This window comes from Elgaria multicarinata, chromosome 8 (genome assembly GCF_023053635.1).
Source record: "Elgaria multicarinata webbii isolate HBS135686 ecotype San Diego chromosome 8, rElgMul1.1.pri, whole genome shotgun sequence".
NCBI lineage: Eukaryota > Metazoa > Chordata > Lepidosauria > Squamata > Anguidae > Elgaria > Elgaria multicarinata.
In genome coordinates, this window is record NC_086178.1 from 97,422,855 (window position 1) to 97,494,943 (window position 72,089).

Genomic DNA, 72,089 nt, shown 5'->3' on the forward strand with positions numbered 1-72,089 from the left:
TTTCAATTTCAAATAACTGTTCAATTATTAGTTGTCCACCTTGTTCAGTTATATAACAACCATCATTAATTTTCAGGTTACTCACTTCATGGCTGGGAGAATTCTCCTTTTGTACTAATAATGGGGAGCTCCTTGCTAGTTCTGCTACCTGCTTTTCCATTAGCTCATCTAAGGAGATTTGCTGTTCTTGTGCACTTATTTGGGAGGTATTGTCAGCAAGGGCTAACTCACATGCTAGGTCCCTGTTAGCATCATCTGAAATGTATCCCAGCATAGCACACCTGGGGTCTATAGACCAATCTAGTACAGAATTAGTTGTAGAATCATTTCCAACTACTGCAGCTACTTCTTCTTTGTGTAATTGCAGTCTGGGATTTAGGTTTCTGTTTCCTGCTGTCAATAGGTGTGGTGGTCCCGTTGTGAGAACTGCCATCTCCATGAAGGGGTTTTGTTTGCAGCTGCTGCGGTCTGCATAATTATTGCAGCCTGCAAAAAATCTGCCAAGCTGCAAGACCAGCGATGCTCACATGAGGGCTGTTGTAAGAGTCAAACAGCTGTAAGTACCCAGGGAAAGCAAATATATGAATAGTTGCTAGATTTCTTCTGATTGGTTTACTTGGGTTAGAAAGCTTAGCGTGAGAAAATACAGCTTGGGGGAGGGAATGAGTCTTTCTAGTGGTTACCAAAAATGAAGCCACAATTAAAGGAAATGAAAGGGAAAGCAAACGGAGCAGCAACATCTTATTGCAAGAAGGGTTTCCTGCCAAATTCATCTTAAGTGACTTGTGACGTGTTGGATCTCAGTCATGGGAATGTTCCCCCAAACCTATAATGGTGAGTTTCCTTCATCAGATAGTCCATGTTGAGCTGATTTGAGTTGATGAATGTTCTTCTTAACTAGCAAATATAAATGACTTATGGGGATAATATTTCAATATGTAATGACACAATTACTGCGAGGATTCTTTGAAGAACCAGGTTATTAAATATTAAATATCAAAGCTGTAAATTATTGTAGCGGCTTTATATAACTAAATTAAATTCAAACAAACCTAATTTTCTTAATCATTGACTGTAATCCTCTAGGAACATGTGTTATTAACTCGGCTACAAATGGCAGAGAAACTGTGGGGCTTCTAAGAAGTTTTTTGATATTAAATTTTAATCCTCGGAAAATCTTCAGCATGGACACCCCAATCCAGCATACGCAGTGGGCACCTAGGAAACAATTCCCAAACTTCAGCTAGTAGTGGCACTCCCCCCTCTAAATTAAAATGGAAGGTCAACTTAAGCACTTTCATGTGAAAAGTTTCCTTTGCAGGGATGGATAATCTAGGCCCTAGAGCAGGGAAGGGGAATATGTTGTTGGGTTGTGACCCCTGTCATCCCTCACCATTGGCTAGGGCTGATGGGAGTTGCAGCCCAATGACATCTGGAGGGCCACACATTCCCTGCCACTGTTGCCCTAGGGAGAAAAGAGGTGGACCGGCTTGGCCCCACCCACTGGCAGCCTGGCCCCACCCATTCTTGGCCTGGCCCCACCCACTGTCAACATGCAGTCCTCTGTTTGAGAATTCCCTACCCCTGTTTTAGAGTCTATAAGAATTATTTGCCCCTTGAAGAGCCAATCTCCGGCATTTCAGGATGAATAATTTGTTCTGGATATAATTCTTGATGGGAAGCTGACAAGGGCAGAGTTTGAGACCTGGTCTAGTCAGTTTCACCACTCCATTGATTTGTATGAGACTAAGGAAAGTAATAGCTATTGCTAGAAGAGTGCAAATGGGCTCCCATTATGTTTGTGTAATTATTATGTTACCAATGCTGGGGCAAAGCTAATGCCATGATAATGGTAAAAGGAAAATGACTCCAGTTGATACAGAGTTATAATGGACTGCATATGGCCTTAGAGTGAAAAACTGTGGTGCTCCAGCATAATCAGCAACTAACCTGATGTGGCTTTCTGCTTTTGATCATGCTGGACCTAGGTGATTGAGAAGGCAGTTGCCTTCCAACTCCAAGCAGTCTTGGATGATACAGATTTTCTAGACCCATTTCAAACTGGCTTTAGGGCAGGATACGGAGTTGAGACAGCTATGGTCGCCTTAGTGAACGATCTCCGCATGAGCATTGACAGGGGGAGTGTGTCCCTGCTGGTACTTTTGGACCTTTCAGCGGCTTTCGATACCATCGACCATGGTATCCTTCTGGAACGCCTGAGGGGTTTGGGAATCCGGGGCACTGTGCTCCAGTGGTTCCGGTCCTACCTCTTAGGTAGATTCCAGATGGTGATGCTTGGGGATAGTTGCTCCTCAAAAAAGGAGCTGTTGTATGGCGTACCACAAGGTGCCATCTTATCCCCAATGCTGTTTAACATCTACATGAAACCGCTGGGAGAGATCATCCGGAGGCATGGGGCGGGGTGCTATCAGTATGCTGATGACACCCAAATATATTTCTCTATGCCTACAATGACAGCATCAGCTAAGGATAGTGTGTCTCCTCTGAATGAATGCTTGGAGGCAGTAATGGGCTGGATGAGGAAAAACAAACTGAAGCTGAATCCGGACAAAACAGAGGTGCTTCATGTCAAGGGCTCTGACCTAGGTTTGGAGGTGTGTCAGCCAGTTCTGGATGGGACTACACTCCCCCTGAAAGACTGTGTTCGCAGTTTGAGGGTGCTCCTGGATCCATCACTCCAAATGACAGCCCAGATAGATGCAACGGCCAGGAGTGCCTACTATCAGCTTCGGCTGATACGCCAGCTGCGCCCCTTCTTAGAGTCAGAAGACCTAAAGACAGTAGTGCACGCACTGGTAACCTCAAGGCTTGACTTCTGCAATGCGCTCTACATAGGGCTACCATTGTACCTAGTTCGGAAACTTCAACTAGTTCAAAATATGGCAGCCAGGTTGGTCACTGGTACACCTAGGGGTGACCACATTACACCAACATTAAAATCACTCCACTGGCTGCCAATTAGTTTCCGGGCAAAGTACAAAGTGTTGGTCATTACCTTTAAAGCCCTAAATGGTTTGGGTCCAGGTTACTTGCGGGATCGCCTTCTCCCATATAGTCCGCCCCGCACACTCAGGTCCTCTGGGGTGAACTTACTTCAGTCAGCTAAAACTAGGCTGACATCAGTTTCCCAGAGGACCTTTTCTTCTGTCGCCCCCAGATTGTGGAATGGCCTGCCAGAGGAGATTCGTAAAATTAACTCTATATGTGATTTTAAGGCAGCTTTAAAGACTAGCCTTTTCCGGCAGGCCTATCCAGATCAATGTTAAATCATGAATTTTTAAGATGTATTGATTCCTGTTCTAATGTTGTTCCCCGCCTCGACCTAAAAGGAGAGGCGGGTAAGAAATAATTTTATTATTATTATTATTATTATTATTATTATTATTATTATTATTATTATTATTATTGTCTGCTTTCCACATTTATGTTTATCACATTATTTCACTTGAGGACTCACCGGCCACAGCTAGACCTAAGGTTTATCCTGGGATCTTCCAGGGTTTGCCCCTGCCTGAGCACTGGATCCCCTGTGTGTCACCTAGATGAACAGGTTTGACCCCTGGATGATCCAGGGATAAACCTTAGGTCTAGCTATGGCCACAGTCACAGATTAATGTGTGAATGGACTCCATTGGGAAGGATTGCATTTGAGATTGCATTCATACACACAAGTCACAGCTTGACACTGCAGTTAAAAAGGGATGAACAGATATGTGTGAACCACACCAGCCCAAAGTAGTGTACTGGCTAGATTTATAGTCTTGAATGTGTGAAATCCAGCATCAAATCTCTACTCATCTGTGAAAGTGACTATGTAGATGTAGCTTTTCTACACAAGGCATTTTTTTAATGCAGTTGTCATTCCCTACTCATGGTTGTTTACAGGTTTTTAAGACAACATTGTGACCCTCCAGTTTCGCTTCTGTGTCTAACCAGCACTTACAACAAGTTTTTTAAAAAACAACAACTGGGAAAATATGGCATTTAATTGTGAACGCGAAAGAAAGAGCAGTTTCCCCATGTGTATTCATGCTATTCTGCTGTATCACAGTGCCACCTAGAGTAGAACAGGAACGGAAACACTCCTTGTATAGTGCTCAGATCTGAATTCTGCCATGAAAGTAGATACAGAGGATTAACAGCCTTATGTAAAAAAGCTCACTGTCTGTCAGCTTAAACTATCTGATGGGCTTGTTGTGAGGTTAAGATGCCACTCAGAGTGGAAAGGGTGGAGATACAAATACAACCAATAAATCTGTCATAAATAAAGAAGCAAAGTCCTGAATCTACAAGTAGGGTGGCAGGTATCCATCCTACTGCAGGTCCATTGTCTGAAGCTGATGGAAATCTGGTATGGTGCCTGCTTCAGTGTCTCTGTGGCTGAGCTGGATCGCAAATTCATGGGTTAGATCTACACATAGGCCTTAGCTAGACCTAAGGTTTATCCCGGGGTCGTCCCGGGGTCGTCCCTGCCTGCTCCCGGGATATCCTGTGTGTCATTTACATGAACCAGGATGACCCCGGGACGACCCCGGGATAAACCTTAGGTCTAGCTAAGGCCTTAGTAATACTTGGAGCAGACCTATTAAAAATAAAGGGAATAATCATGGCCACTTTATATCCCATTCATTTCAATAGGTCTACTCTAGGTAGGCCAGGGCCCGCAAATTATTTTGGCACCTGTGGCAGAAAATCTCAAAAGCATTTCCCCCCTTTCCTAGCAGTAAAAAATAATAACAAATGCAATCATAATAAATTAAATAACTAATCATTCACTGCCCCTTTTCCTTTGTTGGGGGCGTGTACTGTGATGGGAGCCTTGCTGTTGGCTTGAACGGATTGCATCAGGTCCTGGCAGAGAAAAGCGATCTCTCCCAGAAGCATTCTCCAAGCCTCAATATAAAACCCAAACCTTGCATCCCAGGCTCAAAAGCATTTTTTTAAAAATCGCACAGTGCCCAAATCTCTGCAGAGACAGGATTGCACTCCCTCAATGCCCCCAAAGAGCCAGTCTAAAGGGTCGTTCCATTTTTGCCGGGCAGAAAGGTAATCTGTTTGAAGTACTCATCTGACAGAACCTGTCTTGTTAAAGGGGGGGGGGAAGGAGCAACCAATGAACGGGGCGGGGGGAGAAAGAGAAGGGGCGGGGTGGAGTGGAGTGGAAGAGCAAACAAGCGAAAGAGCATTGGAGGCAAAAAACTGGGAGACAAAGCAGGTAAAAAATATGTATGATGGAACCCTTTACCTTACCATGATGGGTTTAGATTCCCTTATAATATGCAGGCCCCTCCCTTCCAGTTTACAGCCAGCTTAAGCCTCAAATTTGCATCTATTCTGTTTCATGTACAACAGTGTGAAATATTTACTTCATCGTGGCCGGGGAGAGGTTCCACGATGTCACAATTACATGCTGAGATTCTGGTAGGATCTACACTACTGTTTTTATAACCGTTTATAATGGTATTGACAACTGTTGGGGCACCAGACACATTTCCTATACTGTTTTCAACCTGCTTTCAAAGTGTTACATCCTGCTTGGTGTAGATCTGACCCCAGTGTCATCTTCCTCTTTTCCTCTTTAAACAAAATATCAAGAATTCTGGTGAACCATCCGGCAAGGTCATGGCAGTGGTCAATGGTATGCACAAGCACTGAGGAAGGGGGGGGGCTTGGGGCAAATTGCCCATTGCCCCTCCGCCGCTCCTGCCCTCCAGGCAGCCGTGCAGCTTCGCGGGGTTGCCCAGATGTCTGGCTTGTGAAGCGTTGCAAAACAGTGTAACAGGATATCCATTATTTTTAACTTTAAAAATAATAAAGAAAAGTTAGAAGTAAAAAAAAGGTATCCAGCTGACCTCTTACAGCTTTATTTTATTACTGTTATTTATGTGGTGCTTATAGTGTTTAGAGTATTTGAAGTGCAAAGTGCTCAGTAATGTTGCCTCAAAGTAAAGCTGTGTTCCACTGATTTTTAACCTTGCACAAATGGCATCAAAGTGGAAAGTGGAAGCGAAACATACTTTCAAGTGAATTGAAGGAAGATCATTTTTGAATCATCCTGCAGAACCTTAGGGGTGGGGGGAAAGGTTACAGACGTTTTGCTATCCTAGCTCTCTGCAGACAGTACATTCGGGGGTGGGGGGAAAGCCACTGAGCTCAGCTTGGCTCCCCCCTCAGCTCAGCGCTTGGGGTGACCACCCAGCCTGCTTGCCCCTAAGACCATCCCTGAGCACAGGGGTTCTATTTAAGAAAAAGAGGGGTGAGGGGAACCCCTGAAGAGATGTCTAGCACCACTCTAGTAAAGCAGTCTTGAAACGTAAGAGGGGTGTGTGGCCACAGTGTACAGGTAGATACTTAACATGTGGGGACGGGGGAATAAAAAATCTCCAAAATATGGAATTCTCCGAAGTGGTGGCTTTTTAATTTTATTTTTTTAATAAGGGGCCTCCATTGAGTTCTATGGAGCTATTTGAATTGTAAATTCAGAAACAACCTAGCTTGCTTTTGTCTTTCTTTCTTAACTAACCTCTCTCTCTCTCTCTCTCTCTCTCTCTCAGAAACAAATGGCAAAATGTGGCACTGATAGGAGGCAGCAGGAAAGACGGCGTTCTTTTAGAAAAACAGGACTGTGTTCCTGTGACGTTAGACAGTCATCATTCTTAAAGTCAGCGGGGGCAGAAGTCCTGCACTCCAGCACTTAGGCTGTCTGGTTTTGATTCCCCCCCCCTTTCTCCCCAAGAGTTTTCAGGAAGTCTGGGGGAGGGGACAAGGCCGTTTCTTCTCTCTCTCTTTTTTTTATTTTGTTATAATGGGCCCCTTTGTGGCGATGGAACAAGAGGAGAGGTCTGCCCAGCTGCGGTGCGCGCAGACAGACCATCCCGCGGCTCTTCCCTTCGCGGCTCAGAGGCGCTGGGTTCCCGACTGGGGCTGGAGGGCGGGGGGGCAGGAGGTCAGCTCGCGATGGAACTGCTGGTGCTGCTGAATGCCCTGGTCACCCGGCTGCTTTTTGTCCTGCATTCCCTGATTGGGGTCTGGAGGGTGACCGAAGTGAAGAAGGAGCGCAAATATTGGCTGCTGGCGCTGCTTAATCTGCCCCTCTGCTTGGAAACAGGGCTCACTCTCAAGTTTAAGCAAGGAAAAGGCTACAAATGGTAAGCTGATCATCGACAGCCTCTCTCTCTCTCTCTCTCTCTCTCTGTTTCTCATTCTCTGCGGTTCTTTTTTATTTGCTCCGGAAGTCAGAGCTTGCAGCTACCTGAACTGCTGCCCTTTGTCATTCATAACATTTTCAGGTCCTCCTCACCCCCAACCTCCTTACTGTGCTTCAGCCTGCCTAACTTCAAATTCATTCCTTTCTCTTTCTTTCCTTGTGGAAACTTTGGCACATGCTGTTTCCAAATCAAACTTTTCTCCACTTTTTTTAAAAAAATCTTGGGACAGGAAACATGATGGGAAATGGGGTGGCATATTTTACACTCTCAGAAGAATTCTTTTGGTCGTGCTTAACGCAAGCTGGGAAGGCTAGAGGATGACAGGACTGCACAGCCCTGGTTCCCTTGGTGATTTTTTGCCACAGTCTGCATTAAAGTTGGCATTTCTGTGCACCAGGGGCTCTTGGAAAGATAGGACATGGTTAAAGTTTTGTGCATTCACGTGAACAAAGTGACATCTCTGAAGTAAGCACTATCTAGATAGAAGGCTTGAGTTTGTTTGAACAACAGCTTAATATTTATTTAAAATTTATTTTATTTAAAACATTTATATCCTGCCCTATATCATTAAGATCTCAGGGATCTCAATTATTCTTTATTTAAAGAATAAAATAGTTTTTAACACATTTATCAAGCACCAGAGTTGATTTCTCTTTTTAGCATCCACGCTTATTGGTGCGTTTTCCCCCTACATTGGCATAATGTTTGCACAGGGCCGAAATTTTGGCTCTAGAGCTGCCTTGAGTGCCATTTTTCTTGATAGAAAGGAGGGTTCAAAGCAAAGCAAAGCAATCAATCAATAGTGGATTGGTAGTATTTGGTTTAAATCGGATATTATCCTAATGGCCGTGAGGACCAGAGTCTTGCTTTATATAAAATCTATATAATGATTCCATGGTAAATTTGAGATGCGGTACTAGGCAAGCCTGCCAGAATGCCTTTCCCTCCTCCTCCTATGACTGATGACTAATATTTATCCACGGCTTCCCTGGGACTTTATTTATCATTTATAAAGTGATGCCTGACTGCAACAAAGACCAATGTAAGCCAACAGAAAAATGTACTGTCAGCAGAATATATATACACACACATACCGTGTCTCCCAATGTTCCAGGCATTTTCAGTCTTTTGACTGACGTGGTTCTTAGAATGACAGACTTTGCTCTTCCTAGAAAACATGAATGAATGAATGAATGAATGAATGAATGAGTCACACCAAATTCATATCCTTATTGCAGATTTTTAATTGGAGCCCCATGAAAGATCCAGTACAACAGTATCCTCTGTTTGCAGGAAAGATTATTCCCCCAGCCCACAAACACCATATTATTTTGACAATGCCATGTCATCAACAAAGATGGTTACACACATTCAAAAATGGCCTATGGAAGCCTTCTCCAACCTGGTGCCCCTCAGAGGCTTTGGACCACAACCCCATCATCCCCTGCTAGTAGCCATGTTGGCTGGGACTAATTGGAGTTTTTGTCCAAAACATCAGGAAAGTACCAGGTTGGAGAAGCCTGTCCTAAGCACTGAATGGAAGTCGAAGTCCTATACTCCTTTAATAAGTTCAATAAACAGTGAAATGGCTGAAAGAGAATTAACTATCTGAAAACAATCATCTTCCATGAAAGCCCACTCATGGAAGATGATTTGACCAGTAGAGGCTAGTGGCTCTTATTTCAGTCCAAACTCTAAAAGAGCTATCCAAAGGGCTGAGGACTCTAAAAGGAGCTATCCAAGGTGTAGATTGGGTTCAGTACCTTGGATAGCACCATCAGAGTTCTGACGGATTCTGCCTTAAACCCAGAGCGGATTCGCTGCCCCACTGAAATAGGAGCCACCAGCCTCCACTTGATTTGACTTCCCCCTATGTCCCATATGATTCATTAAGAGAATGAATCAATCACAGTGCATGTCTACAGCTAGAATATGCCAAAGAGTTGTAGCAGGCAGTTTTCCTTTGTGTGAGGTCTGGCTTAGGGATGGCTATATTTCTGGCTCTCCTCTAACACCACTGGTTTTCAACTAGCTCAGCTGTCCCCTGCCCAGTGCCCTAGTGATACATTTGTAGTCCAACACATCTGGGGTACTGGGAAGGCTGAGTGAGTGGGTCACAAGCCAAAGTGAGGTTGTGGGGAGGAAACTGCATTGCCACTATTTGCTTTCATTTAAGTATTGGGGGGGGGGCAGAGGATAGAAAAGAGAGGAGCTCACACATGTTTCTACATCTTATGGTTTCTCACGTCACTTGAAAATGCACAACTAAATCTGTGAGCTGACTCAGTTGAAAAAAACAACCCTCCATTGTGTCTTGAGGCAAGGTGATAAGATAATACCCCTTTTTAAAAAATCTATGTGATGGCTAATTCACAAAAGCAAAGTCAACTCTAGAAACACGTGGGATGCATGCCCCCCTGCTAGATGCAAGCAGTGAATGCCCATCTGTTGTGAACTGTCCCGAGAGCTTCAACTATTAGGTGGTATAGAAATGTAATAAATAAATATAGAAATAAATGCGTGTGTGAACAAAGCCTAGAGAGAAGGGCAGAAACAGAGAGGGAAAGGAGGTGGAGGAAAATAGAGACCCTGAAATATTAAACCAGGCCCCATGTTGCAGATTAAGATTTTTCTAGTTTGAAAAAAGAAGATTCATGACCACTGATCTAACCAAGCTAGATTCTCAACTTGCATTTTATAAAAGTTTTTTTCTTTCTTTCATGCTTAAGGGGAAAGCCTAGCACATGTGGCCAATTAATTGTCTTTACTCAAGCCACAGTGAAATGTTTGCAGTGCTTGCCAGTGATGCATCTGTCATGACATTGGCTGACAGTTTGCTTCTCTGACTTCACTCCCCGAAAATGAAAATAGTGTCTTAGTACTTGGGTGTACCTTTGGAAACGGGCCCTGTACTGCTTTATGAAACCTGAAAGACACCATAATTGTTTGTCCAATAAAGCAGGCAGACCTTTTCATCCACTTCTGAGTCCCTGGGATACGATCCTGCAAAGAATTTAAGCCTAGGTGAGGACTGATCCAGCCCCAAAGGCTTCACCAATCCATGAGCCCACTCATTTGTAGGTCTTCAGCAGCACTTCACAGGACCCAAGGGGGGGGGAATGTCGCAATTTAATCAAATAAAGATTTGCAGAAACTGTGGCTGAAATTTGCGCAAATTATGGCCATATGCACAAATAAAACTACACAGAAAATTCATTAACTGGCCTGACTTGCTGCAGACTGAGTCAGGTGAGGTAGTGGAAAACGGATCATTTAGCCCCATCCACCAAAAGGTTTCATCCAATATTCCTCCCACTCCCCCATTCCATGTACAGAAACTGTCTGGCTAAACAATTTACTCTTACTTCAATGCAGGTGATGGGACAGTGCCTTCCACCACACCTGAGGGCAGTAAACTAACTCAGAGGGTGCAGGTTAGGCTTCATAGCATGCATCTCTGTCCTCAGAACCTCACCGAGGAGGTTCTGGCGAAGCCCGAGGCGGCCTGAAGCTGAAGCCAATTGGCTCCAAAGCTTCAGAGCCGACCCTTGGCGGGTCCCTTACCTGCTGCCGTCCGCTGTCGCCGCCACCACCTTGATTCTGGCGGGTTCTGGTGCTGCCAACGCAAATGACAGGAAGTAGGCTGCACCATTTTAAAATATTGCGAGGCCTCTGAGTGATTAGTACCTCTATGGCCACCATTGTTTGTGGCCATAGAGGTACTAAACAAGTGGCAGTGATGGCAGATGGTGGAGGCACAGCCAGCACCCAGAAAAGTCCAAGTCACCTCGGAGGGCCCGAATCTTGCCTCAGCTTCGGCAATCCCCGAAGTACCCTCAAGCCAAACCGGGGCTGCTTCAGGGGCTCCGAGCCGGCCTCCGAGGTGGATCGGGGTGTGTGCGCACAGCCCTAGGATAAACCAGGGTAGCCTACAACCCTATAGTATTTTTGCGTGCATTGTTTTAATCTTCTCCCTTGTCAGTGAATGCTTACATTTGGTAGGAACCAAACTGCCCCCCACCACCACGCTGATACTGGCTGACCAAACTGCCACTGAGAGGGACCCAAAGGGGACAGCTAATTGTGTGTGTGCATGTGCAAGCTCTCCACCCCCCCAAAGGCAACACCAATGCCGTGTGCGTATGTGTGTGTGTGTGTGCTAGTTATACCTTTATTTCATATCCTTAATGAAATAGCTACCAAGTGATTGTGATGTATTCATTTTTAATGACAGACCCGCGGAGGAAGGAATGTAGCGAGATTGACAAGAATGTTTTCTCAAGGCGCCTTCTTGGAAGAGGCGGCCTGAACCAAAGTCAGTTGGCTAAAGGCATCTTCATTAGATCAGCAGCAGCAGCAGGCCAGCTGGAAGGGTTTCCCCTATACTGAAATCCTAGCAGGAATATAGCCATCCCAGGGCAGTGTCTTTAGCTGAGCTTGCAAAATGTGTCTTTCCACCACTATTGTTTCTCAGTTTGAACACCTGCTTTATATTTCACCAGGCACATTTGATTGCTTCCTTATTTGAAAGGCTGTTGGTTGGGAGTAGGGAAATCCACATACAGAAAGAGATAATGGCCCTGTTCAGAAGTCACCTTAAACCACGGCTTTAACCACGGTGGTTAAGCCAGAAAGCCTGGCCGTTTCAGAAGACGCCTTAAACCACGGCTTTAACCACGGTGACTACAGCAAAAAGCCTTATTCACAGTGGTTAAAGCCATGGTTTAAAGTGTCTTCTGAACACGGCCTAGCTTTCTGGCTTAACCACCATGGTTAAAGCTGTGGTTTAAGGTGTCTTCTGAATGGGGACATTAAGTGGTCAGTGTCTTTTCTTTCCCTCCCCCCCCCTTTTTCCTTTTTTGAATTAGGAAAAGGAATGTTAGGAGAATTCAGAAGTTAAAAGCACTGAAGGTGCCAGTTTAGCAGGAATCTGAGGTTGCAATCCGGAGATCTGCACTAGGGATGTGCTCCGCTCCGATTAGGAGCGTAGAAGCAGTAGCGGATTGGCCTGCTCCGCCTTACCCAGAGGCGGAGTAGGAGCGGACCGCGGACCCCCTAGAAGCAAGGCGAAGAGAAGCGCCCATTTTTCGGAGCTCCGAGTTCAGGCGGAGCGCTCCGGTCGCCATCTTGAAAACATTTCGCCATAGGATTGCATTGCGGCAAATAATCGCGCATAACTACGTTGTTTTTGAAGCTATCGTTCTGGAAATTCTTGTGCACAGAGAGTCGTGGATGGGGGTCATTTTGAGACCACTCTCAACTTTCTGCGTTGTCTGGGTCGCGGGCTATATTTTTGTGAAAATCGGGTCAACCGCGCGGCTCAAACTGCGTTTTCGGCTTTTCGCCCATAGGATTGCATTGAGGGAAAGAATCGGGGATAACTGGGGGGGGGGGTTAAGCTATCGTTCTGGAAATTCTTGTGCACAGAGAGTCGTGGATGGGGGTCATTTTGAGACCACTCTCAACTTTCTGCATCGTACGGGTCGCGGGCTATATTTTTGTGAAAATCGGGTCAACCGCGCGGCTCAAACTGCGTTTTCGGCTTTTCGCCCATAGGATTGCATTGAGGGAAAGAATCGGGGATAACTGGGGGGGGGTTTAAGCTATCGTTCTGAAAATTCTTGTGCACAGAGAGTCGTGGATGGGGGTCATTTTGAGACCACTCTCAACTTTCTGCATCGTACGGGTCGCGGGCTAGACGTTTTTAAAAAATCGGCGGGAAAAATACCTTTTTCAAAGGGCTGAGGGGCAGAGTCAGCTCCCGGTCATGATGATCCCAAAGTTGGAGGAGGGCATAGGCAAAACAGGTAACTTGGGATTCTGGGAAACTTCTCTTTCTTCATCTGAACGGGCTTTTCCCCGTGTTTTTTAACACAGTAGCCCCACCAAATGCACAAACACAACCTGAAATCATATACTAAGCCAAGAATAAGAGATAGAAACACAGCACTGCTCCCCACCCTAACCTTGGGGAACAACTGAATCGATGTGGTGCAAGGGGATGAGCTCCCCTAGGGCATCTCATCGTGGACGTGCCCCCACTCTCTCCTGCACTGGAAGGCCATTAGAGCCTTCCAAAGAGAGTAAAACGGTGGAGCAATGCCTATCATGAGTTGAAGTGAATGGTCACTTTTCAGTGGTGGAGCAATGCCTGTTCTGAGTCGAAGTGAGCGTTTTACTTCTTCTCAGAGCTGTGGCTGTCAGTGTCTTGAACTGGCAGCTACTTCCCCCTCCCCCGGGCACGTCCCCCTATTGCTGGTAAAAGACAGATATAGCCTTTTAAAAAAAGTTCTTCTTGTTGTTTATTGAGCAACACTGCTGCTTTTAATTCCACCCCTCCTTTGTTTATTGATTGATTTATTCCATTTTATATGCATTACTGGCTTATCCTTGGCTCACTTCCTTATGCCCCCAGAAATGCCAGCTGCATGCCTGCCTGCCTTCCCTCCCTCCTCCCCTGCCCACCTCGCAGGGATGTTGTGTGTGGGGTGCCCGATTTTCAAAAATTCGCCAAAAATCAGGGGATGATGGGATTGCTTTGAAACTTGGCATGCGTGTGTATATCCCCATGAGGTGTCATGGTGCCAAACATGAGGTTTCTAACTTGAACAGAAAAAAAGTTGTATAATTTTTTAGCTTTCAATGCAAGCCTATGGGGGGGGGGAAACGGAGCTCCGGATCCGGATCCGGAGCTCCGGGCGGAGCGGAGCGGAAGTGGGTGGAGCGGGGGCGGGGCGGAGCGGCCCGATCTGGAAAATGGCAGATCTGCAAGTGAAGCGGAGCGGGGGGTCTGTGCACACCCCTAATCTGCACTGGGCCTCTGAATTTCCCAGCGAGGAAGGGGAGCGGAAGTTTATCAGGCTCGTTTTCACCTCCCCATTGGCACACCTGGAGTCTTGCTTATGAGAGCAGGACTCGGAGAGGGGCGCCATACAAGACCTGTGCCATCATCAACTAATTTTCTGTGTGTGCTAAACAGAAGATATTTTGCATATGCTGATTTGGTACTACTTGTTGTGCTTCTGAGCTTCAGTTGAAAAGCATCAGCAAGAGCTGGTGTGGCCAAACGCAAAGAATATTGGCAGGCTTCTAGCCAACTTAAAAGTTTGGGAGGAGCACCAAAAAACTTGGGGGAGCAGTTTATCGGGTCTGCAGTCCTTTTAAAAACAAAACTGTGAACACTTTTTTTTAAATTTAACTCTCATTTCTGCAACCATATCGCAATTTATTTATGTATATTCGAAAATTTTCATTAAGCAACTTCAACAATTGTTACGGTTCTCGCCACCAATTAACAAAAAAAGTAAAAATAAAAGAAAATCAAGAATAAACCACCGGTAGAAAATCAAGAATAAACTTCAACAGGAATATTCTTATCAAAGAATCACAGAGCTGAGAGGGGCCATTTAGGCCACTGCGTCCAACATTCTGCTCAGTCCAGGAATCCAGTTTAAAGTATCCATAGATGGCTGTCCAGTATATGCTTGACTACGAGGAGGGAAAGAGCTATATCCCCAAATATGGCGAAGGGAGGGAGGCCATGTCTTAGAGCAGCAGTGGGGAACCTCAACCCCAGGGGCCTTATCCAGTCCTCCTTCATCCCCGTCTAGCTCTCCAAGATTCCCCAGATGGCCACTCCCCTTCCTCATTCTCTTCCCCTGGCCCCACCCCCTTTCCCCCAACCACCAATTGGTTTCACAATTTTTGTGCAAGTTTCCCCCCTACATACTAAAAGGCTTCTCCTAAGGGGGAGCTGCACCACAACAACGCAAGGGACACTATTATAAGTCTAATTTCCAGACTCCTCCCTGCTGCTCTCAAACCATATCAGTTGCAAAGCGATGTACTTGTTCGGGAAGTCTGCCACCTAGTAACTGAAGATGATACTGCAGTTTCAAACACACAGACACATTTAAATTAATAAAACTAGTCATTGCATTTTAAAAATGAAATAACTCTGAGTTGCGCATCTACAGCATAACTTTAGAATGCATGCCAAGCATCAGGTGTATAGGTTTCATCGTCTTGGCACTATGGTGCTGTCAGACAGACACATTTCCTCATTTATTATTATAGATATGTCATCACATCACATGTATTTAATTTATTTGTTCAGTGCTTTGACAGAGGAAACTGATGGGCTATGCAATATTTGCTACGTATGGTAAAACCAGTTTCTTTTTATTCCTTCCTAGGTTTTCACCAGCAATATTTATCTATCTGATTAGCATAGTACCCTCATTGTGGCTTCTGGAGCTTCATTCTGAGTTTCAGGTATTGTTGATTTTTACGACATATGATAGATATGGATGTTTCCGAGATGTAAAGTGAGCGAGGCAGCAAATTTGGGGCACCGGTAAAGGACAGCAGATTTGTCAGTTATTGAATTAAGTATTATATTTTTATTTCAGAGGGAGAGAATATCATTTGGATTTTCTTTCTGAGGTATCAAAACATTTTGGATCAGCGGGCCCAAGACTCAGAACAAATACAAGTGTATTTATTGACTTGCCTTCAAAAAACTGAGTACAAAGTATGCAAATAGTAGCTTATAAAATAGAAATGTTGCCATATACATAATGCAAAGTAAAAGAAATTATGCAAATATGCTCAATTTGCATAATCCATACAAACTGCAAAATCCAGTTCTTATTAGTACAGAAAATGGATTATAAAATTATACATATTTTGCTTGTTTTATCAGACAGAAGTCTAGTTATAGGAAGAAGCTATAAGTGAATCAAATGGCAAATTAGAAATATTTATACAGTTTCTATTATGTTCCAAGCAATACTGACAGTATTATTTGGTCATAAACCACCCCAGTCACAGGTTGTAGGAGCAGACCTTCTGTTTCATGCAGACTGAGTTAAAAGGGTTACCGTACTGGAAAGACATTTCCGCACAAGTTGTACCATGTCATTGAAACCGTAATCTATCTCTCAGTAGCATGCTAGACTTCACAGAGAGATTTTCATACACCATCACTTGTTAGAGTACCATTAAAAATGGCAATTTGTGTTTCATTTACATTTCTTCTTTTCCTGTTTTATGATACATGGCCAGCTATGATTACATTAATGTCATTTCTCTTGCTCATTGTCATGCCTCATTTACACTTTGCATTCGATACCACAGTAAAAGCCGAGTACGTAATTGTGTGACATTACATTAATGTTTGGACCAATACACCGAGGTCACACAAACAGGGAAATTACAGGACAATCTACGGCTGTTTACTTAGAAGTTATTTCAGTGGGGCTTATTCCCAGCCAAGTAAGTAGGCTTAGGACAGCAATGCTCAACAAAAAGTTATGGATATATATATATATATATATATATATATATATATATATACACACACAATGAAACCATAATGTTTAATTACAAAAATATAAAATAAAGGTTAACAATGATATTGCATTAAAAGTGCAATAACATATTTCACAGACCAACGTGTAGCTAAAACCACGTAGAAAGAGGCCAAATGCGTTTTGACAAAGGGTCTTCGTCAGTGGCCAATATGGACTGCTGTGTATTCCCTGGAGATTTACTGGGGCTAACTTTACAATTCCCACAATTGTGTGGTGTCACTCCCCTTTGAAAATATGTCAGGCTTCAGCCTTTCCAAACAGCCTAGGTCATGGTCTTTAGAAGAATGGCATTCTTCTGTTAAGACCTGCGGGCCAGAACAGATGTTTCTTTAAATCCGTATCTAGCAGCTACCGTATTACTTCGATTCTAAGACACACTTTTTTCCCCATATAAACATCTCTAAAAATGGGGTGCGTCTTAGAATCGCAGGTGCGTTTATTATAGGGGTGTGCACAGACCCCCCGCTCCGCCCCGCGGGCCAATCCGAAAATTTCGGATCGGCCCGCACCGCTCCGCCCATACTCCGCTCCTCTTCAACATGGAGCTCCGGCTCCGAATCGGAGCTCCGCAGTGAAGGGGAGTGGCGCCAGGTAAGGCCGGGAGAGGAGGGCGGGAGGTTTACCGGGCCCTGCCGCCATCGCTGCCTGTGCGGCGACGGCGGCAGAGCCCGGTAAGAGACCAAGGGGGAGGGGGGCCTTACCTGCCTCCGTCCGCGGTCCGTTGGCGTCTTCAATTGAGCCCGCGGTTCAACCAGGACTTCCTGGTTGAACCGCGGGCTCAATTGAAGACGCCGACGGACCGCGGACGGAGGCAGGTAAGGGAGAGGAGGGCGGGGGGGGGGGTTACCGGGCCCTGCCGCCGTCGCCGCCAGAGCCCGGTAAGGGACCAAGGGAGAGGGGGGCCTTACCTGCCTCCGTCCACGGTCCGTCGGCGTCTTCAATTGAGCCCATGATTCAACCAGGAAGTCTGGGCAGCAAGCGGCCCAGACTTCCTGGTTGAACCGCGGGCTCAATTGAAGACGCCGACAGACCGTGGATGGAGGCAGGTAAGGGAGAGGAGGGCGGGGGGGGGGTGTTACCGGGCCCTGCCACTGTCGCCGCACGGGCGACAGCGGCAGGGCCCGGTAAATCCCACTTACCTTTCCGGCGGGGCTCTGGATCGAGGCGAAGGATCTGCCTTCACCTCGATCCTCTTCACCACGCTCCGCCGGCCCCCCAATCCTCTTCGCCTCCTCCTTAACGGTAGGCGAAGCCCCCCGCTCCGCTTCTAATTCGCCAGTCCGATTAGAAGCGGAGCACATCCCTAGTTTATTATTTCTTAGAATCAAAGCGTTTTTTTTCTGTTGGTGGTACTGAAATTAGTGTGCGTCTTACAATCGACGGCATCTTAGAATCGAAGAAATACGGTACATCTTTTTTCAATTTTAGAGTAGGAGCAGGGTCCCCAATCTGGATTGGGCCCATAGCAGGGGGAAAGGATTAAAATATCCTACCCCACCATAGGTCCCAATCCAGATCAGGCTCCCTCCACCTACTCTAGAGTTAAAATGAAAAAAAGACATAGCTGCTAGATATGGACGTAATGTAACATCTATTTAGCCCTTGCTGGGCTAAAGCTGGTGGAGTTGAAGGAGCAGGGGAGATGACCTTGGCCTCCCCACTCTCCATTCTTTGCTTTTTCACTAGACAGGCTCTTCAGCCCCTCTAGCAGAGACAATTCAGAGGGGGAGGGAAAGAGGATGGAGGAGGCCCAGGATGAATTGAACATGACGCACAAGGGATCCTGGGGACAGGGAGAGATTGTCCCTCCCTTTCCCCGGGATAGCTGGGATGGCTTTAATCCTGGCTTTTCCTGTGATCTCAGGATCGTCCTGAGACTGCAGGATGTGTGGGCAGCCATCCCGGTTTGTTCCCAGCTCCTCACAAGTAAACATGAGGAGCCGGGAACTGGGCATGGGGCATGGAGCTCTTCAGGAGCTCTGTGCGCATTGGGGGTGGAGGGGAGTGTGAAGGTTGTTGTTGTTGTTGTTGTTTTTAAAAAATTACCTTTTCAAAGGAGTGCTCTTGCACTTGTCTTCAATTGAAAAAGAATTGGCGGCTGCGACGTCCTCCCCCTCCACTCCCCTGGTGTAGACATGCCCCTGGCCTCTCTGGTCTCCTCCCCTCCCTACCCCACTTTGAGGTCAAGGTTCCAAGCTCAGAGAAGCAGCTGACATGGTTCTCTCTGTGCCATCTGTAAAGGCCTTGGGCAAGTGTGTGTGTGTGTGTGTGTGTGTGTGTGTGTTCAGATCTCTTCCAAGGTCAGAGCATTGTCTCTGACCTCAGAGGGGGGAATCCAAACTGCCCGATGGTCCTGCTCACTTATTAATTTGTGAAAAGTTCAGAGTGTTGCTTCACTTTATAAATGGTTTGAAAACCTTTGTAAATAGTTCATAAAATTATTTGGAAGAGCAATTCTTTCAAAGAGCATTTGATTTTATTTTTAAAAATTGATAAATTATTAAACTTATTCATTCAGCAGACGTGTGATGTTCATGCTTCCATTGCTTTCTACAGACAGCTATGCTGCACTGAGTGCTGGCGGTGAGGGAAAGAGAGCATTTAGCAAGGGGGTGGAGATTATTTCGCCTCCTGCCTTACTACACAGGAGATACCTGTGCCCCAAGTTGATGCACCTCTTCACTGTTTGCCCAGGGCCATAACACTACTCATGCTTGTGTTGTAACAGTTCACATCTAATTCATCCTCCCAACAACCCTGTGAGATAGACGAGGCTGAAGTGATTTGTCAGTGTTCACGGAATTAAAACTGGGTTTCTATTCTCTCTGGGTGTTGAGACCAGGAGGCAAGAGGTATTTGTGATTGAATCTAGAAATCCATGCTAAAGCCAAGGGAGGTTATACAGAGGAAGCAAGTTAGGGAGTCATCTGGATACAAGCTTTGTAGGATTGAGGATTACTTGTAGGTAAATAGCTTGTTGCAGTACCATCCAGAGCAGAACTGAGCCCTCTATAGTGGTGCTGGCCTTGAAGTCTATCTCAAGTCCCACCTCCTCACTGATGAACAGGATCTAGCTTTTGGAGGTTGTGTAATTTATTTATTTATTTATTTTATTACATTTATATACCGCCCCCCAGCCGAAGCTCTCTGGGCGGTTTACAACAATTAAAAATAGTAGACATTAAAAGTATACAAAAATTTAAAAAAACATAAAAACAGTATAAAAACAACAACAACAGTGTAAGCCTGTTTGTGTCTCTGGTAAGGGAGAGCAGGTGACTGCCAGGGTTTTAGGCAATTGGTGAGGCTGTTCCTCAGAAGGCTTAGACTGGCTGATGGGGGATGTGGGCAACTATTCTGGATTCCGATTGGAGAGTGGGGTTTCTTCAACACTGGTCAATAGATCGATCTTCAGATCTCCCTGGGACTGGTGAGCTTTAGAAACCCACATCTTCTAGATCATCCATATCTCAGTCAGTACCCAGGGCCAAAAATATGACAGAGCTCTCCTCTGAGTCAGAGGTCAGGTCACTGGTTGGGGCCATGACAGCTTTCTACATGCTGGCCCAAAGCTCTTATCCTTTACATATCATTGGAGAAAACTAGTTCCATCTAAGGTTGGGCTCTGGGTTGTTTGGGAAGAAAGGCTTGTCACTAGATCAGTGAGGGAAGGCATTTTATTCTGTGCCAGCTCCAGCTAAGGGGAAGGAAGCTTGGGCAAGATCCCCTTGGTGGGACCCTCTCCTTCTTCTTGGGTCTGACTTGGCCCCTGACCAGGAGACAAAGATCCCACAGCAACTAATATCTAGCCAGAGGAGCCAGATGTAAGAAATCAAATAGAGCATGGGATATTGCAGTTATGGAGTGGGGGAAATGCCTTAGTAAACTCAGAGAAGCTAGAATCAGTACTATGGCATGAATGTGTTTGGTGTCTGAAAAATCAGGCATACATTTTTGCTTTTTCATGAGTTACTGCACATGTGGAACACACCCACCCTTTTTTTTAGTTTATTGTAAGAATTGTGGTTTGGAATATTTCATTGTGTATGCAAAGCTCATTTATTATATGTTTTAAAAATTTATTTGTCACATTATTAATAATAAAAAAGAGTAGTGGGGAGGAAGAAAAGGGCATGTTTTTATAACCTCACGAATGAATCACGTCTACTGCATGGCTTTTCCTGGCAAATATGTATCCTGACACTGCACTAGCACAAATATCCTCTAGTGCAACAGGAAACTAGCTCTGTGTAGTGCAACTGAAAACCAGCCAAAATGACTACTTCCGGGATGGGACAAGTCAGTGGACTTCTCAGAAGGGGGCTCCGCTGACTTGTCCTGATCCAAATGTGGCAGTTTCAGCTAGTTTCCTAGGTTGCACAAGCAAGGGCAGTAGTTTCCCCTTATACGAGAGGATGTTCCTGCTAGTTCAACATGTTTATAGATATCAAATTGCCAGCATTGGATACTGTCTGTATCTATCTACACCAGTGGTTCCCAAACTTTTTCAAGTAACCACCCCCTTGGTTCCACAAGCTCATGCCCAGCACCCCCTACCCTACCCTATAAAAATCATTATTCAGAATAGCAGATTTCAATGACCCACTAAGGAAGATAATAACAACAAAATTCAAAACAGTAACAATTAATTGAATATTTATTCAAAATCCAATTACATTTTTTTAGTTTATTCAATTAACATAATTGATGAACTTGATCCAGTGATATCATCTTTTCAAAGTCTGATAGTCATTTAGCAAGAATATTAGATATCACATTTAGTAACTAGGGAAGATTAGATTTTATTTTATTTTATTTATTGCATTTATATACCGCCCCATAGCCGAAGCTCTCTGGGCGGTAGAGTACCTCACTATTCTGTAAATTCTTAATGTGATGGATGGGCTTGATGAAGTGCAGTTTCCCAATGTCTGGTTTAAAGCCACTTAACATGAGTCTTAAATCACCACGTTTAGTAATCTGTTTTGCAGCCGGAGTGGCGGGGCACACCAAGCAGGGTATGTCTCTTCATTAGCGTTTTGGTGCTTTTGAAACATTTCAATTTACTGTTAAAACAACTCTTCTTAAACGGTATTAATACATGGGTGGATTCTTCCCGTATATGGCTTGGGACCAAACTACCTTCTCCCATAAAAATGTCCCTGGGTTTTAAGACCTTCTGGAGAGGCGCTTCTCGGAAAAGACCACCTTGAGCGCCTCCTTGCTGCCCCTTTGCCTCTTAGCGGCCCCCTGCCACCCCCTTGCCTCTTAACGCCCCCCTATGCAATCCCACCGCCCCCAAAAGGGCAGTACCACCCACTTTAGGAACCACTGATCTACACACACATATAGGATAATATTCAATGATATACAATAAATTGTATTTATTCATTTGATTTATACACCGCCTTCCTACTTTAAAAAAAATGGTACTCAAGGCAGATTCCAAAACCAATTTCAAATAGATTAAAACAAAACACATTAAAAGACAACAAAACCATAACAATTACAGAGTAAAAACAGCACTCAACCCACAGACCCACTTACAGGCTAATGGCTTTCTTGAATAAAGCAGGCTTTGCCTGCCACCAGAAGGATAGCAGAAAGGGAGTGGCCCTAGCTACCCTTGGCAGGGAGTTCCACAGCCTGGGAGCGACAACAGAAAAGGCCCTCTCTCTTACATCACCACCCAAAGCACCTCTGATGGTAACGGTCTTGAAAGATGGACCTCTCCAGAAGAGCTTAAGGCCTGGGCAGGTTCATATGAGAGAAGGTCTTTCAAGTAGCCTGGTCCCAACTCCCAAGCCATATTGGGCTTTGTAGGTCATACTCAGGACTTTGAATCCTGCCCAGAAACACCCAGTGAAGCTGCAAAAACAACAGAGTCATGTATTCCCTGTAACTGACCTGGGTCAACAGTGTGGCAGCAGCATTGTAGACCAGCTGAAGTTTCTGAACAGTTTTCAAAGGCAGCTCTACGTCACTTGCATTAAACTCTCTTTAAACATTAATCATGTGGAGGACTCTCACGTGCAGAAGAAGGAGTGAAGGATTGCACTATTTGTCCCACCACTGACATTGCAAGATTGAGCTAGTCCTACCCCATGAGCTCTGTGTTGAGGTTCCTGCTCAGTTGTCTGTACAAACACTGAGGATAGGCAGGTCTTTAGCTCCGCAGTACAACCCGACGCCTCCTCCTCCATGAGGACACCTTCCACATGAGTGACAGGTGAAGAGGGTACAATTCATCTGTTTCATTGCACTTTGGTTTGGTATCATATACAGGGTCACGAAGAAAACAAAAAGATACATAATACAATATATCTGAAAAGAGATATGACTGTATAATTGCTTTGTGTCTGGCAATATCATTGCAGTCTAAAATCCCAAATTTATCATCAATGGATCAGAGCAGGCAAGGAGAGGAAATTTAACCTCGTCCTTCCATCATGTGGACCTGGGAAAATCTGCTCTTCTAAAGCTGGTATCTGCAGTTCATGTGATGGTTTCACAGGAAGGACCTGCTGCTGCCCTATAGAGAAACAATGGGAAACGGTTGGATTCTCCATTTTTGAAAATCCAGCTGCTCTTAGAAATGTTTTCCATCCTAGGCAATTGCATGGGCTCCTTTTACCAGTGGCCTGCAGAGATAGGTAGTCTTTATTTTAAAGCAGGAGATCATTTTAGATGGTATTCTAGGTTTTAAAAAAAGGCAGCTGAAGCCAAATTGGGTAGCTTTACCTGGGCAGGATCTACACTACTGCTTTAAAGCACTTAAAAGCGCTTTATAACAGTTTTGACAACTGTTGGGGTCCATGGCACACTCCATATACAGTTGTCAAAACTGTTATAAAGTGCTTTAAAGCAGTAGAGGACAAGACCATAGAGTCTTGTCCTCTACAAATACTTAAAAGGTTGTCACACAGAGGAGGGCCAGGATCTCTTCTCGATCCTCCCAGAGTGCAGGACACGGAATAATGGGCTCAAGTTAAAGGAAGCCAGATTCCAGATGGACATCAGGAAAATCTTCCTGACTATTAGAGCAGTACGACAATGGAATCAGTTACCTAGGGAGGTTGTGGGCTCTCCCACACTAGAGGCATCCAAGAGGCAGCTGGACAAGCATCTGTCAAGGATGCTTTAGGGTGGATTCCTGCACTGAGCAGGGGGTTGGACTCGATGGCCTCGTAGGCCCCTTCCAACTCTGCTATTCTATGATTCTATGAGAATAAAGTCCAAGCTTCTGGTGGTATAAAATTTTCTTCCTCTAATGTAAGGTCCTACTGTATAATGGCTAAATTCAGTATTCTCCAAGTGTCTTTATTTACTAAAGCAAGACAGTATCTACACTACTGCTTTATAACTGTATTGAAGTGCACTGACAATGGTTGGGGCCCAGGACACATTCTATTTCCCGTTTCAAACTGCTTTCATTGTGTTACATCCTGCTTTGTGTAGATCTGGCCCCAGAGTAAAAAGCTGACACAGAGAGATGTTCTTCCACCAACCTTCTTGAAGCTTGTCAGCAGATGCATGTCTCAATGATCGGAACAGCACACACATTCATATATATGTGAGAGTGCATTTATTCGACACATTCAATCTACTCTAGTAGATGGCTCAGCCAGGAGCATTGGCTGGGATCTACTGAGTAGCATCTCTTTGAGTAGCATCTCCTGATAACACACAGTCCTCATCCAACACATGAACTCAGTCAGAGCCAAAGGATGCTGTGACTAAGGCTGCAATCCTATAACCACTTTCTTGGGAGTAAGCCTCAATGGACTTAATGAACACTTCTGAGCAGACATGTGGGATTGCGTTGTTAGTCCTACTGGGCCTGTTCAGACAACACGTTAAATCATGGTTAGGCCGCTAACCATTTTTGCAACAAATGGTCAGTGAGTATGTTTAAACTGGGGTTATGTAGCCACCATGGTTAGGAATGGTTCACATGACATGCTAAGTCATGGCTCACACGACACGCTAAGCCATAACGTTTAGCTCAAAATGCTTAACCACCGTGGCTTAGTGTGTTGTCTAGGGTGACCATATGAAAAGGAGGACAGGGCTCCTGTATCTTTAATAGTTGTATTGAAAAGGAAATTTCAGCACGTGTCATTTGTATATATGGGGAACCTTGTGAAATTCCCTCTTCATCACAACAGTTAAAGCTGCAGGTGTCCTGCCCTCTTTTAAATCTGGTCACTCTAGTATACTCCTGCAGCTTTAACTATTGTGATGAAGAAGAAATTTCCCTAGGTTCTCCATATATACAAATAACACCTGCTGAAATTCTCTTTTCTATGCAACTGTTAAAGATACAGGAACCCTGTCCTCCTTTTCATATGGTAACCCTAGTGTTGTCTGAACTGGATCATTGAAATCAGTGGAAGATACTAGTTATGAATAGTCCTGGCTTCCTGTGGGCATCTGGTTGTCCACCAGATGCTGGACAAGATATGATTTGGGCCTGATTCAACATGGCTTTTCTTATGTCCTTATCAGTACAATCCTATGTAAGCGAAGTTACTTCATATGCAGCATATATATGGCACTTTAGTGTTCAAATTGCTGCACATATATTATTTCAGTAATCCTTACAACAATCCTGTGAGGTAGGTCAATATTTTAAAGTAATCCCATTATTGCAGGTGGGGAGATGAGGCTGAGAAATGGCTGCTTGTCTAAGGTTACCTAGTGAATCTATGGCAGCATTAGAATTTAGACTGGAGACTTCTTAGTCACATCTGGACATTCAGTCAGAAGTCCCACTCTATTCAACAGGGCTTACTCCCAAGTAAGTGTGCATAGCATTGCAGCCTAACAATGGAGTCCTATATATTAGAGTGACCATATGAAAAGGAGGACAGGGCTCCTGTATCTTTAACAGTTGCATAGAAAAGGGAATTTCAGCAGGTGTCATTTGTATATATGGAGAATCTGGTGAAATTCCCTCTTCATCACCACAGTTAAAGCTGCAGGAGCTATACTAGAGTTACCATTTTAAAAGAGGGCAGGGCACCTGCAGCTTTAACTGTTTTGATGAAGAGGGAATTTCACCAGGTTCCCCATATATACAAATGATACCTGCAAAAATTCCCTTTTCAATACAACGGTTAAAGATACAGAAGCCCTGTCCTCATAGAATCATAGAATCATAGAATAGCAGAGTTGGAAGGGGCCTACAAGGCCATCGAGTCCAACCCCCTGCTCAATGCAGGAATCCACCCTAAAGCATCCCTGACAGATGGTTGTCCAACTGCCTCTTGAATGCCTCTAGTGTGGGAGAGCCCACAACCTCCCTAGGTAGCTGATTCCACCGTCGCACTGCTCTAACAGTCAGGAAGTTTTTCCTGATGTCCAGCCGGAATCTGGCTTCCTTTAACTTGAGCCCCTCAATATAGCCCCTCCTTTTCATATAGTCAGCCTATATATACACACAGACACACATGCTCAAAAGTAAGTCCCATTGACTTTAAATGGGTAAGTAGGTATAGGATTGCAGGAGAAGGGTACAAACCTATGCATGGTTCGATGGGAAAAAGTCCTACAATTCCCAGCATGACCCAGCCAGCCATAGTGGCTGGGGCATGCTGGGAGTTGTAGGACTATTTGCTGTCTAAGCATGCATAGGATTGCACCCTACGTTTCTTAGCTTTTGGCATCGGTCTCGTTTGCTAAAGCACATTGCATACAAACATTAAAAGAGTCGGAGAGAAACGAGTTACATTGCAGACCATCTGTTCTGTTTGGAAGAAACAGGAGGGGAACAAAATCTTCTTTTGCTTACAGCTCAGTCAAAATTCTGGCGTTATCTTTTTTTTTATTGGCCAGAAATAAGAGATTGTTAGGAAAGTCGCATCCAGTTTTCTACTTTAGATTTTTATGGTCTCCTCTAGGCAAATAATTAGCAACTCAGTGAGAGTCAAACTCAGTTTTTAACCATATTCTTTTACAATTTTGGTACAGAAGGATTGTTTTCATTGCTATCCCTCACAATCATATATATAATCTCACATTTCTATACTGCCCCATAGCTGGAGCTCTCTGGGTGGTTTGCAAAATTCTGAAGTGATTCCCAGGGGCCTTTGCCAAATCAGTTTTGTGCCAAGTGATCTGTTGCATTGTGGCACCTTCCTGCATGCAATATGAGAAGCTTTGAGGAGGATCTTACGTGGTGGCCCCTCTCACCCCAATGTTGCCCCTCTGAAAATGGAGGCATTGGTGGCTCAGGGGAAGAGCTGCGACATGGGCTCCTGCCAGATGGTTTGGAGCTTTTCATCTTACCTGAACAGTGCAGGGAGGTGTCCGAGTACAGCAATTCCCCACACCAAAAGCATAAGAGAGGAAGGGGAGGGGTCCATAGCCTCCGTTGCACTTCTTTTATGACTATAGTTTTATGACTATATCATCTTTTGAGCTACATCTCAGCTCACAAAGCCAATGGCCAAGTGCAAGGGTGCAGCTAGCTTTGAGGGTCCTTTGGCCAGTTGTTTTCCTGCCTCCCCCCAGCTGCTGTCAGATTCCGCACCACCACCATCCACCTCCTTCACTGCTGCTGTCAGACCCCCTCCCCACTTCTCCTCTGAACCTGGCATGCAGGTAAAGCAGAGATTTGAAACAGTCCTACGCTACCTTTGGGAGACCTGGCCAATGAAGGAGCAGAAACAGCAAAGGGGAAGGCTTTGTGCCGTTCCTATGTCCTCATTGGCTGTGTCCCCCAGGGGCAATGTCTGATTGGTTTAATCTGTATATTAAAAGACAAAAAAAGTTCACTTATAAAATGGTGTGCTGTGGGGCTTTCGGGCTGGCCCAGCTGGCTGGCCCAGTGCTTAACAGGGCTAGGCTAGAGTAGGGTGACCATATGAAAAGGAGGACAGGACTCCTGTATCTTTAACAGTTGTATTCAAAAGGGAATTTCAGCAGGTGTCATTTGTATATACGGGGAACCTGGTGAAATTCTCTCTTCATCACCGCAGTTAAAGCTGCAGCAGCCCTGCCCTGTTTTAAATCTGGTCACTCTAGTATAGCTCCTGCAGCTTTAACTGTTGTGATGAAGTTGGAATTTCACCGGGTTCTCCATATATACAAATGACACCTGCTGAAATTCCCTTTTCTATGCAACTGTTAAAGATACAGGAGCCCTGTCTTCCTTTTCATATGCTCACCCTAGGCTAGAGGTAGATGGGGAAGGGATTTCTGACACTGCTTTTAGGTTGCTGTTTGGGGGCCTTCTGGAGCCCAGGGCCCCAGACTTGCACCACTGGCCTAGCAGCAGCCCTTTACTTGTGGCAGGCTAAAGAAATGACTCATTGGCTTAATTATTTACATATTTGTTTATTTATTTATGCAGGGAATGAAGTAATTAGAAGATGTGCTGATTTTCACAATCTCTGGTACAGATGTGAGATAAACTATCTGATTGTGTTAGCTAGCTGTCCTGGTTGTGAGCTACAATGCCGCATAGCCTTTAGTGGTATTTTATAGAATCATAGAATAGTAGAGTTGGAAGGGGCCTATAAGGCCATCGAGTCCAAACCCCTTCTCAATGCAGGAATCCACCGTAAAACATCCCTGACAGATGGATGTCCAGCTGCAACTTGAATGCCTGTATTGTGGGAGAGGCCACAACCTCCCTGGGTAACTGGTTCCATTGTCGTACTGCTCTAACAGTCAAGAAGTTTTCCTGATGTCCAGCCGTATTCTGGCTTTCTGTAACTTGAGCCCATTATTCCGTGACCAGCACTCTGGGGTGATCAAGAAGAGATCCTGGCCCTCCTCTGTGTGACAACCTTTCAAGTATTTGAAGAGTGCTATCATGTCTCCCTATCATTTATGTTAGGATTAATGCTTAGTTCAAAGCCCAGTCTTTCTCTTTTGATCCAGCAATGGATCCCAGTTCATAGAGAAGCAGTGAGACTTTCATGTGCAGCGCACAACCGCTCTCCATTGAACTGGCTGAATGCATCGTTTGATACGGACAGGAATGAGAAGCCACATGTGGGGACCTTCTTAGTTGGACGTGATTAGTTGGGAGAAAATACAGGAAGGCTCTTTTGTGATCCAGTTAAATTAACTATATTGACATTCAAAGTTATTTTAATTAATTCTTATGCAGAATCAGAGATGGTTGTATTATTATTATTATTATTATTATTATTATTATTATTATTATTATTATTTTAGCATTGTCCCAACAAGGAACAGCCTGTGCAGAATATCAGTGAAAAAAATATAAGTGAGACCACACACATAATAGAGAAGGTGAGGTGGTTTTTGATTTACTATCTCATGAAATGATAATCTCCAGTTCATTCTTGAAATGAAGATATCTGAAATAGATGGAATTCTGTTGCTGCAAAGAGTATTCCGTAATCCATGTTAAAGGCCAAAATAAACAAATGCCCTCCAGTTGTGCAAAAATGCTGTGGCAGGTAATGTCACACAAAGGGAGTATCAATGGCTGTGTTTGGACATAACTAAATCAGGAGTAGGCAACTTGTGGCTCTCCAGATGTTTTGGTCTACAACTCCTGTCTGTCTTAACCAGGATAGCCAATGGTGAGGCATCATGGGAGTTGTAGGCCAAAGCATCCAGAGGGCTACATGTTCCTCAACCTTGCACTAAATCATTAGCCTAGCTTTTCACTAGTTTCTAGCACTAGGAGATCAGAAATTAACCCCAGGTTAGTGTGTCAATTTAGCTATAGATTAACTATGGTGAATCTCAACTATGGTTAGTGAAAACAAGGCAGCTTCACAAATGTTGAAGTTATTTTGTTTCCACTCACCATAGTTAACGTTAACCACAGTTTGTCCAGGTTTGGATAACAAGGCAAGATGTAGTTAATCTAAAACAGAAACAAAAGCTTCCGAACTCCTCCTCGTGGCCATGCTAGAGGAGGGGGAAGTGCATGAACCTACAGGGAGGTTAGCCTCATTCTTTTAACACTAAACTAGAGTTTAGCATTACATCCACACTGGCCTAATATGTCTAGATAAAAAGAATCCACCCAAAGTAGTATCAGTCTTTCAATTCACCTGGATCAGCTGCTAGCTTCTGTCAAGCTAGGGCTTGGTGACTAAGGGCCCCTGCCAATTGGAACTGGTAATATTGATCTAGAAGGACCAGTGGACTCAGAACAGGGTAAGCTCATATGCTGCCTGGCTTCATATGAGTGCTATGGGAAATATTTCAAGTTGGTCGTTTTTGGCAATTTGTGGGGGCAAAATGAACACTCCAGCAAAAGAGGCCAAGGAGAATTTTGAAGAATGTTCTCATTGGGGAGATGGGCAGGGATTCTATTTACTTTTTTAGCATAGGAGGTGGCCAAGGTGATCTTCATTCTAATTTTATTTTACTCTAAAAAACGCCCCGTGCAATCCCCACCCCCGTGCTTGTGGCTATGTGGACTGTCATGATGCCTAGATAGTTTTCAGCAGACCTTCCTGGAATGCCCAGGAGATCATGCAATGTCACATGGTCTCTTGAACATTCAGGAACTGCTGCCCGGCTGAAAGCCTCAGTGCAAAGAGCCCCACGTGCTGCTGCAGGCAAGAACGGGACTCAGAGCTCTAAAAGTTTCCTTCCCGTAGCTGGCACTGAATGTTTAGGTGAGAATATTGGATCTTTAAAAAATGCTGAAAACAATTTAGTCTGCTGTGAGACATTTTGAAGTGCAGCTGTTCATCATAACAGTTTCCACATAGCCTCAAGAACGGTCCAAAAATGCAGTTGGCTGGGTTGATCCATCTCTTTCTGTGTATTATTTTTGAAATGACAATGGGCTTTAAATGCCCATTCAAGCACAAGCTACCCACAAATGATTTGCATTACAGCAGGGATATCTCCCAACAATATAAGGTTACTGGGAAAATCCATTTCCTCCCCAGACACTGTAGAATTGCAGCTAAACCCAGAGGGAACTGGGAAACCTAAGGGGTAGCGGTGGTCACAGCTAACATCATCCCTGCTAATTCAGAAATCCTAGAGCTTTGTCCCTGTGAACCCGGGCTCTGCCGTCCCCTGTAGTTTTTCTTTTCTATTTTCCCATACTTCCTTTATTGATGCCTGCTTCTTCTGTTTAATGGTTCTTTGCACCAGGCCCAAGTTATTGTCAAAACGCTTTCCACAGTATGTGACTCAATCTGGACGCTAGGTCTCCACCAGACCTTTCTGCTCATCCTCATCATTGGGAGATGGCTTCTTCCCATTGGCGGCGAAATCACCCGGGACCAGTTGTCTCAGCTGCTTCTTATGTTTGTGGGTACTGCAGCAGATATACTTGAATTCACTAGTGAGACCCTGGAAATAGAAAATGTAAGGTAGGTAACACAGGAGAAACCCAATTATTCTAGAAGCCTCAGCCAGTGCCAGTCACTGGAGAACATCAACTGAAAATTGTAGATGTCCCTCAAGCCATCTGGATAAATGTGAAGAGGCAGTAGGATGTTGAATGTAATCATCACAGAGCCTTGTTGGCACTTTGAAAATAAAAGCCATCAAGCTAAATTAGGGTGACCGTATGGAAAGGAGGGCAGGGCTCCTGCAGCTTTAACTGTTGTGATGAAGAGGGAATTTCACCAGGCGCTGCATGCATACAAATGACACCTGCTGAAATTCCCTTTTCTATACAATTGTTAAAGATACAGGAGCCCTGTCTTCCTTTCTATATGGTCACCCTAGCGAAAGAAATAAAAATCAAATGAAATTCATAAGTCCCATTAAAAGCAATGGTATGTTCAAGTTACTCTCAACTAAATTGTTCAGTTGGTTTCAATGAGATGTAGTCATGGCCAGTTTGGGTAGGCCTTTGGCCTGATCTCAAAAGCCCTCTGCAAGCAACCAGTTCAGAATCCCAGCAAGAATGAGCTGTCCTTCCCCTGGCAACTGCTGGGCAGGGAGGAAGAGAGGGGGAGAGAGAGAGAGAGAGAGAGAGAGAGAGATGGGGAATGTTCTGACCTCTTCCACCACTGGCATGCAACCCCTGAAAGATTAACTTCCCCCCTCAGGAAATGTGGCCAATAACAACAACAACAAAAACAACAACAACAACAATAATAATAATAATAATAATAATAATAATAACAACAACAACAACAACAACAACAATAATGATATTCTTACCCGCCTCTCCGATTGGATCAAGGCAGGGAACAACAACAAGCATAAAATACACAAAATACTGATTAAAAACATAGCATACACTGCTAAAAACATCCTAAAAGCATATTAAAAGTATCCTAAAATTCTACTGGATAGGCCTGCAGGAAGAGATCAGTCTTGATAGGTTTCTTGAACGCTAAAAGACTGTCAAGCTGACGAGTCTCTCTGGCAGGCCATTCCACAGTCTGGGAGCAGCAGAAGAAAAGGTCCTCTGGGTAATGGTTGTCAGCCTAGTCTTTGCTGACTGAAGACGATTCTTCCCAGAGGACCTGAGTGTGCGGGGTGGATTGTACGGGTAGCCTGGACCCAAACCATGTAGGGCTTTAAAGGTAATAACCAACACTTTATACTTCACCTGGAAACTAATTGGCAGCCAGTGAAGAGATTTTAAGACTGGTGTAACGTGATCACCTCTAGATGTACCAGTGACCAACGTGGCTGCCATATTTTGAACTAGTTGAAGTTTCCGGACTAGGCACAAAGGTAGCCCTATGTAGAGCCCATTGCAGAAGTTGAGCCTCGAAGTTACCAGTGTGTGCACTACCGTCTTTAGGTGTTCTGACTCTAGGAAGGGGCACAGCTGGCGTATCAGCCGAAGCTGATAGTAGGCACTCCTGGTCGTTGCATCTATCTGGGCTGTCATTTGGAGCGATGGATCCAGAAGCACCCCCAAGTTGCGAATGCCTTATTGGGCCCCAAATACTGGGACCTAAAATATATTGTGGCATGAGATTTCAGAGGCATGTGCCTATTTTACCAGATGAATGAAGAGGACAATAAAGATGCCCTATGTATCTATGGGCCATTTCGCACAATCGCAGCGAGGGAAATAAGCCATGGTCAGATTTCCCTAATTACCCTCATTGGGATGGGTTGCCGTGTCATCCAGACCTGGACAGCATGGCTTGTTTGTGGAGAGAGGGGCAGCAACCCCCAAATAACCCAACAACAGCTCGTGGGTTTTTGAGGGTTGCTGCCTCCTCAAATAAGCCATGATGCCCAGGTTCATATGACATGGAAATCTGTGCCAGCAAGGGTAATTAAGGAAATCCAGCCAGCATGCACAGTGGTATTAACAATCTACTATGGTTTGTTAACCATGCCATGATAGTGCAAACTAGGTCAATGTCAGGTTGTTGTAACACCTGCATTACTTAAAAATTCAGTCATTAACTCCTATTACTATCTTACACCATAGAACTGGGGATGAGGGATTATTTTAACATACTACAGTGGCTTCTATAATCTTGGATGAAAAATATTTGTTTCCTGTTGATTAAATAAGAACGACTCCAAGCTATTGGGTCTTCCTGCCTTTTTCAACAGAATGTCTTGGCAGAATGTCTTGGCAGAATGACTCATGCCAGAATCACTGAATACAACAGTTTACAACAGTTGGATTCTCTAGATTTGTTAGCAAATGTCTGGATTTCTGGTTTCAGACAGTTTCTGAAGGAAACATGTATACAATTGCTCTGTATGAAGGTCCATTAGGGGAACTATACCTTTGTTCAGGCATTCTAGACCCTGAGCTATATTAAACATGCCCCCCTCCCCATAAACATGCCAGTGGCTGTCTTAACGCGCCCCCCTCTATCTCTCAAGTTCTCCATTTGGGCCCTGATTTTCTTAATGGGCCCTGCCAACGTACAGAAGTGTGCATTTTTTAAAGCTAAATTGGACATTTTGTTTTCAGTCTGGATTGTTCTCTAGCGTGTTTTGGTTCATCATTAGGAAAAACAGTTCTTTGATCATATAAAGTATCCTTGACCTTATTTCCACCCCTGGGTTCCATGAATTCCAGCCTATGATAGTTCCCTGCCCCACCCCCATTATTATATTGAAAAATAAGAGATTGTACAGCACACCAGCTGGACTCCATCTCTTTTTAATATGATGGCATTCTGTGTGCTTTGGAGGGATTGCTTTTGTGTGTGTGTGTGTGTGTGTGGCTTTTTTTGCATCAATGTTCTTTGCTTTTGTTTCAGGAACAAGCATGTCCTGGTGTATGTAATTCTAGCTGTATGGACCTGGAGTATGTTGCAATTCCCCCTGGACCTTGCAGGTTAGTGACAGTCAGATTTTCCAAAAGGCTTTCGCCTCATTTTTCAACTCCTAGGTGTCACCAAATGGGAGCTTGGTGGGTATTTGACTCTTTTCACCCAAAGCCTTGTTTAGCAACTGAAGCTATGAGCAAGGGCAATTCATCGGAAGTCGCTCGCACTAGAGACTAGAGGTCACTTTGGCTGAACCCAAACAATCACAAGCCATGGGAAAGCACTGCCTGAAAGGCTGGGACCAGCCTGGTTGTCTCAGGCAAGGCTCTGGGGGGATGGCATCCCCAGGAAGACCAGATTTGGCCCAGGGATTGCCAGTTGCTAACTCCTATTGATTAAGCCTCACCTTCCTTTGTATCCTATTACAACATTACATTAAAGATATATCGTATCTCAAACTTTGGCTCTGGATGTTGTAGTATGTGCAGCTGTCCTGCTGTCCAGGTGTCTCACTCTTCTGGCTGTGCGGCTGCTGCTGTAATGCCCTAAAGGTGAACTATTCACAGGCTTTGGGTGCAAATTGAACTTGTCAATCCTGAATGTGCATGTCCACCTTTGGACATCACGTTATGGCAGCAAAAGAGCACATTTGCATGGCCATGGATTCTGTGATGGGTGAAGCTGGCCTAAGCTGAAGTCGTAGAGCCAATTCACATGTTGCACCAAGGTAGTTTTTTGCCGATCCAGCATTGTACTAGCATTCACATGAAAAAATGCAACATGTGAGCCAAAACATATCTGCATATGTTGCAAAATGTTAAATTGCTCCTATGAATGAAGGCATGGGAATGACTGCTATTACTACTACTACTACTACTAAGCTGTCTCAGTGTAACACGTGAATGAACCAAGGGTGGATGCAGGTCATTGCTGGTTCCAGGCTTTGGAGGGCTCTTGGATAAGGCAGCCTCAATAGGTGCCCCTCCCAGAGGGAGTCTATGTTCTCACCAGCATTGTCTCCAGTGGTGCAGCTGGGGCTGGACTGTGGGGCCAAAGTCCAGGGCCCCACAGCTTGGGGTTTTTGTTTTCCAAACGATCACCCAGAGAGTGACAGGTTATGAAGATGTTAGGACAGCAGAAGCAAACTCCATTGGGCCTGTTCAGACAACGTGTTAAATCATGGTTAGGCCACTAACCCTTTTGCAGCAAATGATTAGTGAGTGTGTTTAAACTCTGATTATGCAGCCACCATGGTTAGGAATGGTTCACACGACACACTAAGTCATGGTTCACACGACACGCTAAGCCTTAAGGTTTAGCTCGAAATGCTTAACCACCATGAGTGTGTCATTTGAACAGGGTCCTTTTGTTCCTGCAGTCAGGATGGTGCTATGATTTGAGGTCAAAATGCCAAACTGCACAAGCTCAGAGTATTTTGTTTTTTAAAAATCAGGGCTGCCAGCCAGTTTTGTTGTTGTTGGTCTCACATATCAGGGATGAAGAAGCTATTCAAAAGCATGGAATAGCAGTTGAGGTTTTTGCAACTGAAGCAATACACATGGTCATCAAAAGCCCCCCCCCCAATATGTCCAGGAGGTCCAGGGTCTAAAATTACCTAGCTGCACCACTGATGGTCACCAGTTGCTCCTCCTCTTCTTCATTGTTGCTACCACCTGCTTGCTTGTGAGGCAGAGAGCCACCGAGAAAGCAGGTGATGGTAGCCACTGCTCTGCCATCACACAATCACTGTTGTCCAGGTCAGAGAGACAGAGAGACAGGTGAACAAGCAGGTTGCATCAGTGAATCATAGAATAGCAGAGTTGGAAGGGGCCTACAAGGCCATCGAGTCCAACCCCCTGCTCAATGCAGAATCCACCCTAAAGCATCCCTGACAGATGGTTGTCCATCCCTGAAGAGGAGCAGCAGATCCAGGGGGTTCTTGTCAATGTGCCCCCTGCTGAGCTATGAGCCCTGAGCAGGTGTCCGGCCATTGCCAACCTATGACGCCAGCCCTGACATAGATGAACACCTTTTCTGGCTGTGTGGCAATGTTTTACGTGGAATTGTGTTGTCTGAAGGGCTTTATCATATTACGAACTCCAAAAGCTACTTTTCCAAAAGTGAGAAGGACCCCACATGAGTCAGCATGCCTTCACAAATAAAGACAAAACAGTCTGAGAGGCAGCCATAGCTCTGCTGATATTGCTCATTCTTGTCTGGGGCCTACTGGGGAGGGCAGAATGAAAGAAAGGTAGGGAGCATGGGCGACCCAAGTTCATCAGCGTACTTCCTAATCTTGGGGTGACACCACCAAGGGAATTAAAACCTTAGGAAAAACAGAGGTTTGCCACACTGCCCCTCTGAAATGTGAATTAACAGGGGTGGTTGCATGGACGCAAGGTGCAGAGTGAACCATGTTGTGCACAAGACACAAAGGCAGGCTAAGCCCAGTCAAGTAAGTAATCATGCTATTCCCCAACAACCACTTACACCTTTCCACGAAGGCCTCATTTTGCTTGATCAGTGTCATTACTGTAACATAATCACCTTTTATTTGCAGTGCAGCAAGTTGACTGTTGTCCCTCAGTCTCCTCCAAGAGAGTCTTCCGTTTGCTTCTCTGCAGACACAGCGCAGATCTGTGGAACATTGGCATCGGCTTATTCATACAAGATGGACCTTTTCTCATAGTGCGTTTGATACTGATGGGCCATTTTCAAGTCATTACCCAGATGCTGGTGTTTTTCACAGCTAAGAATATCTTAAGCGTGATGTTACAACTGTACCGTTTAGTAGTGTTATCGTTAGACTTCCATGCCTCACTGCGGTATCAGTCAAACAGCCGGAAAGGAGGAGTTGGATGTTGTCCATGTGAGCCTAATAATATCAGTCTTCCACCCAACAACTATGATACTGATGAAAAGGAGTGTGCTGCCATTCCCCTGGAGGATTCCTCACCAGTCAGTCTGTGAACTAAGATCTTTTACACACAATATTTGGCTGTTTCCTCTCTCAGCCACTTTGGAAGGGACTGGCGTTATCAAATGGTCCATACAGTTCTGATTTGTTTCCTGCCCACTGCAAAATGAATGTTTGATTCTACCAAGAGGAGATGTTGGAGCAGCAAACTCGCCTGAATGGAAAAAAATTCAAGCCTATTGACTTAGGTAGGCTGATAGTAAATCTGTAGCTTATTTATCCAGTGGGATTAAGTAGAAGTAGTTGTTTAAAATGTTTTTTTATATATATATGATTTTGCATTCGTGGACTCTAGGGACATTGTGTTAGAAGAATATCCACCTGAAATTCAGGCTTATATGTATTCTGTAGCATGGTGGGGGATCTCTTGTCCTCTCCGGAGAGTCTTTGCAACTGTGACAATGGCATGGAACTTCAAGTGAATGAAAATAATTGATTCCTTCTGCCAAACTGACATGGAAATATTATACATTCAGTGAATGTATGGACAACTAGTTTACAATTTCCTCTCTCTTGGCTGGATTGAAAATACTGTTTGCCCTGTGGAGAAATTTCATGCAACTCTTTCAGATACAAACAAAACTTTCCCCCCAAAATATTGCTTGATACTGCATCAAAACATGGTTGACTTAACCCTACCACAACCACTTTGCTGAAGGGTTTTTATGGTATTCATTCTATACAAAGACATTTTTTATGGTGCTCATTTTTATATACAAAAGCAATTGTACTTCTAACACTTAGGATTAGGTCAATTTATATTTTAAGAGATCACCTGCTTTTGATAAGCTTCTTCCTTCCCAAGATGGTTTCCATTGCTGGGCAATTAAAAAGAGGCAATAATTTTGATGGATGATCTACATGAAAATTGATGGTTGAAGCTTCATATCTCGAGGCTATCAAGTGATATTTGCAACTCTGTAGTATGTGAATTTTCCCCTGGATCCAGTCAATACACAACATTGTCAGAGTTGTTTCCACTTCCCATACTTCTAGACTTTGAAAATAAATGTAGTAGCAAATGGATTATAAGAATGAATTAATGAAAAGATACTTCTGTAATCACCATTGTATGCTCACATTACCTTTTTTTTAAAAATTTTTTTTAAATTAAGACAAATGTTTACAAAGAAAACAATAAACTCTGTTAAGGTCAACGATGTTCATATTTTGAAAAGATGTCACTTTTTAAATAATAAAAGAAAATGAATCAGTGCGTGGGATAAAATTATCGACCTCATGAAAGTCAATGACACCATTACTGGTAGAAGTGGCTCATTCAGTCTGTGATAAAAGGTTGTTCCGTCAGTTCTCTCCAGAAGAGGAACTGAACTCAGCAATCTTCACCTTACATTGCTAGTGTGTGTTCTTATAAATTACTTGGATGGAAAGGGAGTCAAGCATCTCCCATGCCTACCAGTTGTTTCTCACAAAGCACCCACATTCCCACCCACTGCTGAGGCTGTTTATCCTCTAACCAAGCTTGTCTCTTTTCATTTTTAAAAATATTTGATTCGCAAATATAAAAACTTAAATATTAACATAATACAGAAACCATACATGCAAGGAATAATAGATCACATATGCCTTTTTCTAAAAGAAGAAAATGCTACACAATCCAACACTATCAACATACAGTACAAATTATTTATCATTGGATATTATGCAGTTTTAAAGGATAATTAATTAATTAATTACCAAGCTTGTTGCTGAAGTGTATCATTCTATAGTCAGAATGTAACTGTAAATACTTGAAAAGGATAAAGTATCACAAGCAAAACTTCCCTAAAGGAAAGGGAGAAAATTCAGGTCAGTTATATTTGAGTTTGAACTTACAGTTATCATGGCTGGAGATTCTCCCTTGGCCCCTCCCAGCTTTGGAGAGGAAGACAATGGCTCAATTCAGACAACACGTTAGTCAACTCAGTGTGAAAACTCCACTCAGTGGTTGAGTTTCTAGGGGGTACTCCAAACACAATGTATTCTAACTCCACCATTGTGTGAATGGGCTAATGTGTAGTTGAATAAAATCCATTGCAATGTTTGATTGACAGTTCCTCCACCCTCTCTCCTCCCCTGGTCCTCATAATGGTATCCCATCAGCCATTGCTGCAAAAAATCCAATCCCAGTAGCTCTCCTAGAGCTGCACCCACTCCTTTCACCGCTCTTGCCAAGGAACTCTGTAGCCAGTGGGAAAAGTCAACTCAACGCAATGGAAAACTCCACAGAGCCCATCACACAACACAACAGTTGTACAGGAATTCTCTTCTGCACAGCATAGATATTCTGCGTAGACTGTTTTCCAAAAAAACTCCACCGCTGCATGGAGTTTTCCTGCCAGTCAACACATTGCTCAACGGTGGTGTAAAAACTCTACCATGAAATTCTAAACACATCATTGAGAAACATGTTGTCTGAACTGCCCAATAGCTGTCCTTTGGCTCTAAAAGAAGACAAACTGCATCACAATTGCTGTGACTAAGGCCTGGTGGACCATAATGGCAAAGAGAATTAAGTGTGAAAGCTGGGACGGCCAGACCTAGTTCAAATCTCCCCTCAACCAAAAACTCACTAGGTGTCCCTGTATGAGTTGCTGTTCTCATAGCATCCACCTTTTGTGGAGCTAATAATGGTGATTTGACCATACAGGGTAATCACATCACCAAACAATGTACTGAGGCATGCTAGGGAATGAATAGTTGGTATACTATGATAAACACATTAATTAAACCATTACAGGCTCCTGTGAGGTTTTGGATGTCAGGGCCAGCCTAAGTCATTTTGCTACCCAAGTCAAAAGTCAAGATGGCACTTCTCCCATTCCATGTACAGAAGGCAACCAGACTGGTAATTGTACAGGACAGCATCCTCCACTGCACCTGAGGGCAAAAAGCTAGCTTAGGGGGCATAGGGCAAGCCGCGTGGCACACACAGCTCTGCCCCCAACCCCTCCAGTATCTGCTGACTGAGGCAGCTTCCTCATTCTGCCTCATAGTAGGGCCGGCCCTTTTGGATATGCTTCCTTCCAAACAGTCTTCTCCAAGGGCAAGTAGTTCTGTGGTATCTCTGTATCAGTAGTGATGGAATGATCCAGGGGGAGGGGGCAGATCTCAGTGGTAGAGCACCTGTTTTGCATGCAGAATATTCCAGATTCAATCCTTGACATTTCCAGTTTTAAAGAAGGGTCAGGTAGCAGATGATGAGAAGAACCCTGCCTGTGATCCAGGAGACCTGCTGCCAACCAGAGACAACAATACTAGGCTAGATGAACAAATAGTCTGATTGTGTAGTGGAGGCTGGTGGCTCCAACTTTGGAGCAGTTGTGAATCCATTCCAGGTTTCAACCAGCACTCTAAAGGAGTTATCCAAAGTGCTGAACCCATTTTGGGGATAGGGTTCAGCACCTTAGATAGTTCTTTAACATTCTGTCTGAAACCCAGAGCAGATTCACAGTCCCGCTGGCATCAGAGCCTCCAGCCTCCTCTGGGTATAAAGTCATCTCCCTATGTTCCTGTCCAATGACCCCTGATGTAGAAATACTCGCAGAGGAGGTCCCCTGTTGCATCTCTGCATGAATCAGTGCTCTGGGAATTTCAATGCTTTTGGATTTGAGTCTTTAAATTATGAGAAAAGTATTTATTTATCTTTACAAATTTATACTTGGTTAAACTAATTCAAGAACTTAAATTACACTATTAATTAAAATTGGTGGCACAGATTACTCTTACACCCTAAAAGTAAATCCTTTGGGATGTAAAAACAGCCTGCCTTTGGTTTTAACTCAGAAAAATAATGAGGAACACTCCTATAAAGATGTAATGAGATGATTATACAAAACACTTTGAACAGTCCAGTAGAAAAGGTAATTGTTAAGTACAGGATACAGGCATATAGCTAGGATTCTTTTATATAAATAAAAGAATCAACTATCAATGCAGCTGTATCACCGCAGCCATTAAATGAGATTTTCAGTGCTTGAACACGATGGCTTTCAGTACACTTTGGACCGAAAGAAGTGTAGTCAGATTTAAAGTGCTGGCATGCAATGTGCATGATGAAATGGCTCCATTAAGATCATGCTAGAAAGACCTTGTTTATAAGAATCCTCCACATCACTCTAACGTTTCAAGAAGCCTTTATGAAGCAGTTGAGTGTTTTGCTTTTGGTTAGAGAGGTATGAGACATTCATTTCAGTTCGTTTTTCATCAGAATTTACCCAGTTCACACCTTCCGGAACCAAACGCAGATCCAAATGCAATCTGTGGCCAAAGATTATAAATGTAGATGAAGTCAGGCCAGCTCATGGTGAAACAAGCCAGAGTTTGGGGACTGAGCAGATGAAACCTTAGTAAGGGCTATGCTCCACCTTCACGGAAGGATTCCTCCCACATCCCTAGTAGCAAACCCTCTAAGAAATGTCCTTAGTTTCCGTGAGACTCTTGATTTCCCTCAGAACTCCTCAGATGGAGGAACCACACTCAAATTTGTTTAAATAGTGGCAGCGTTATTTCCTTCCTTTTTAAATTTTTGCGCTTCTTTACAAAACTGGCTCAAAAAAAGGTGGTGCTCTCAAACCTTTAAAAGTTATGACTATTGTACATATCCATGCCTGCTTTTTATCTTTGGGGCGTGGGGTGGTGGGGGATTCCCTAGAACCAGTACGTGGAGGAAAGCTGACAATTGTAAATGCTTTTGCACACATAGGTTGCAAATAAAACTCAGATACTTCTACTAGCCTACACATCATATGAATAGCCTTTTTCACACGCAGCTCCACTCATTAATTAACACACGGGCAAAACTGGACTTCAAAGATGCCAGCAGAAATATAAAACAATAGGAGAGCTACCCTGTGGTGCTTAGACAGCATCTCAGGGGCCATTGGATTGTCCAAGGAAACATTTCCAAAGTCTTGGCCAGTGTTCTGACCTTGGAGGGTTTCCCCGATGTTGCAGCCCCCTTCTAGCACTCCCTAACCACTATGGAGGTTTCTGCAGTGGTTCCTTCTATGAGAGCAGAACATTTATTTATTTATTTTATTGCATTTATATAATGCCCCATAGCTGAAGCTCTCTGGGCGGTTTACAAAAGTTAAAAACAATGAACATTAAAAAAAGATATCCAAAAATTTTAAACCATCGAAAGCATAAAACAATATCGATTTAAAAACACTATCGATTTAAAACAACTAGTCTGGGGTCAATTAAAAATTCAGCGTATGTTGTTAACTGCCTGAGAGAACAGAAAATTCTTAACCTGGTGCCGAAAAGATAACAATGTTGGTGACAGGCGAGCCTCGTCGGGGAGATCATTCCATAATTGGGGGGCCACCACTGAGAAGGCCCTTCTCAGCTTGCTGGACGTGTGGCTGTGGGGAGTGAGGGGCCTTGGATTCAAAGATCCACGGCCTTTTCTGACGCTGACCATAACATAGAGAAGTCATATCAGCTCTGAGGCATGTTTAACTGAATTTTCCTTTTGGGGGTGGGTGGGGAACGAGTCCAAAATTGCCTTCACTATTCCTTCTGCCCTGACAGCAAGAGCCCAGCAGGTCTTTGGATAGAACAAATCCCCTAATGGAAACACTCTATTGTTTGGTCACCTTGCCTGTAGGGTTGAGCTCTCAGTCAATGGATTTGCCCTATGTTAAGGCACTGGACAGTTTGTGTGTGTACAGTATGTGAAGACAGATTCCTTGGAGTAATTTTGTCTTACAGGCTGAAATATTAATATTTCTTCACGTTTGCCAAATGCCGAGGACTCATAAGGAATTGTGTAAAAAGGGCTGGAATGGAAAAAGAGACCCTTTTCTCCCATAGATGTCCCAAGAAAACAAATTATATGAAGCTCCCTTGAATGACCTTGAGCTATGCACTATCTCTCAGCTTAACTTGCCTCAAAGGATTGCTGCGAGAATAATTTTTTGGGGGGAAGTTGTTTGATTGCCTGGAAAAAAGTCCCCACTTTTTGCAATGACTCCTTCATCTTTGAAACACTGGTGAATAATCTTTGAAGAGTAGCAGTGGAGTCTTATCCTTGACAGGAGGAGGAGAAATGGGTGTGCTTAATTAGGGTCTTGGTTTCCAGGGAAGCCTGGACTATTCACTTTTCCTTTTACATGGTTATCGGTCAGTTTTACAGCAACCAACATAATACAACTTTTGCATGACTTGAATAGTTGAGCTCCACAAATGTTCTTTTAGAACTGCTCTCTCTGTCTCTGTCTCTGTCTCTGTCTCTCTCATGACACATTTTGTGTCTGGTTGCAGGGTTGTTGTTGTTGTTGTTGTTTAAGCATATAGCAGATGGCAGGGATTTGAACCAAGGAGCCTCAGAATTTGCAGATTCACCTGTTGAACTACTTTGAACTGTGCTGAGGACTCAATGCCCATGGCAGCTACAGCAAGGAATACAGGTGTACAATGTCATTCCAGCCCACCCCACCATTCATTGCCTGTGTGGAGTCTCTGGACTGACCAGGCCAGGCATAAATACTTGGAGCCTAGTCTTCTGACTTTGTCAACAAAGCAGCACATTCTGCTGACTGAATTGTAGGGTTCAGCTTCCATCCTGCCAATACAGGCCATTAATCTTGGGGTGTCAGGTTACAGACTGGATTTGGTTGTGGCTCTTCATGGTTCTGGACTGGTCCAGGCAGTATGCTTTCTATTGGGGTTTCCAGATGGAGAGCGCCTAGCACCAGCAACTACAAAGTGTTATTTAGCTGTTCCGTCCTTTTTCCACTTTACAGATTTTCTGCAATAGGGAAAAAGACAGAAGAAGCCACGGGAAAACATGGGAGGCTTAAAAGCATAGTCCATCTAATCCAGCATTCTTTTCACACAGTGGCCAACCAGATGTTGACCAGGAATCCACAAGCAAGACACGGGTGCAAGACCACCCTCCCACCCATGTCCCCCAGCAACTGGTGTTCACAGGCTTACTGCCTCTGCTACTGGAGGTAGTGCATAGCCATCAGGACTAGTAACAGAAGATGTCGTGAGGACCCCCTGTACACTTGTGTGAATCAGGCAGGGTGATAGCATCCTAAAAGTCTCATCTGGACATACTCTATATGTGCAGATGAGATGCAGATTTCTGATGCCAATCCACATTGCAATGCACATCTAATTCTGGATGTGCACATTGAATCCTAAATTGCAGAGGAATCTGCTCTATGTCTTGTATAAAAAACTTCTGTAAAAGGGAACACTTTGGAAACTAGGGGCAGGGGGAGAGATTATGCTGTCCTTTCTCTAGAACATGCATGAAAGCACTTTGTATTCCTTCACACACACACACACACCACATGACCTTTCCTTCAGGACTATTTCATAATACTCTGCTGAGTGCTTAAAAGCCATATTTCAATAGAAAGCACAGGAATCAATAAAACCCTTGGTTTTGCCTCACTTAAAAAATAGTATTGATGGAGGAAGCATGGGTGAAAGGTGGCAGTTTAGATGGTTATTTTCTTCCAACCTTCCTTTTTTTCTGACACATCTGTAAAATTAGCTGCTCTATCTCTGCAGATCCATTCAGAGATGTGTTGCATTTGTGTAGTATATTGTGTACAAAAGCACAGCCAAAGCATGCTACATTTTGTCAATTCCTGAAGGTCAGGAAGATCCAGCCGTGAAACTAGATCTGCTCTGTAAAATCCAAAGCATCTCAAATTAAATGTAGAAAACCTCAACTCCCATCAGCCACAGCCAGCATGGGAAATGGTTAGGAATGCTAGGAGTTGTGGTCCAAAACATCTGAAGAGCACCAGGCTGGCGGCGGCTGGTCTAGATTGCAATATTGATGAAGTAAGGGCCAGTTAACAGAGCCCAAGCTGTATCAGGGCCGGCCCTACCATTAGGCAGAGTGAGGCAGCTGCCTCAGATGGCAGATGCTGAGGGACAGCAAGACAGAGCTATGTGTGCCACAACAGGTAGCCTGTTGTACTCAGGTGTAGTGGAGGAGGATGTCCCTCTGCCAGTGTTGAAGTAAGATTCAGCTCTTGGTACGGTTGGCTTCTGTATGTGTGGGTGCCATCTTACCTTCACCTCAGACAGCAAAATGTCTTGAGGTCAGCCCTAGCTGGCGTGGTAGAGAAATATGGTAAACAAATTTCAATTTTCATTATACAAGATACTGGGAGAACTGTGTTTGTTACAATTATTAAAACTGGAAGAATAGAGGGATCTCTGCACACCGACAACCAGTGAGGTGTAATGGTTAGGGCATTGGACTAGGGCTCAGGAAATTCAGGTTCTAGTCCCCACTCAATCATGAAACCCACTTCGTGACTTTGGGCCAGTCATTGACTCTCAGCCAAGCCTACCTCAAAGGGTTGTTGTCAGGATAAAATGGAGAGGAGGAGGATTATGTATGCCACCTTGAGCTCCTTGGAAGAAGAAAGGTGGGATATAAATGCAATAATGGAGAGGAGGGGCCACCTTGGGTTCCTTGCAAGATGAAAAAAGTGGGATATAAATGTAATTAACAACAACAACAACAACAACAACAACAACTTAAAAGATTAAAAAAATCAAAATGGAGGTACCTGGCATTTGGGTACTTCCAGGAGAGTTTTTTATTGTGCCCTCACCCTGCCTTGTTCACACAACTTTACAGGTCACCTTCCATTTGTAACCCTCCCATGTTTTCCCGCCGATTCTTCCATATTTTTTTTTCTTACCACACACAAAAAAGAAAAGAAAAGAAAAATCTGTTAAAGAGGGAAAGACAGAATTCTTGCACAATGTCTTTTGATTGGTAGCGCTAGGAGTCCTGGAAACATCCTTTGTCTCCTTTTCGATTCTGAATAAAGAACAAGGGTTTCATTCAGTGGGCAGAAAAACACATTTTATGAACAAATACACAAAGCAGCTTGAACCTTTTCTGTTTCATGAACTAATCAAATTTAAAATGAGAAGGCAGCACACTCGATAAAACCATACCTATATAGGGAGAGAGGGTGGCCAGGGGGTGGGGGGAGACTGCATGAGTAAAAGCTGCCACGGGGCTAGCCTGCAGCCATATGCCAGAAACTTACTGTGCTTGTATCTTATGTGAATTTTTATCCATCTAGTCAATAAGAAATGAGTCGTTACTATGGCAATTTTGACATTATGAGGTGGTTGTGTTATAGTGCAGTACGTCCATAAAAGAAAGCAATGCTCACCAGCCTCTCATGTAATCCTCTACAGCTAAGGTACTCTGGGTTTAATATGTAGACTTAGCAGGGGTAGAAAGTGTAGAAAGTGTGGGTTGAGGGATATGTATGTATTTATAAAGGCAGACAGGATAAGGTAATAGTGTTGTGGCTTCCAGAGGTCATGATTTAGAAAGAAAGCCATTTCAAATTCACATTGTTATATGTCAACTTGTAATTCCTAATAGCATTGTTACCTTTTCCCATTTCGCCAGTTGGGTCCTGTGGCTATTGAAATTTCTCCAGTGTTTGATGTGGGTAGTGTCACAAAATTCGTCCCACTTCAAATTTCCCCCAAGCAAGAGAATAGCTCACCAACCAGTTAAGAAAGTACTTAAAGTCAGTTTAATCTGGAATGTTTTGGTGGGACAAAGCAGGGAGGGATTGTGGAAGTGAAGTGAAGTGGAGAGCAGATCACTGTGTCAAGCATACTCTAGCCTTATTCAGGCATTCTGAACCTGAATAGGGTAAACGTGTGAGAAGAAGGAGTGCTCCAGCCCTGCCCCAATCCATCGTCACATTTTGTCACCCTCAGCTTGTGGAAGGTGACTGTCCAAAGAAGAGAGCCTCTTCTATCCATGGTTTTTCCCCACATGAACCAGAACACTAGATACTCAGCATTCCTGGTTGCATAGAGAGCCATCGCAAATACAGGACACTCTCTTCCTCAGAAAGTTGTTGAGCTCCACAAGTTGACAAATGCACTGGAGAGGGACAGCACTGAACACTGAGGTGTTTGCTCTATTCAGTTTCAGAATGCTTGAATAGGGTTTCTGTTTTTCAGATATTGAGAAATCTAAGGTTCTAGTACAGTGTTATTGCCTTTAAAGTAGGTGTCCACCTATCATTTGATTAGAAGTCCTTACTCAAACATGTTTATCTAAGTGGCAGTAATTTTGCAAAACTTTACAACACAAGGTGTGGTCACCAAGCCTCCTTAGGGTTATCAACAGAAGGGTACATCCACCAGAATGGGGCACAGGCGTATTTTCTCCACAGCCATCCCACTTGGCCAGGTGGGGCCCTTTTGGCTGTACACCATAGGTTAATGGATAGCTTTTTCATTGGAGTCTGCCTCTTGGACTTGATCCAAACTCTTGGTCTCTACACACACACACAGCTGATAAAAATGGCTAGTCTTGACCTGCTGGCCCCATTCCATGCCCTGCTTTGGGCTTGGCTCCTGGGTGTATCAGAATTCTTGATTTAGAGTTTTGACAACCCCATCTTGGGGTCTTCAAAGAATGAAGGTCTGTCCTCGCAAGGGTATTGGCAGCTATCAGTGTTCCTATGGAGCAGGGGGAGGGAACCTCTTCCGGCCCAAGGGCCAAATTCCATTTCAGAGAAGTTTTTAGGGTCTGCATTGCAATGGTGGGTGGGGCCAAAGGCAAAAATGTGCACTCCAAGGGGTGGGGCCCAAAATACCAGCCTATCATAGTTGAAAGCTCTTAGCGTCAATAACTAAGCCTTAGGGGAGGCATTTGGGCCTTTTAGAATGGGGAAAAAAACCCCACAAAATCCAGGGAACTGCCAAACCATCGGTGGTTGTGGGAAAGGGGCCATGGCCTTCTGGGAACCCAGAAGGCCAAACTGGGACCCAGGAGGGCTGTATTTGTCTCCCAGGCCTGAGGTTCCCTTCCCGTGCCATGAAGGGACTAGGCTAGCTTTGTTGATCAAGACTTTGTTGACCATGGTCTTGCTATGTGGGGAAAGACACCCAAGATAATCAAAAACAGTTATAGAAGAATGTGTCATTGTGCTGGAGGTAATGAGCAAACCACCTCTAAAAACAGGGAATGGTAGAGGGGGGAAATAATAATGGGGAAATCAGTGGGATCTGCAAATGACACAAATAGTTAGGGAAGAGACTTGGTGACATGTCTCAAGGCATGTCACCCTATCTAACTAATAGATGCCCGGTATAATATAGCAACCCCTTTCCCCACAACAAGCAGACCTCAAATAGTCATACTTGTCATGAAAGGTTGTTTACCAACAAATTTGTATTCTTGGTTTGATAACTAGAAAAATGGATTTTTGGCCACAACAAGAGCCCTTTCTGGGCATTGTCACTTGGCTGGTAGTTCAGTCAGAGCTGCAAAATTCAACTACACCTCCTCGCAAATCACTGTGAGAGCCACAATGTTTAGAAAGGCCCTCAGGTGGTATCGCTATTGGTAACTATTGTAGGTGTCAATTGGATTAACAGTCATCCCCTCTTTCTACAGAACTCTGGGAACAGTAGTTCCATGTGGACGGGCTAGGGATGCTTACAGAGAATGCTGTGCCCAGTCACCAAACTACAGTTCCCAGGATTCCTTGGTGATGGTGGGGAAGCCCAAACTTATATGGGCTTCTATATAAAACCAAACATTTTTATCAAATAAATAAAGCCTTAAAGAGACTCAAATACGTTTTGAAAGTAAAATCTATGCCTTTGTTAGTTACATTTCAGTAATTGAGTTATCTATGAGGAGGGCCCATAGCGCAATGGTAGAACACTTGCCTTCTCTACAGAAGGTCCCAGGTTTGGTCTCAGCATCTTCCGATACAGGAGGAAAAATTCCTGTCTAAAACCCTGGAGAGCTGTTACCAGTCAGTGTTGACAATACTGGGCTAGATGGTCTGATTTAGGGCATGTCTAGAGGGGGCGATATCCTGGGGATTGTCCCAGGATCGTCCCTCTGCATCCACATGATGCACAGGGCATCCTGGGAGCAGGCAGGGAAGATCCTTGCCTTTACCCGGAACATCGCTCTACCCTTCCATTTAGATTTTTCCCATGGTCTTGGGATGATGCTGAGACCACAGGATGTGTGGTCTGCTGTCACGATTTTGTCCTGGCTCCCAGGAGAGTTTTTTTTTTAATTACATTTTGCGCAGGAGTGCTCCTGTGCTATTCTCTGATTAAAAAACAAAACAAAATGGCGGCCACAATGTCCTCTTCCTCCTGGGACGTCGCACACCATGTGTAGATGAGGGGGACAATCTCACGATCATAAAATCGCTAGATCATCCCTCTCAACCCACCTCGTCTAGCCATGCCCTTAGTATAACGCAGCTTCCTATGTTGCCAACTTTCAACCCGCAGCTATAGCTATAGCACTAACATGTGTCTCCATGCTGCAAAAAGCTTGACTTTTTGATTTTTGTGGATCAAGTGGCAGTTAAAAGCTCAAGAGCAAACCAGACCTCCTTTTCCTGGTCAGTTGGCAATCCTGATTTTCTATGAAATATTTTTTCTAAAACCATGCTGTAAAAAAAATAAAAAATGTAGTTTTTCTGGACAGGAAAACTTTGTGAGGTAGCGAAGCCTGGGCAGTAATAAAACGGCATTTCCAAAAACTCAGGGGGGGATGGATCCTTTGAAACGATAACAAAGAAAATAACTGCACTCAAGTTCAAAAGAATTATTTGAAACAGGCCCAAAGGCTTTGAAATGCTCACAGAACTAGAGGTTAAAAAGGGTAAAAATGAGTATCAAAGAGAAATAGATTTAGTCAAATATTTTGGTGGACTGGGAAATAAAACAGTAATTGTGCAGTGTGGTTAAAAAGAAGAAAAGGATGACAGCTAAACATGTAACATCTAAGGCCGTGCAAAGCAAGGACTCAAAAATCATGGTGTTACATTGGTAAAGGTTACTGACATACCGTACTAAAGTAACAAAGTAACAAAGCAGCTACAAAGAAATATAACAAAGGCATTTCAGAAGATCTGGAACCAAACAGTATGCATTGTACCTGAGATTGTGTTTGTTTAGTTCATTAATTTACCATTTAAAATAAACTAAGCACATCGCAGGGCATTAAATATACATGCCTCTTTGCAATCTCAGTGTCACAGAAGACTTAGAGGATGCATCAGTCAGAAAGCTAGGCAAGAACTTTATCTCAAACAAAACAGAAACAGAATAGCGACAGTAAATGTCTGACCCTAGCCAGACAAAAATAAGTTCACCGCCATCTAATGACTAAACCATAGAATGACACTATCCACACAATAAACAGAAGGCACAAGAGGTAAGAAGGAAGAACAGATGGCGAGAATGTGAGACAATATTAAATTGATAAAACAGCACCTACAAGGAACAATAACAATTATTCCAGGTTGTTGAAACCTTCCTTTATTTGGGATTAGTGTGGTGTAGTAGCTGAAAGTCGGGAGATCTGGGTTCTAGTCCCCACTTGGCCATGGAACCTCACTGGGTGACTTTGGGCCAGTCACAGACTCTCAACCCAACCTACCCCACAGGGTTGTTCTTGTGAGGATAAAATGGAGAGGAGGAGGATTATGTACGCTGCCTTGGGTTCCTTGGAGGAAAAAAGGTGAGAAATAAGAATAAGAATAAGAAGCCACACATACATATTCATCTATACCATTGCTAACTGTGTGAATAATGTCTCATCAACTTTGACCAAAATTTAAATATTTCAAATTACTTTAGATTAGATAACAACGTAACTCACAAGGGCATAATTGTGAATTTGCCTGCCTTGGATCTTTCTCCTTCCCAACACAACCTGTTCTTCTAAGGAAGGTGAGGTGCTGGCTGGCTGCAACTCCAAAGCTTGGTGTACAGCTGCTATGTCATTTGATCTCAGAACATCCAGAGGTCCTTTTCTTACATACCACTCATTGGCCAAGTTTATTATTTATTTCCCACTTTATCTTTCAAAGAAGTCAAATTGGCTAACAGCAAAATAATTAAGAACAGTAAATCAAATGACATCAAACCAGCGTTCTCCAACTTGGTGCCCTCCAGGTGTGTTGGCCTGCAACCTAGTGCCCCCAGTTGCAACCTGTTGCAAGATGTTTTGCACCAGCTGCAAGGTGTTTTGCACCATGACTCCCATAATTTCTAACGATTGGTCATGTTGGCTTGTGCTGATGGGAATTGCAGTCCAAAATATTTGTAGGGTACTGTTGCACTCATGTCCTGCTTCTGGGTTTCCTTTGGCTAGCTGGTTGGCCACTGTCTGAACAGAATGCTGGATTAGATGGATCCGTGGTCTGACCCAGCATGGCACTTCCGATGTTCTCATGTATTTACCCCTGATCTACACTTCCCAGTCAACTACAACTACTCAGGTTATACATTTTGGTGATTCCAGATGTTCAAAGCTCATGATTTACAAGAGCATGACTTCGTATAGACAGTTGTTGCCATGTTGATCCTGGAGAGAAAGAGAGAAATAAAATTGACATCCTAATACGTCTTATTGCATGAAATGTCTTCCAGAAAAGTCTTCCAGCTTGATACTATAAGTTAGGGATGGGGAAACTCCGGCCCGTTGGGGTTCCCCATCTGGTTCGTGGTGCCCTCTTGGATTCCTCCAGGGGGCAGCTCTTGACCTCCAAGCTCTACCTCTTGAGGAAACCCTGCTGTTGTAATTCCCCTTAGCATTGCCACTTGCCCCCTTGAGATGGGGAGCAGCACGTAGGAGAGCAGCATCCAGGGGAATTCCAATTGATATCTCCAATCACAGACTGGAGACAACAGGGGATGTAGTTCTAGGGACTCGGCTGGCATTGCAAGGAACCAGCAAGGATTGAGGGGTGGGTGGGTGGGAATCAATAAGCAATAAAAGTGGGGAAATAACCAGTATTGCAGCATCAGGAAGAAATCAAGCATAGAATTCATATGTTGAATACCCAGCATCTCCAATTAAAATGAACCCAGGATGTAAGTGATGGGAAAGATATCTATCTAAGACCCTGGAGAGATGCTTGCTGCCAGCTGGAGTAGGCAAGATTTTGCTAGAATAAATGAGCAAATAATCTGGACTGTTATAGAACAGATTCCAATGTTCTTAAAGTACATTTTCCTGGAAACTATAACAGATGCAGTGATTATTCTTGTTCCCTTATCTATTGTTTAAACAATTCATGTACCACATTGCAATCTGAAATTTCGGACCCATCTCTATTCTTTGCAGAGATCCTTAGCCCCTTTACAAAATAGTTTCCATGGTTAAACATGCGTCATTTAAATCTGTAATACAGAACTCTCCCCCAAAACAGCTTATGGTAGCTTCATATGAATCATCCCTCTAATGCTGAACTCAGGCCATTTCTACACCTGCCTTTTTCCCCAGGATCATTTCTGTGCATCCAAATGACATACAGGGTATCCCGGGAGCAGGCAGGGATGATCCCGGGACAATCCCGGGATAAATGGCTGATGTAGACATGCCCTCAGTGGCAGCATGCCAATTGTTTTGCTGCCAAAATGGGGCCACCTACAAACAACGGGGGAGTTGTGGCGTGCTCAGGTCCATCCCAAAGTAGGCAGAAATACACCCCCCCAAAAAAAAATCTAATGAAACGAGGCCACAACGGGGAAACTCTGCCAACCAAATAAGAAGGTTGCTTCAATGCGCAAACCTTTCCCTTCTTGCTCATCACGATTAGGGGAGACAGCAGCAGCCTGGGTAAAGGATTAGGTGCACCCAAATAACGGAGCACCAGGAATGGAGGACATATCTCAAGCCACAGAGAACATCAGGATTTGGGAACTCAGAACCAGGGTGTGTGTGTTAGACTTAAGATCATGGGGCTGTGACCCCCAATCTATTTCCTACAGCTCTGGATCTATTCCACGGAGCCCTGACAGGGTGTTTTTTTCTTAGCTTCATTGCCATGCAGAGGACTGCATTTTCAAGGGGAAGATGCAGCTGGGGAAGGAAGGGTTAACTCTCCACACTCCACATGCTTGCCTTTTAAACTTTTAATGTTTTAAAATTATACTTATATTTTATGGTTTTTAATTGTGCACTGCCCAGAGAGCATTGGCAGATGGGCAGTGTAAAAAAAATGCAATAAATAAATAAATAATAAAATAAATATATAAAACACGCACATACTAAAATTGCTCCCTGCTTGGCAGTTAAGCTTGGGGGGGGGGAGGTTTGGGTTGACCTAGGGCAGGATGCAAATTAATTGAAGAACGATTTTATTTGAGATTATTTGGAAGAGAAATGAATTGACTGGTTTTGCGCCCTGGGAAATTTAAATGACCAAATCCTAGTAATTATTTCTACTTTTGCACACACAAACATGGACACACACATATATGCACATGTTATGCAGATACTACGGGCCTGGGCCGCAAATCTTTTAAGTGCCTAGCAACGCCCCTGCTCAGAGAACGCCTTCCCAAGCCACGTACCTTTCAGTCTCCTCCAAGGTGGAGATGGAGAAAACAGCAAAAGCAGCAGAAAGGAGTCAGAGAACCAGCAGAAAAAGCTAACCTTTAGAGCACAGAACCCACAATGATCAGACAGGACTTAAAGCGACAGTGATTTTTTTAAAAATTAATCCAAGCAACATTTTGTTATGGGTCCCCAACTGTCTAGTCAAAAGCATTCAAATTTGCAGAATTCTCCCTCTCTTGCAAACCAACTTTTATTGTGACTTACATGAGCAGTTAAATCAAAATGATTGTTACTTTGGTCAAGAACTTTATTTGTATTCTATTTTATGACACAAATCACTAAGAATATGGCATACAAAGTCTGTCTTTTCAGACTGAGCGCTGGTTATGTACAGAAAACCATCTAATAAAACACTCCAACGTATTTACATCATGAAATTTAAGCAGACTACGAGTGCAATTCTACTCAGAAGTTAAGTGCCACTGAGTTCAATGGAACTTACTCCCAGGTAAGTGGGTACAGGATTATGGGCTAAGGTTGCGCTATTTTACACACAGACCTAGGAATACGTTTCACTGAATTCAATGGTACTTACTTCTGAGTGGACACACATAGGATTGCACAATTGTTGCACAATCCAAGGCATGCTTAGTCAGAAGTAAGTTCGACTTTAATGGGACAGTGTGTGTAAGTATGCAGAATGAATGAAAGAATAAATAAATAATGGTTTAATGGGCAGAAGGCAATAATCCATCAGCAAGGCAATGCATTTACTGTGCAATATGCACAGGGCTAGCAGAGCCTAATGGATCCCAACAATTACTTTTGAAATGAATGAATGTGGTTCTTGCACCAAAAATTGCTTTACTCCACACAGGAAAAACCCCCACTGCAGGATGTCAATTATTCTTCTATCTGCTCCAGCATAGAGCCTCCTCTATTTACATGCAATGGCTGAAAATGATTCCTGTGAGTTATATAAGCCCCTTTTTATTAGGCTACGCTATTGGATCTCAGCCTGTGAGTTTGGAGGAGAGGCCCGTCTGTGTACGGATTTCAGACTCCTTGCCATGCATTGTCATCAGTGGTGTTAGCTTGGAATTTATTTTGTCTTCCTTTAGATTTCTAAATCATCTTCACAGTGGGCAAAAGAATCAACGAAAATAGGTTATTACAAGTAGCTTTTCTGATATCTGTGGCTCTGGGGGAAAATATATAGACTCTAACGGAGGGGCTCTCTGTTTAGTGATGGACCCCTGAGGGTTGCAACCAGGTTTCAGGGTCATACTCTCCTCCTCCTCTCCAGTCCTCCTCAGCTTCTCACACCAGGCATTCTTTCTTCATCAACTAAAAACTACAGCAACTCTAGTTTGCTTCTTCTTCTTTTTTCTAACTTAGAAAAAAGACATGTAAGTGGAGTTGCGGGTAGACATAACAGAGATATAATATTATGCATGGTGTGGAGAAAGAGGAGTTTAGCTCCACTTTCATTGGATAGCCCCAGGGAGAAGACTTATCCCTTTCTTAAAATGCTAGGACCGAGGGTCATCTAATTTGTATTTATTTATTAATTACATTTCTATACCGCCCAATAGCCAGAGTTTTCTGGGCGGTTCACAAAAACTAATGAAACTTAATGGGGAAAGATTCAGGACAGATAAAATGGAATTCTCTATCACTGGATATAGTGAGCAGAGCTGTCAAATGAACTAGGCAAATGAAGCAATCACCCCAGATACCAATATCAAAGGTTGCTGGCACCTCAGCCTGGCTACTGTGGCTTGCTTCCTGGTGCTCAGTATAGTGACACTAATAAATGTTGTGATGTTCAAGAAATTAAAAATAGAAGAAATCAATACTCCAGGAAACGTGCAGTTTTCTCCTTCTTAAACTATTTTGTGCTGTTCAGGAACTAGCAGCACTAGTGTGTGTGTGTGTGTGTGTGTGTGTGTGTAAGAAATTGTACCTTGCCTAGGGTTTCAAAATACTTTGAGACAGCCCTAGTAGTGAGAGCCATGAACATGGACAGCCTTAAAGGGGGATTGCACAAATTCATGTAGGATAAGGCCATCAATGGTTTCTAGTCATGATGGCTATAGATTGCCTCTAGTATCAGAGACAGTATGCCTTTCTATACCTGATGTTGTGATACACAAGCGGAAGAGTTCTACTGCATTCATGTCCTTCTTGTGGGCTTTCTAGAGGCATCTGTTTAATTGATTCATCTCATCACTGTCAATAGCATTGTGGCCCTATTTAATTAATTCATACATATAGGTCTTCCTTAGGGGGAAAGTAAAAAGTGGCGCTGTTGTTCTTTTTCACCAATATGGCCTTATCTGAATTGAGATATGTCTACAGAGAACCTAGGACAAACAAAGACAGAGGAAACCTCCCCAAACCCAGGATGTCCAACATTTCCGGTGGTAGATGGGAATGCAGCAGCTGGTCATATAGTAATTCTCTTTAGCAGCACAGTATTTGACTTACTTGGAAAAGATATACATTATTGGACACTGGAAAGATGAATTAATAGCTGGTGTGACTCCATTTACTTCACTGTTGGAAGGAATTCATTTTACTCTGCACTATAGAAAGGAGGAGGAAGAGGAGGCGGCGGAGGAGATTCTTTTACTTCAGATTACATTGTATTAGAACATGACAGAGCCCAATAGTTATAAATACAAATGAACCAATCCAGCCAGGGCCAGATGAACTGTTACGCTAATACTGACATAGAGTAGGGCTCCAGTCCAACTCGGACTCTGGGGTGCTGTTGCATTTATAGTTTTATGTATAATGTGAGCCTACCCTGCTTCCTAAACTCAGAACCTGTGGGTGTTGCTATAGGCCATGGCTAGACCAGGCCTATATCCCGGGATTGTCCCAGGATCATCCCTGTACATCCAAATGACACACAGGGGATCCCAGGAGCAGGCAGGGATGACCCCTTCATTTGCCTGGGATAATCCTTAGGTCTAGCTAAGGCCATAGTCACCTGAGAGTGGAGCAGTGGCCAGTGTTGACTTTAGATATTTTTGATCCAGAAAAAGGGGGGGGGGGAGTTTTTTGCAGCCATACTCAGAAGTGGAGGCAGGAAAACGACAACTTCTCTAGAATGTGCTAACCAAAGTGAACAGATCCACTGTTTCTCATTTTGATGTGCCTCTTTTTTCAAAGATGAATTTTACATACGCTGAGAAATCACTTTCTGAAATTGTTTAATCAAATTGAACTAAAGGAACATCATAACCAAACAGCCATCATTATGGAACTCTGCAAGCAATAGCAAAATCTGGTGCAGCAAATGTGTTTATGTATCTGCATCAGATTCTGCAACCCTGATTTTTCACCCACAGTTACACCTAAGCAAGGGCTGCACAATTGTGTTTAGGGATGGACAGATCTATCAAGTTTGATTTCATTCATTTTCTCACTTTTCCAGAGATAAGTATGTTCTGTCATGTTTCTGAATCAGTTTTCATTTAAAAAAAAAAGTCTGCATGAAAATTCTTATATACGGTACTTTTGGGTAAATTTCTCAAAATGTACGCATTTTTCTATGCATTTCTCGAATGATATACATTTTTTATGGCTGCTTTTCCCTAAGAGAAAGCATTCTTGTGCCCGCTCCTCTGTAATATACACATTTTTGTGTGCACTTTGGGGGCTCTTGTTTGGGTGCCACAGTGGAATGAGAAGTGGCTACAGGGGAGAGAGTCTTCTCTGTAGTGGCCCCCTGCATCCCTTGCTAGGGAGATCTGCCTGGCAATATATACTGTTTAAATTGTTTTAAGTTTTGTACGTTGAAGATGTTATATTATGTTTTTATTAACTAGTATTTGTATTTGCGGTTTGTAATTTTTGTGAACTGCCCAGAGAGCTTTGGCTATTGAGGGGTAGAGAAATGAAATAATAATAATAATAATAATAATAATAATAATAATAATCATTTAGACATCAGGTTACAACCTTCCTTTTCAAGCAGGCATTTCATCATTAATTTGTTACTCTGATTATTTATTTTACTGCCGGCTCCTTTACATTTTAAATATTTTAAATGGTTTTAATGTTTACTATCATATTACTGTGATACTTTTATTGTTGTAGTTTTTGTTTAGACAGTTTGATGTTGTTTCTTTGACTTTTATGATTGTAGGTGTGCACTCCTTTTGGGATGCGCATCAGCCTCCAAACTTGGAGGCTGATGGACATCCTATACCGGAGGAACGTGGAGGCAAACTTCACTTCCATGCTCCTCCCACTCTGCATTTTTGCTAGATGGGCTTTTTTGCCTGTCTAGCTGGAGCATGGTGAAGTGGGAGGGAAGAAAGCTGGGGAGGTCGAAGGATTCCTCATCAGCCGGCTTTCCCAATCCCCTCCCCTCCCTGCCCACAAAACTGCCTCTTTCCTTCCCCTCTGAGTTTGCCTATGCACTTTATTTATTTACTTAATTTATTTATTACATTTACCTCCTGGCATTTTTCCTCCAGGGAATCCAAGGTGGCATACATAATCCTCCTCCTCTCCATGTTATCCTGACAACAACAACAACAACCCTGTGAGGTAGGTTGGGCTGAGAGTCTGTGACTGGCCCAAAGTCACCCAGTGAGTTTTCATGGCCAAGTGGGGACTCGAACCCGGATCTCCTGACTCCCAGTCCAACACCTTAGCCACTGCACCACACTTTGGAGAGGCAGCTAGTGCGGATCCCTCCGCAGCCACTTCAAGGGGGCAGGGAGGGGAGTTCAAACTCCTGCGTCTTGAATCCAGAAATCCCAACTATTTTATGGCCCCTCAGTTGCTGTGTAGGGGCTATAGGATTGCTCTCTAAACCACCCCAAGAGAATTTGCTAGTTGGACAGTATACGAACCTAATAAAAAAGTAAAAATAAATAAACTGAACACTGCCATATCTGGCATCCTGTCAGGGACAAAATCAGCATCTTTTTTTTTTTTCTTTTTTTTTTTTGCTGCCTACCTGGCAGTACAAAAAGGAGTTGAACCAGTAAGCATATGGCAGGCTACATTTCTGATGAGCTACGTGTAACTTGGCCTGGCCTAATCCACAAGCTGCCAAATGTAGGCCAGAACTACACCAAGTAGGATATAAGACTTAGAAAGTGTTTTGAAAACAGTATACGGAATGTGTCCTGGGCCCCAACAGTTGTCAATACTGTTATAAACTGTTATAAAACAGTAGGGTAGATCCTGCCCTAGTAATGTGCCCAGAGATGTTGCAACTTTCTGTCGATACTGTTCCTGTATTCAGAGGTTTCAGTTGCAGCACCTGCCCTTCTGCTTACCGGGTTGGAGAATGTGATAGAAACAGATGTCGACATTGTATTTTCAATAATATATGCCTTTAAATATCATTATTATAAAGTTTGGTTAAGAGAAGTTACAAAGCAAATTGAACTTCTGTAATTCTTTCATATTTTAGAAAATGTGTTAATCAAATAGACACTAAATATTCCAGATCTGAACATTCTTCTCAACTGAGTTGTTTCATTAAAAGAAAAAGAAAAACAAGAAAAACCAGACAGCATGTTGAGGGAGCCCTTCTGCTCACAGAAGCTCACACATTTGTCAGCAATAAGGAAGTAATAATCACATATTATTGTCACAATTTGATCATCAAGATGTCTCTTTGGAGTTAACTATTGTGGTTTTTCTAAATTAAACTACTCATTACTGGATACAACAGCTTAAATATGTGCATTTTTTATCCCATGCCTTATAGAATGTCTGTTCTCTAAACTGCTGTGTTTAGCATAATAGACAGATTGAACAACTAAAGCTGCGATCCTTACATCCATGGTATTAAGTCCCACTGAATTCAATGAGACCTCTGAATAGATTGTATTGGTGAAATGTAAGGTTGCAAATTCTATCATAATGCCTGCACCCACTGGATTTTTCATCCCTAGGATCAGAAGATGTTATAGGAAATAGGCTGCAAGTTCTGTCATGAAGTCTGCACCCCATCAGATTTTGCTTCCTCTGGACCATGGGAGAGTAAGGCAAAAATTAGCAAGGGCAGGCCATTTGCAGCACCTAGGTCAAGGGAGGGTAAAGAGAGAGGCCACCCTGGTCTCTACATTCAGAGTGGGAGGCCTTGTTTTCTGTACCATGGCCTACTAATGTCTGTTCAGCCACGGTGTGGAAGAAGGCCTTCTCCACTGTGGTGCCAACCATGTGGAATTATGTCCCCACTGAGATTAGGTAAACTCCTAGTGTGGAATGTTTCCGCCAACAACTGAAGACACATATGTTTCCCTGGGCATTGTTGCACTGACCGTTAGAATTCCCAGCTACCCCTACTTACCATTTTCTTACTGTTTTATTGATTGGTTTAATGGTATTTTATCATCATTTTATCTTATGAACCACTTTGGGATTAGTAGTCGTAGTCGTCGTCGTAGTAGTAAACATAGTACAGACATTTTCTGAAATAAATAAGGTAAAAGTCTTGTTTAATTAGGTATATGTAAGCTGCTTTGGGAGCCTTTTTTCGCTGAGGAGCGGCATAAAGATACAAGAAAGAAAGAAAGAAAGAAAGAAAGAAAGAAAGAAAGAAAGAAAGAAAGAAAGAAAGAAAGAAAGAAAGATTTCTTCAGAGATTCCATTAAAACAGTTTCCCCCAATCTGGTGCCCTCCAGATGTTTTGGACTACATTTCCCAGGATTCCTGACCAATAGCCATGCTGGCTGGAGCTGATGGGAGCTGATGTATAAAACATCTGGAGGAAACCAGGTTGGGGAAGGTTGCATTACGGCAACTTTATGGGACCACAGGAAGGTAGAAGCAAATTTCATCATGATGTCAAGGCCAGCCAGACTGTGAAAACCTTGGATGAGGGATGGGAAAGGTACAGTCCGAACAATGCAAACTCTTTCAGGATAACTGCTCTTTGTTGCATTTTGCCTCTGTTGTACTGAGAATCAATGTCCTGATTCCTGAGGCTGGAAGACATGTACCATTCCACCACCACCACTGCTGCCCCTGCTACTACTCCCCAACTTCGCCAAACACCTTGTCCCTCTCCCCCAACCCCTACTCCACTGCCATGCCTTCTCTTCCCTTCTTTCTCACCCTGAGGGGTCCTTCCTCAAAGCAAGGCATTGTAGACAACGTGGTCTCAGAGACTACTTGTGCCATTGTAGCACAGATGGTCTTCCAAAGCTACCTCACTCACTGTGCTGGACTCTGAGGAAGGAGAGTAAGGCATTTAGGCGTGGTGGTGTCATGACCCAGGAGACCCAGCAGTGACATGGACTCTGGGGCTAAAGAACCATGGTGCAAACAGAGGAAACTCCAGTTCAGAAAACGACTGCAGAACAGCCAGAAACCTGTGAGCCTGAAACCCCCAAGCCTACCTCCAACACTGGTCCAGGACCCCCTTCTACAATAGCCCCACATTCCATGAAGCTGATGCAACAATGCCAGCAATGCAGCAGGCATGAGCTCTTGGAGAGATGGAGGCAGGCTAAGCTGCAGGCCAAAGGCTTGTCCCTTTAAGGCTTCCATTTTGTCTGGGACTGTTGCATAAAAGGCTTCAGCTTGGTCTCAGGCCTTGTCAGAGCAAGTTTAGGGTGACCATATGAAAAGGAGGACAGGGCTCCTGTATCTTTAATAGTTGCATAGAAAAGGGAATTTCAGCAGGTATCATTTGTATATATGGAGAACCTGGTGAAATTCCCTCTTCATTACAACAGTTAAAAGTGCAGGAGCTATACTAGAGTGACCAATGTAAAAGAGGGCAGGGCACCTGCAGCTTTAACTGTTGTGATAAAGAGGAAATTTCGCCAGGTTCTCCATATATACAAATGACATCTGCTGAAATTTCCTTTTCAATACAACTGTTAAAGATACAGGAGCCCTGTCCTCTTTTTCATATGGACACCCTAAGAAAGTTGCTCACTAAGAGCTCCCCTGGGTACGGCATTCTCTGGCTCATTTTGCTGTAAGCCCTGTGGGCTTCTGTTCAGTCCAGAATAGGACAGATGGGCTCTCAGGAGAACTACGGCAACTCCTCTCTTGCTGCAGTGAGCCCATCCACTTGCCCAGTGCCTGAGGAGTCCTTAGAGTAAGGCATTGGTTGGCTACTTCAGATAGCTGCTCCAACCCCTTTTGTGTTGCAGCATTTGCTCGGCCCACCAGAGGAAACTTTGCCCTGGGTCGCCTCAAACCTGGAGCCTGTTCTGTTATTTCTTCCTGAGGAGAGGAGTGCATAAAATGGCTGTACATGTGTGTGCATGTGCGTGCGACTTCCAAGAGCTCAAAGCAGTTTACATGGGATTCGGCCTGCAAAGGACAGGAAGGCAGTTGAGAAGAACTGGTGCCCAAAATTACTGGGCACCAAAAATAATGTCGATGGCTCTGCCCAATCGGCCTTTAGATGGCCATAGAGCTGTCAGTGATTCATACCACTCCTTGCTTTTAGTGGGTTTCGCTATTGTTTTGTAATGTATGTATTTTATCTATTTTGTTTGTAGGTGTTTTTTTGGTAACTTGTATTTTTATGGTCTTTTTATGATTTTATTGTGAATCACTTTGAGCAGTCATTAAATGGGAGAGCAACTCAAACCCCACTTAATTAATATAACAAAATATTTGCAGGCAGGAGAAGCCTGCTATCCGGAAAAGACCATTAGCAGCCAATAAAAATATATATGGTAAAGCTGAGGTCTTATTCAGTCACAGAAATATTGGTTGAAATTTGTTAAAGTTTATTACTTGATAAAAGCAGGAGAGAGGGAGGAGGGGTTGAGGACGGAATGGCAACTTGCCATCGTTATATGATATCTTGGCAGGAAAGGATCCTAATTTATATCTTTAAACATATGGTACCGACAGCACTTTTGTCCCTGCATTATATTCCTATGGAATTCTGTTTCCATTTTTAATAGATCCCCTGCTGGATTAGACTAATATGTTTTCTTATTGTTCTGACACATGAACTATTGTACATATCTGTTAGGAGGCTTAAGAATGGTAAAACTTTGCTTGTACAATAAATGTTTCCGCTATGGTGAATCTTACAAGGACCCCTCTGGGATATAGTCTCTGCAAATTATGAATATCCCAGGTACCTCCACAGGATTTATTAATTTTTTCCCCATTGAAAAACTATGGCATTCAAATGTGATGTGAGCAGTAAGCCAAAGTATCTAATGACAGAATATGGGTCATTTCACACATGCATGCTAATCCCTTTTCGATTTTGGCATCTATTGGTGACTTGCATGTCAACATAAATTATCATCATCATCATCATCATCATCTATATACCGCCCCATGGCCGAAGCTCTTTGGGCAGTTCACAAAAGTTAAAAACAGTGAAGATTAAAAACAAATATACAAAAAATTAAACCATCTATATAAATAAAAATGTAAATGTCCGTTCGAAACAGACGTTATATCTCCGAAAGTTCTTCACCGATTGCTTTGAAATTTTGACACAACGTTGCATTCGAATATGCGAACGTTGTTATGTAACTATGTTCTATATGGGGTCAAAGGTTTGTCTTAAAATCGAAGAAATAGGCCTCCTCAAAACCAGTCCTGCTGATCATTGTGACATCGCCAACCAGTAGGCCAATCCGCTGCCTCTGCCTCCTCTCCTATTTGCATGTTTTCTCACAATTGGCTGAGTGAATATAGATGTCACGCCTGTGACAGTTACACGTTCTGAAGAAAGGTAAGTGCCAGGAGTTTCCACTAACCCTCTCACCGTAAAAACATCATTTTAAAAAAACCAAACAATCTGCTTTACTTCATCCAAATAATGGCTCGCAGAAGATCACACTTAGGTCGTTGTACTCGCGGAGCGGAAGCACTGCGACAAGAAATTGCAAATCAGACTGAGGAAGAATGGGCATCAGCAAACGAGAAAAAAAGAAAAAGAATGCCTCAAATACGTGCCAAGGAACCAGCCAAGCAACGTTCAGCCAGACTTGAGGATGCACGGTTGTGAGCACGGCAATCGCGTTCTACAGTTTCAGATCTGCTTTGTTCTCAACAGAATGAACGTGACAGGCTGAGAGTGGCTGAAAGACGTCAACGAGAAACAGCACATCAGCGTCAAACACGACTCTGTGGTAAACAATCACATGATTACAATTACCTTGCATTCCGGTACAACCCAGCTGATGATTATAGTTTGAGGCGGCATGTTCTCATCGGCACTGTGACTGAAGTGTGTCCTAATTGCAAGGCTCTTAAATTTAATGGAGAAACAAAAGGAATGTGTTGCGCTGCTGGAAAAATTAAACTGCCTCAACTTGGAGAACCACCAGAGCCATTACAAACTTTGCTTGCTGGATATACCGCAGAATCAAAGCATTTCCTATCTAACATCAGGAAATACAACTCTTGCTTCCAAATGACGTTGTTCGGCGCAGAAATCATCACAGCTCCATTTATGCCAACTTTCAAAGTCAAAGGACAAATTTATCATAAAGCCAGCTCCTTCCTTCCGTTTCAAGATAGTCAACATAAATTCCTACAAATGTATTTCATTGGTGATGGCAATGATGAATTGAATGCACGCTGCGGAATTTATACCGGCATAAAAAGGTCCGTCGTTTCAAAACTGCAACAGCTACTTCACGAAAAAAACAATTTAGTACATTTGTTCAAAACAGCAATTGACATGATGCCATCTGATACACACAAGATTGTTATTCATGCTGACAAAACGCCTGCTGGAGAACATGTGCAGAGATTCAATGCTCCAACTATAGACGAAGTGGCAATTGTTATAGTCGGAGATCAATCTTGACAGGACCTTTCAAAGGTAAAGATGTCCTCATTCCTCGCATTCCTATGATTCCAACAGATATGCCATTTCAATTTAAGAGATTGCAATTCCCAATTCGATTGGCGTTTGCAATCACCATCAACAAAGCTCAGGGCCAATCTTTAGAATTGTGCGGTTTAGATCTAGACAGATTGCTTCTCACATGGACAATTATATGTTGCGTGTTCTAGAGTCGGCAAACCAGACAATCTCTATATCTACACAGACAATGGAACAACTAAAAATATTGTATATCCACAAGCATTGTGAAATTAAACATATTAGAAACATCCGCTTTGTCTTTCTTTCTTTTCAATTTAACCAGACTGAGCCACAGCAATGCGTGGCAGGGTACAGCTAGTCAAATGATAAATCAAAAGCTGCATGTAGAATGTTCATATTACCTCATATCTGCTCAAACATAATGGAGCTTTTCAGTTCACATGTCTATTTGTTGTGAATTAACTCATCCAACAGTGAGCCTTCAAAGGGGAGGGGAAGGTGTTCACTCAACACCCCCCCCTTGGTTCATTGTATTTATTTATGGGGGGGGGCAGTGGCAGGCATGTGCTTCCCTGAGTTTCTACTTTTGTGAAAAAGACACTAAGCACACACATCCCTTCACAGTGATGCAGATTGTGCAGTCTCCAGGGGTTGAGTGGCATGTATGTCCTCAAATGTGTATGGTTATTTATTTATTTATTTCTTAAAACATTTATATCCCACGCTGTATCACAAGGATCTCAGGGCAGCGTACAGATAAAATCATACATATAAAATAGAACAATAAATATACAATTCTAAAACAAATCAAACCATTAATAAAACCAACATGAAATTTTAAAACAGTAAAAGCCAATTAAAACAAGACAGTGTGCAGGCTGGTGGTTTTAGCCATCAAAGGCTTTGTTAAAAAGCCATGTCTTAACTTGGTGCCGAAATGAAGCCAGTGCCGGCGCCAGACAGGCCTCCAGTGGGAGGGCATTCCACAGCCGGGGTGCCACAACAGAGGAAGCCCTCTCCCACGTCCCACCATAGTGTATATCTTACATTGGTGGGGCATGGAGAAGGACTCCTCTGACAGATCTCAGGTCTCGGGCATGCAGATATAGGGAGAGGCGCTCCCTCAAGTATCGAGGGCATTACCAACACCTTGAATTCTGACCGTAAACATATTGGCAGCCAGTGTGGACAGGCTTCATGTATAAAACAATGAAGTGATGTGAAATCAAATCACGTACATGCACATGTGAACTAAGAACAAAGCCAAAGACAAGGTGGAAGGGCAGCCTATGGTTTCTTCAGTATACTGTACTGGATCCTAACACTTTCTTTTGAAGTAATTCTCTAATCTTCCAGCCTCCATCCAGTCAGGGGTGGCAAACCTCAGGGCTCTAAGGGCTATTTCCCCCCACTGCCAGTGAGCTGTGTTTTTGCTGTCACCGCTGCACAGGAGGAATGCAGCCCACAGGTGGAGAGAGGCTGCTGTAGCTCAGTGGTCGAGCGCCCACTTTGCATGAAGAAGGATCACAGGTTCAATCCCCGCCATCTCCAAGTACGGCTAGGAAAACACTCCTGCCTAAAACCCTGGAGAGACACTGCCAGTCAGTGTCGATGACACTGGCATATGGATCAAGGGTTGGACTCAGCATAAGGCGCCTCCCTATGTTCCTATGCACCACCCAAATTTGGCAATGTGGCAGCGCCAAAAATAAAATGGTGGTTTGCCACTGAATTTCAGCATAAACCATGACAGAGGACAAAAAGGGATGAATTTTGGCAGCCGGGGGGGGGGGGCACTAGAGACCAGGAGAGGCACATACAGCCTACGGACACCCTGTGGCCTAACTTTGCTTTGGCAAAAAGCTTTTAAAGATAACCTTTTGTGAACACTACTCCCAACTCTAGATTTTGATGGGGTTGCTTGCTTCCCATACATAATGTTTAGGGACTGCATTTATTTTGGGAAGAAAACTTAGTTGGTTGTTACTTTTTGGGAAAGCAGATTGTCTGAGCAAACCCCATCTAGTCCTGTAATTAGTTTCAAAAACACATTTTTTGTGGAGAAGAGCTTCTGCAGGCAACAAATTGAAGTGTACCCCCTTGAAAGAACTACTAATGCAGAAATACAATACAGTGTGCTATTATTTTATTTGTCATGTTCACACTGAAAGCAAAAATTGCTTGTACAGAGTGCAAAATAATTACACCAATCATTCTATTGCATTAGGCTATAAATAATTATATTGGGATGCAAATGATGGTCATGAGGTATTAGTGACTTGTTTTCCAATTCTTTATTTAGTAATTTAGTAAAAACAGGGTTGCTATATACCTGTGATTACACCCAGCTGCAATAAACTGCCCCTCAGTAGCTGTATAACTCAGTTGGCCTTTCTAAAGCTGTGAATGACTGACTGGACTCGATAATTTGCCAGAATCGGAGGTGACAACTACGTCTTCTGTGCCAAGACAGGGCCAAAATAAAACCATTACACAACCAGTCTTGTCAATGTATATTAGCATGGGTGTGCCAGGGCACCATACAAATATTTGATTAATGTGGCTTTCTTAGATCACGTACTGTTTTGAACACATGAAATACTTGTGCACCTTTGTGACAAACACCAGCATTTAATCAGTCATTATTGCCATCTTGTCCCTCTTTTTCTCATACAGTAAATATTCTGAGACAAAGCTATCAAAGGGCCAAATAGGGAACACTAAAGCGACTCAAGATTTATGGCTACACTGCTGAATTAAATTCCAATGGAACTCTTTAATGCTATGGAACATGTCAGTCTATTAAGAACACTAGGAGGACTGAATAATGAGATGTAATAAACCTGGGTGCACATAATGGGTAGAAGATCCATTGAAATCAATAAGACTAAATTTATTCATGGCCAAGTTAAGTCCTGTTGATTTCTGTGGATTTATTCTAAGCATGGTTAAAACTGGATCCAAATCAATGTCTACAATGCTTAGAACAAAATTATACTTGATCATCTGGATCCAAACGAATCTGTTTTCCCAACGCCAAGCTATTCTCACTTGGAAAGTTCACCAGTCACCACTTTTGGCTTGTTTTTAACAACACCTGAAGACAAGTTTCATTCCGCCATCCTTTGATGAATTGATTTTGGATGACTGGGTTCCTTTTGCTGGCAAGACTTCAATTATTTTTTTAGGATTTAAAGATTTTACCCTTAAAGGCAGCCTAAAAATAATATTAAATAAATAAATCAATTTAAAATAATAAAAGATTTGACTATTTCATTTTGCAACTTCATCGGTATTGTTTTAATTTTGACTGATGTGAAAATTCAGATCTCGTTCTTTCTTTTAAGTTGCTCTGAGGATTTATGAGAAGGGCCTGCTGGGGACCATATTATCTCAGGGATTGAGGACATGACCTTTGGCCCAAAGAGCTGGGTGTGTGGCACCCCTTGTTGGGGTTGCCTTCCTCTGCTCCAGGGGGCAGAGCTCAGGGGCCAAACCACACCCCCTTGGCGGGATCCAAGGAGGTTCTGCAAACCAGAGTGGGAACTTCTGTGGGCTGGGTTAGGCCCAGAGGCTGGAGGTTCTGCATCCATGGCCTAAACTAAGATTGGAGATTTGCAATAACCTCTTTTGTATATTTTAGGGCCCAATTAGGTGAGTTTAAACAGAAATGCATCCTACAGCTCCCAGAGGGGATCTACACTAGTATATGAAACATTGTTTTTACAGTCATTGAACGTTTTGTTTTTGAACGATTTAAAATGTAGCAGTTTTTAAAACGTTTGCTTACTTTTCTCTTTCCGTGGGAATACATTCCTTTTGGCCACACTAAGAAAAGAAATCAGTTTGTTCTTTTCCCCCATCTGCCAATTTCCCCTCCCACTTCCTCTTCTCTCCGAGAATCCTCCACTTCCAAACGATGCAGCCAGCAGCCTCCCAAAAGTGAAACTAAAAATGTCTGCGAAAAAGAGGCTTGAAAGAAAAAAACGGCTCCAACTTTGTGCATGGAAATTACATAAACATACCCCCAGGAATGCAATTGGCTAATTAAGAACTACAGGAAACCCATTTATTACGATGAAATCGGCCACATCATACCAAATAGAACGACTTATTTCAGAGAAGTTCAAAATAAAAACCGGAGAACAGACAACAATAAAATGTCACAAACTGTGGAGAAATGTGGCGAAATACTACCAAACGCACACTTAAAAATGGTAAGACACATTCCAACTTGTCTAGTGTAGATCCCCTCCCAGCGTTCCCCAGCCAGTCATACTTATTTCTGTCTAAACATGCTTCGGATTGCACTCTAGATTTCTTTTAAAAGCAGCCATGTGAGTGTGGTGTGGTAGGAGACACAGTGCTGGGGAAAGGAGTCTAGTCCTTTCCGCCAATGTCATTTTCTTAACCTAAATCAGGAAAGCTTCTACCTGCCCATTAAAGGAAACATACAGCTATACATACATTTTCCCTATGGGAGTAGGATTTAGATCAACGCCCCCTGTGCGTTGGTCAATATCCAGTTGCCCGCCATAACAACCGTCTTCAAAATAAGTGTTAGAATCGCATATCTTCAGTGTCTTATCTAGATTAGTTCTTATTGAGTAAAACCAGTGGCCTGGCCAGAGGTGCTCCACCTGCTGGCTGGGGATGATGGGAGTTGCAGTGCAACACATCTGGAAGGCCCCATGCTGAGGAAGGCTATGATTTTATTAGATTGTAAGCCTATGCGGCAGGGTCTTGCTATTTACTGTTTTACTCTGTACAGCACCATGTACATTGATGGTGCTATATAAATAAATAATAATAATAATAATAATAATAATAATAATAATAATAATAATAATGACATGATATGTCAGGCTCCAATGATCATGTGCTTTTGACAATTACTAAAAACTTACTTGTTAACCCTGGCTTTTCCCAACCATTCACTTATCTAAATGCTGTTTTGCTTTTAAAAATGTATTATTTTGTCATATGTTGTGAAATGGGAAGTGGACTGGAAATGTTCTTAAATAAATTAATAACTTATGAAAAAAATAATTACAACATATGTGCATCATTCAAGTTGTGGGCCCCATTCCAAAAACTAGCTAATTTTTCCAGTGTATTCATTATATTCACAGTTTCATTTGCACCACACACACAAAAACAAAAGAACCCTATATAGTTTGGACTTTTAAGAGAATATTCAGTTAGAGTCTTCTGGGTGTCATAGCATTTAGTCTTTTCAACACTTCTTAAAAGCAAGGAATAAAAATGGTTCCCAAAGGATCTATTGAAATTCTTCAACTCTTTTGGGCATGCATTATGCATTCACCAAATTTGCTGCTGGTGTTGTAACTTCGAAACTCTCCTGCTGGTTTTCATTACAGCTGCAGCATCTCCGATTTGAACAGCAGTAGACAATTGCTCCGCAGAACCTGCCTATATATTCCTTGTTCCTTATCACATCAACTTTCAACTGGGGTTACATCAAAGTGAATTCCTGTTTCCTTTAGATTTCCTCCACTTATCATTTTCACAATTAGCCAAATGCATTTCCTCCCACAAAGCTGAGCGATTTGCATATTAAAAGGTCGGTGCGCAGGTTAAAGTTATTTAACTATGAAAGAGATGATAATTTTGCAATCTTCTTAACATCCAGATAAAGCACAAAAAATTACCTCTGGGTTTTTAATTTACACATTTACCGGTGCACGATGAAAAGCATTCTAGGAGAATGGAATGAGCATTATAATGAACTTTCAATTAGACTGAGGCATGTATTTACAGAAAATTACTGTGTTTATCGCATCTGCTTGTGACAAATTGGGAAATTTCATTCTGATTTCCAGCCATTTCTAGACAACTAAGGCAAGAATGACCACCATAGAGTCTCACCTACAGTAGAGGCAGGTGGGTCAGGATGAAGGCCAGACAAGACATTTAGCTGCCTGAGACAAAGCAGCAAATGATGTCCCCGGGCCCCAAATCAAGATGCATAATACTCAAGGCAAGGCAAGTCATTTTGGAATTTGAGACAGAAAATCCCACAAGCATTTCTCCACCTCCTTGATAGCAAATTTCTTATTTAGATAGAAATTAGTCCTGTAACTACCAGCATCCCCCAGATAGCATGCCAGGAATTGGGAGTTGTAGGAGCTATTTTTGTCTAAAAATAGGTAGTTGGGTGACCATATGAAAAGGAGGACAGGGTTCCTATATCTTTAACAGTTGTATAGAAAAGTGAATTTCAGCAGGTGTTATTTGTATGCATGCAGCACCTGTTGAAATTCCCTCTTCATCACAACAGTTAAAGCTGTAGGAGCCCTGGCTAGCATGAACAGATACAAAAGAGGGCAGGGCTCCTGCTGCTTTAACTGTTGTGATGAAGAGGGAATTTCGCTAGGTGCTACATGCATATAAATGACACCTGCTGAAATTCCCTTTTCTCTACAACTATTAAAGATACAGGAGCCCTGTCCTCCTTTCCATATGGGTAGGATTGTGCTATAAGAGCACAATCCTACTAGATTGCTGCCTGCTATAGAGAAGTCTCTAATCTTGGAGGCTTCTGAGAATTCTTTTAAGAACACCTTACCAGGCTGCAACCAGCAGAGGCAATTTTTGCCTCTCTGTCTTCCTTTATATACTTATTTATGTACAATATGTATATACCACTCCCCTTCCAAAGATTTTGGAGTGATGAACAAATAGAACAAAGGAATAAAAACAGAATAAAAACACATTAAAATTACATTTAAAAGAACAAAGTTCAGATAAAACCACGGCTGGTCATTCAGGGAAAGCTTCCTGAAACGTTTTCAGGAGGTGATGGAAAGAATACAAAGTTGGTGACTGACTGACCACCAAAGGCAGGGAATTCTATAGGAGGGGGGCCACCACACTGAAGGCTCTTCCCCTGGTGGACTCCAATTGGAGGATGGATCTAGGTGGAACCACCAGGAGCATGCCCTCGGATGACCTCAGTAACTGGGCAGGTTGGTAAGGGAGAAGGCGCTCTCTCAGGTATCCTGGTCCCAAGTTGTTTAGGGCTTTGTACACAAGTACAAGAACCTTAAACCTGGCCTGGCAGCATGTAGGCAGCCAGTGCAGTTCCCTCAGCAGAGGAGTTGCATGCTGAAAAGGGGCAGCTCCCAACAACAGCTGAGCTGCTGCATTCTGCACTAGCTCCCGTTATAAGAGCAGTTCTAAGGGCAGCCCCACATAGAGTGCATTAGTAACCTTGAGGTTACTAATGCCTGTACCACCATGGCCAAGCTATCCCTCTTCAGGAGAGGCTGTAGCTGGTGAACCAGGCAAAGATGGTAAAAGGTACTCTGGGCCACCGTGACCACTTGGGCCTCCAGCAACAGAGATTTGCCGTATTTTCCACTAGACAGGTTTCTGAGCCCAGCCTCTCCTCTCCCTTTCCCACCCACAGAGCCCAGCCTCCTCTCTCCCTCCATCCTATTTCCAAGCTCAGGGCTATGACCTTGGATGAGGTGCTGCCATGGAGTTTTCTGCAGTGGCTAAGAGGGGATGGAGAGGGAGGAGAAAGATCCACAATTGGATTTCCTTCTCCAAGGACGGGAGTCTGTCTCTGGTCTCGGAGGAGGGGATCAGCAGCATCCTTTGACCCCCCTCAGATACTGTTTAAGGGCCAAAGGATTACTCTGTAAGTACCTAACCATTTGCTGCCCTTTCATGAAATCCCAAATCAGTTGTCTAAAGTAGCTGCCTCACTCTGCCTAATGGCAGGGCTGGCCCTGTGACATGGAGCCAGGATGGAGGCAGCAGGACAGAGGTAATGTCCTTTGTCACATCCTGCTCTTCCTCCTCCAAGGAGCTCGGAGTAGTGTACATGTGACTCTTACAACTACTGTCTGAGGTAGGTTAAGCCAAGGGGAAGCGCCTGGCTCACATTCATCTAGTAAACAATATGACTGAGCAGGATTTGAACCTGGGTCCTCTTCTGAGTCCATCCACCCCATCCCCACCAGTGATGTTTGCTTTATATAGAACCTCCATGTAATCTCCCATTTCTTCTCCTTTGCAGAATCTTATGGGCAGCATGAATACTAAAAACCAACATTTGTATGTAATTGTTGCTTCTTCTTCTTCTTCTTCTTCTTCTTCTTCTTCTTCTTCTTCTTCTTCTTCTTATTATTATTATTATTATTATTATT

At 43.4% G+C, this 72,089-nt stretch overlaps 1 protein-coding gene across 1 annotated transcript; it reads left to right on the forward strand.

Annotated features, from left to right (window-relative positions):
* Positions 1-6,978: 6,978 nt before the first annotated feature.
* TMEM26 (transmembrane protein 26) lies at positions 6,979-36,964 on the forward strand. The gene is made up of 6 exons (XM_063131639.1): positions 6,979-7,169; positions 15,425-15,503; positions 28,793-28,870; positions 30,710-30,930; positions 33,760-33,836; positions 36,329-36,964. Exons 1-6 carry the CDS (start codon positions 6,979-6,981, stop codon positions 36,736-36,738), a joined length of 1,056 nt encoding a protein of 351 aa, XP_062987709.1. The 3' UTR covers positions 36,739-36,964.
* Positions 36,965-72,089: the final 35,125 nt, after the last annotated feature.

Coding starts and splice junctions, on each gene's coding strand:
- TMEM26 (XM_063131639.1), top strand. CDS start 6,979: ATGGAACTGCTGGTGCTGCTGAATGCCCTGGTCACCCGGCTGCTTTTT. Junction 28,871..30,709: donor CCACACACATAATAGAGAAG/GTGAGGTGGTTT, acceptor TCTTTGCACCAG/GCCCAAGTTATTGTCAAAAC. Junction 33,837..36,328: donor ATTCCCCCTGGACCTTGCAG/GTTAGTGACAGT, acceptor TTTTATTTGCAG/TGCAGCAAGTTGACTGTTGT.